Here is a 72,089-nt window from a genome sequence, read left to right on the forward strand (position 1 = left end):
CATGTGAATAGCTTTTCCTGAGTTCTTTGGAAGGATGGATTTTTTAAACTCGTAATAATGATTATAGTTACATGATGAAGCATAGATTATATATACTGTTTCCTCCTTAAAGTCAAATGCATTTATATTTTTTTCTAAATATACACGCAAGATTTGCCAAGGAACGATAGTCTCTACCTCTTTTCAATGTTTATGTATGAAAATATATGTTTGTAATCAACCCCTTAATGGTTGAAGTGATTTTTTGAAGGGAGGTAATCAAAAACATTATTTCACAGTTATTTCCGTATACTCGGTCAATATCAAATTATGTTAAGTGCAAATTTATTTGCAATGCAATTCAGTAGTTTTACTGTCCAATTGTTGAGTACATGCAGTTATGCATGGGGTAAAGCTTTAGATTATTTAAAGATTTGTTGTGTTACATACATTTGTTCCTGGTCTCGCTCCGTTTGGGTTTGGTGATTCTCTCAGTTTAAATTTGTTTTATATTTATATCCTCTCTTAAAAGGTGGTATGGGTGTCTTTTGCCATCTTGTTTGTACATAACAGAGAACCTATAGTCTGGATTTAAATTAAATAAGCCAAGTTTTATGAGGAATGTAGATTACTATATGTACTAATCTGAATTTTATTTAAAAGAAAAGTTATAAGAGTTTTTACTTTTTAATATTAATATTTTTTACAAATATAGATTGACTTTTAATGTTTTTAAGATTAGAATTGAAGTTGAGATATTTCAGACGTTGTTCATTTCTGAAGGGATCTACATGAAAGTATGCTATTTTATATATTACCCCAGAAAAAATGCCAATGACCCGATCATTTCTATTGATTTTCTCAAAGCATTTACTAAAAGCTATTTTCTCACATTTTGATTCTATCATATAGTTTATATTATAGATAATGCATATTTTAAGGTTTTGTTCTACGACAAGGAAAACCTTAAAATATGCATTATCTGACTTAAATACCGTCAAAAAATATTATTTTTTATAAAGATTTGTAAGATTTAGTTTCCTTTATTACCTACAACACTAAAGTGGAATATTCTTTTCTAATTCGTTCAGGTTTTAATACGCCCTACGGCTCATTTAGAATGTGAAATAAAACTCACTAATAAATCTAGATATAAACCTTTTAAAAAATATTATCCATACACAATACAAATATAACTGTAACTGCATGAAGTAAGACACAAACGTATTATTTCCATCCGATAACAGTGTATGACAAATTCAAAACACATCGTGAGTAATTTATTGTACCACTTAGTTTATGGAAAAGGGAAGGGGTATTTTTTTTCCTATTTGTAATGTCATTTCTATCGCAAAACAGTGGTTATTCTTTTAAACAATTTTAATTGAATCGGATGAAAAATTCAGAAAGATTGTCTTTTGAATAGCAATGCATTTTATTAACAGATAATCATGATATAATTATATACCCTGCTCACCCGACCCTTTTCTGAGTAACGTAAATGTTATTCAATAGAATATAAAATATATCTTATTAGTTGATCATTTGGTAGAGTAATAGGTATACATAAATTTTAAAAAAAAAGTTAAGAACTAACACTAAGACGAATATATACACATGTAGGTCACAGTATGATTTCCTATTCAGCGTTTATTGTCCTGAAAATCCATGAAATATTTGCCACTGAACGTTAGGCAAACAACAAAAAATCAACTCTACTATTCAGTATGACTCAAAAAGATTTTCAAAATCTAACACACGAATATGTTAAATCTGGCTTTTTCTTTATGAAAGTCTACATTAAAATTCTTCTCACATATATGATAATGTTTCTTTATTTCAGCGATAAATTAACAAAACTTCACGCGTTATTTGTTTCTAAAGTTAAAATACGGGCAATGGCGGTTTCTTTTACATCTATCATCGATTGAAATTTAAAATATCAATTTCCAAATCGGCAACAAAAAGCATCAGATGAGTAAAATTTTGAAGTAAATTTATTTTTTTATAGATTGCATTTTTATCAAGAAACATAATGACCTCACACAGGTCATTATTTTATGCCTTTAAGAAAATTTCATTGAAACATGGTATCGTCCGGGTTGATTCTGAAAAAGAATGACCTGTCGATTTGAAAGAAAATAACTCCATGTAGGTATATAAATGAGTTTATCTTCTAATCACATAAAAATGTTTTGTTCCTGTATACATGTAATCCTTTTGTTACAACCTTTAGTTTAGCTTCAGAAAATGTGCAGTGACCTAACATTTTTATTGTCGAGTATGTGACTTTTGTCGCAAAAGCGAGACATATATTCACTCTGGTTAAATTTTATGAAAATTTTTAAAATTACTTTCTTGAACTATCATGGTTTTTAACAAACTTTTACAGCAGCTTGTTTATGATCATTAAATAGTATCCAGATGTAAATTTTGTTAAAAAAAAGTTCTGTGTTTCCATATTTTACTTATAAATGGACTTTTGTCGCAGAAAGTTCGACATAGGGATCGTGATCTTCTTAAAAGCTTTATATTTTTGAAGATGGAAGACCTGGATGCTTCATACTTTGTCTATGGATGATTCATGTTACGAAGTTTCCGTCAGTCACATGTCCAAAATCTTTGACCTCGTTTTTATGGTTCAATGACTACTTGTAAAAGTTAAGATTTTTTTGTAATGTTAAATTATCTCTTATTATAAGTAAAAGGATACATATATTTGGTATGTGCTTACCTTGCAAGGTCCTCGTGCCAGTCAGAGAGTTTACACTTGACCTTGACCTCATTGCATGGATCAGTCAACAAGGTTAAGTTTTGGTGGCCAAGTCCGTATCTCAGATACGATAAGCAATATGTCTAGTATACGTGGTGTATGGAAGGACTTTAAGGTGTGCAAGTCCAATTGGCAGAAGTCATCTGACTTTGAACTCATTTTCATGGTTCAGTGGTTAAAGATAAGTTCTTTTGTGTTTTGGTCTGTTTTTCTTGTACTGTATGCACTAGGTCTACTATATTTGGTGTATGGACATATTTTATGATATATATGTTAATTTGTTATTGTGCAGGTTTTATTTGACCTTGACCTCATTTACGGTTCATTGCTCAGTGTCTATGTTTTTGGTTTGTTTTTCGTAAACTGTAAGGAATATGTTCTGTAGACGAAACGCGCGTCTGGCGTATTAAATTATAATCCTGGTACCTTTGATAACTATTAACTAAATTTGTTGCATGGAAGAATTGTTAGCTGTACCTGCCTGCCTGGCAGGTTTATCTGACATTAACCTCATTTTCATGGTTTCTTGGTTAACTTTTTGTTTGTTTTGTTTATGTTAAAATTATGTGACAGATGTAATAGAAGCTTTATATTTTGGACTATCAACATAAGATCAATAATTAGTAAAGAAGGTGAGACCATGCTGTGTGTGCACTCTTGTCTGACAGTAAACATTACATTCACTCTGTGGTTAAAGTTTTTAAAATTACTATCCTGGATTTGTACCAAACTTTGACAGAAGTTAATGATGTTTATGATCTTACGCTAGAATTTAGAAGGAATATTTATAAAAATTTATTACCAGTTCTTCCGTATAGAAATTATAAATGAGTTAGTTTTTCGTGTGGTTAAAATTACATATAGTCTGCAGTTCAAGATTTTCTATCATTTTTTAGATTTAAAAAGAAGGCGAGTCACTATATTCCGAGAAACCCTTACGAATTTATACATTTTTGTACATATCACAATATAAACTACATATTGGCAAAGTATAAACAAATTCTTTCATTTTTAATTTAGACTCCCATACCACTTAAGTAGCATCGGCTTACCCTTCCGGAGCACATGAGATCATCCCCAGTTTTGGTGGGATTCGTGTAGTTTAGTCTATAGTTTTCTATGTTGTGTCTTGTGTACTTTTTTTCTTCGTCTTTGTCTCATTTAGCCATGACGTTGTCAGTTATTTTTTTATCTACGAGTTCAAATGTCCCTCTGATATATATAGTCTCTCTTTTAATACTTTTTATATTATTTGAAAATCGATGCGCAACTGTTTTAAAATTACTTCCAGTTTTAAGTACACAATTACACAAACGTTTGACACACTAATTAACCCAAATATGTATTTCATGAATCGAAAGAGGTTATTTCCTGAGTAAACAATTATGTTTGTAAACCATGTTTGCAGCAGTGAACGTTGTGAATTTTTCAGTATGGAACGATTTGTCTTACTTATCTGTTTTTCTACAAGAATATACTGCTTAACATTGGATTTATCTGGTAGGATTGTCTTCGTTACTTACTGTAAGCATAATAATGATAGTATTACAATAAAAAGGGGGAGGGTAATACAATCTCATCCTAATTAATATTGATGAGCTAATAACAAACTTTGTACTGCTTCGGATTTTTTTCATAATTTCCTTTCTACTAATAAATGTGTGTGTGAGAGAGAAAATGAACATAGTGAGGGAGACCTGTACAAAAGAAATATCTAATCGAGTCTGTACCATAATATACTATTTTAGACTGTCAACCAGAATGGTTACTGGGGTTAAAGAGAGGCAACCAAGATTGGCATCATAAAAGGATTAATGTTGGGAATTTCTCCAAATTTTGATTTCTTCATGAAACTATTCCTGGAGATATGCCATTGATTATATTCCTGCAGATGTTTTGCATACGAAACACTAATGTCAATTATGGTCTTCGAAATAAAAGGGAATTTGCAACTCCTAACGATCAAACGCAGCCTTTAAAATAGTTTTATTCTCCAAAAGCTTGAAAAATGGATTACACTTATTAGAAGAGTTAAAAAATATTATAAGCCTCACATGCTGAATTGGGGTATTAGCCCCTCGTTTAGGCTTCTTTTCCACTGGGTCACTAAAAAATAACAAAATACAATACAATTATAGAAATTAGGCTAGTTCTCGTAGGGGTCATCCATAATTGTCAACCATTTTTCAAAGTGTACACAACTTACATTTTGGGGAGGGAATTCATTTTTACTGTACGCTTCTTTTTTTCTTATCTTTTCCGGAAATGTCATCAAATAAAATAGTCGGAAATGTTTTACTTTATTTTCAATGCAAATTTTTATATTCAACTAAACTATAATAGACAGGATCTTCTGATTATTAAGAATGATTGATTCTCGTCTAAAAAAAAACAAATGGTTGATGTACACCTTTTGAGGGAGGGTAGGGGGTCTGAAAAGTGTATGTTTTTTTACACTTTGAAACATGATTAACAATAATAGATGAACCCTTTATTTTTACCACTCTCGTGTTAAATTTAGGTCAACACTGTGAGTTACTGAGGAGACGGGATGAAATACAATTTACCTTTTTAAGTATTATTTTACATCTGCTTCTTTTGCAAAGGGAGGATAATTAAAGATATTAGTCTTGATAACTTTCAATAAATATATTTCCTTATGTATAATATTCTATCTTTGAATATCAATATACTTATATCGATAAACCGGAAGTTGATATTCATTCAATGATCTTGTCACTACAGTTTCTTGTTCTCAACATTTATGCACATACTGTATTATTAGATTCAAATTAGTGAAATTAAGGTGAATTTATCATGTTTACGTATAAACCTAACGGTTTAAGGAAGAGGAAGTTAACGTTTGTAAAAATAATTGATAACATCTTTAGATACATAATAATCATGATTATGTCTTTGAAAATAGAAATGTTATATATCTGGAGCTGGTATTTATTGAATCATAACATATTAATGTGGATCACCGACATTTAACTTTAAATCTCATAATATCATTTCTAGCTCACCGTTTCGAGGGAGAAAGCTTTTGCCCTCACTTGGCGTCCTCCGTCGTCTGTCGTCGTCCATCGTCATCCGTCTGGTCTTAACTATTTCAAACATCTTCTCCTATGAAACTGCTAAACCAATTCCTACCACACTTTAGCTTAATTATCCTAAGGGTATCTTGAAGTGTGTATGCCATTTTCTGTTTTGTCTTAAACATAGCCGCCATGGCTAAAAATAGAACATATTCTACAAATGTAGGTAAAATGCAGTTTTTCGATTATATCTCAAAAACCAAAACATTTAGAGCAAATCTGAAATTCGGTTAAAGTATGCATTAGGTAAAGTTATATAAGACCTAAAATTTGCAGAAGAATCTGTTATCTGGTTGCTGCCACTAAATTGGTAATTTTGAGGAAATTTTGCAGCTTTTGGTAATTTTTTAGAATATTATTTATGAAAAAGATAATCTGTAAAGAGCTAAAATGTTTAATAAAGTAAGATCTACAAAAAAGTTGATATGATCGAAATTGTCAATCGACCCCTTTAGGAGTTACTGCCCTTTAAAGACAATTTTCCGAATTCTTCATCTAGTTTGCTTGCTTTAAAACTGCTGAATCAATTTCAGCAAAAGTTTAATTGAAGTCTGGAGCTGGCATGTCAGTTAACTGCTAGTAGTCTGTTGTTATTTATGTATTATTGTCATTTTGTTTATTTTCTTTGGTTACATCTTCTGACATCAGACTCGGACTTCTCTTGAACTGAATTTTAATGTGCGTATTGTTATGCGTTTATTTTTCTACATTGGTTAGAGGTATAGGGGGAGGGTTGAGATCTCACAAACATGTTTAACCCCGCCGCATTTTTGCGCCTGTCCCAAGTCAGGAGCCTCTGGCCTTTGTTTGTCTTGTATTATTTTTATATTAGTTTCTTGTGTACAATTTGGAAATTAGTATGGCGTTCATTATTACTGAACTAGTATATATTTGTTTAGGGGCCATCTGAAGGACGCCTCCGGGTGCGGGAATTTCTCGCTACATTGAAGACCTGTTGGTGACCTTCTGCTGTTGTTTTTTTTATTTTGGTCGGGTTGTTGTCTCTTTGACACATTCCCCATTTCCATTCTCAATTTTATTTACCTGAAAGAGGTTCACAGTATCTATTATAAATTTTGTATTTCAATTCCTTGTATATCAAGAAACAATGCCACTATGACTTAAAAGGAACATAGGGGTAAAATGCATTTTTTTCGCTTTTGAAGAAAAAATGACGAACATTTAAATTTATTTTTAAGACACTCATTAATATATATTGAAAAGCAAAATTATCATTGTGGAAAGATTTTAAGCAAAAAATAACAGTTGAGCGATTCATGCTCTTGGGGGCCTTATGTTTTGTCAAGAAGCAATCTCTAATTATTAGATATAAACTCATTAGATGTATTTTATTAGGTGATATTGTTAAACGATTTTAACATGTAAAGAAATGTAATTGCAAAAGGTTTGGTCGTACATGTAGAATTATTTTTTCGACGATAGGCTAACGAACGTTTTGCTTCATTTCCAATGATCTGCAAAAAGATGTGCTCTTTACGTGTTTTGTTATCAGACGTCGTCTTTATAATTGGGTTTTGACCAATAAAAAACTGAGTTCATATAGCTTCACTTTGTTTTAATTTAAAAAAAAAAGGTCAGACACGAACAAATCTGCAAAGAATTAGAGCACATCTGTTATAAAATTTGTTTTACCCCTGTTGAAAATTATTCAGTATCAAACATTGAACAGAGAGAGCTGTTTCCATGGACCAAAGGAAAATACATGTAAAGGGTAACAGCGATACGGCATTAAGTAATGACAATATGGACTTACTTTTAAATAAAATGGATACAGTTAATTGAGAATCCAATGTGAATAGTGTAAAGTTATACATTAACGGTGAATATCGGAAAACAAACATTATGTTTAATACCCTATGAGCCGAAAATGATTGGGAAACAGCAAAACTTCCTAATTCAAATTTTTTAATAATGTACATTTTTTTCATTTTCAAGCTAACTGCCTGTAGGTCCTTTATAGCTTGCTGTTCGGTGTGAGCCAAGGCTCCGTGTGTAAGACTGTACCTTGACCTATGTGTTTACTTTTATAAATGTGACTTGGATTGAGAGTTGTTTCATTGGCCCCCATCTTCCTATTTTATGAGCATATAAATTAAATAACCTATTATAATGACATGGTATGAAAATTTTGAATGAGACACTATCATAATTACTAATTCATTGAAAAAAATTCTCATTACTTTGTAGATCATATTACAAAACCTACTGAAATTCTGTCAGATGAACACGTTAATCCAATAACAAAAGGTACTTATATCTAAATTAATTACATGCACTAGTAAATGTTAGGCGGAAGTAAGTAATGTAAACAATATTCGGCTGTAATACAAAAATCTACTAAATGATATGCAGTAATAAAGTTAAATGGTGCTGAAGTTAGTTACAGAAAAATTCAGGCGAAAGATATACCAAACGGCTATTGAAACTCATTTGTCGATGGAAATTTGTAAACGCCATGGCCAAAAAAAATTAAAAATTATCAAAATACAAACAATAATACAAAATAAAAACAAACCCAGACTGAACAGACCAAACCTACAAATAACCGGGGATGCTGCATTATGATTGTCATTGTCGTTGTCAATTTCCAGATCAATGCAATATAAGACGCATTCTTAGAAACCAGTTGTTTGCATGGCACGGGTTATGTTTTTCTCATATACGTTATGATGATATGATACTAAACCCCTAACGGGAAGGACTGTGCCTGATATTCGTATGATGAAGCCATAATCTTTCAATCAGTTTAATTGAATTCTGGAGCTGGCATGTCAGTTAAATGCTAGTAGTATGTTGTTATTTATGTATTATTGTCATTTTGTTTATTTTCTTTGGTTACATCTTCTGACATCAGACTCGCAAATCTCTTGAACTGAATTATTATGGCGTATTGTTATGCGTTTACTTTTCTACATTGGCTAGATGTATAGGGGAGGTTGAGATTTCATAAACATGTTTAACCCCGCCGCATTTTTGCGACTGTCCCAATTCAGGAGCCTCTGGCCTTTGATAGTCTTGTATTATTTTTAATTTCTTGTTTACAATTTGGAGTTTAGTATGGCGTTTGTTATCACTGAACTAGTAACCATATGTGTTTAGGGCCAGGTGACGGACGTCTGATTCACACTACCTATAGAAAAGGCAGATAAGACAATTTCTGTCTTCTCGACATTAAATAGAATAACGGTTGATGCGAATAACAAATATGATTTTAGTAGAAAACAGTTCTTTTCATTTAACGCAAAAATCGTAGTTATATGTTCCTCAAATGATATGAAAAATGTGAAGACATGTTCCTAAAACCTTTAGATTCATGATGTGGTAGATTTAGATAAAAACTCAAGATTTACATATCTAGTTTTAGAACTACATGTATGTCAAGGAAATACGCTGAATATAACATGTCCGAACAACTCTGTAATAGTTTTTGACTATGCAAACTATGGACGTGGAAATTCAGACTATCAACGATGCAGTGAATTCTTGGGTACTGAGTCATATGCTTGTGATAGTCACGAGAGGGCACTACAAGTCCTAAATGAGAAATGTGGTGAATCACAAAGATGTGTTCTTCTTGTAACAACGGATAAGTTTGGAAATCAATGTGTGGGTATTACAAAGTACCTGAAAGTTAGATATCACTGTTCAAGAAAAAGATACCATGGTATGTGTAGTTAACTTTTAAATTATAAAAATGCACACTTGTGTTGCTTTTGTGAGAACAAATGATATACTTATAATTAACTTGTTTTTTTTTCCGTTTTCAAATTGAATAAACAATTACTTCAGAATTATTAAGATTCAATCAAAACCATAATAATTATTGTTTTGTAATAAAACAAAGATGTACAGGACATTTGTATTGAAAGTCAATTAAACAGCGACACAATGACTGCGTAATAACAAAAAGCACAATAACTAAATTTCCGAACTCCAAGGATAATCTAAAACGGAATGTTTCTTATCAAATGAAAAATATCAAAAGCTCATACACATCAAACGAATGATAACAACTGTAATATTACTGACTATGAACATGCATTTCATTATGAAAATGATGGATTTCAAGGCAAACAAATTTGAAATGAGGAATGCCATTAACTCATAAAATAATGTAAAAGCAAATCATGCGCCTCTGCCTTATGACCTATTAAACGCAAGGTAAGGACATTAAACATTCTCTAGGGTACACGTTGTCAGAGGAAGTTGGGATTTTTCTCAATTTATTATAGAAATAAAAGATATGATTTTTTTTAATATATAAAAGATGTGAGTGGATAATAAAGTTGGCAAAACCAGAGTATAATAAGTATTTGTCAGATCAAAGGGAAATACAAAAAAAACGGAAATTACATGATTTACTAGGTGTTTATGGGCAATATGAGATATAGTCCTACATATCCAACAGCGTAAAAGAGTGACGAAAAATACCAGAAGGACATTCTAACTCATAAACTAACCAAATACAAATGCAATAAGAAAAGTGTGTACAATATATACAGGAAGACTAAACATTTTAATGTTATGTATCACTTGTTTGAAACATTAATATTCATAAAGTGTATTTTGTTTGAGGAATAAAATTGAGAATGGAAGTATTAATTGGTCCAGTAACACTAAAATATACAGAGATAATGTAAACAGTTTTGTTTTCCAATAAAGTTTTTATATATTTACAGATATTATTAGATTTTCATTCTGCTTAAATTGGTGTTACTGTAATTAACTCAAGCATAAATCGATCTTGTAAATGATTCACTGGATAAGAAAATCACTTGGCTATATATGAAAAGAACCATTCAAATCTTTTCGTATATTGCTTAAAAACCTAAATGTCTACACAATCTAAGCATACTTACATGTACATAACGACTTAATTTGTAGTCCTTCAACTACGACCATAATTATATTTGTTTAGCAATAATTAGCCTTTATATCTTTACGAGTGTAGGTGATATGTCTCCTTGGGGTGTTAATTCAGTAATATATAAGATTCGGAATCAATTACAATTTCATTTCACGTATACGCTGCAATAATAAAGAAATGTTTTTTTTTTCAAACCTTCGATTTATTTAATCACACATAGGAAATGAGTAAGGTATTTAAAAAAATGTGAAAAACTTTAGTCTGCCTACATTAAGATAGAGAACATTTAAAATTTGAATTTTCCTAATCCTGAAGTAAATATGACACAAATTAATAATTCATTTGAAATTGATTAAAATAAAGTGAAACTTAATTGTTATGATCTCATAAACTCTTGAAAATAGCGAGGAAAGAAATAAGTAAAAAAGAGTAAGAGAAACTCATACCTATTCAAATGCATTTCTATGATATATTTTTTTCAGAAACGACTTTGGCCCCCCTTGGCCGAATTTTTGTTAAAGATCAGAATGTAACGACTAATGCTACCCAGACTACAGGTAACGATAAAAACCATAAAGATACCATGTCACAATCATTGAAGATGTCATGTCGTCTTTTTGTATACGTTTATATCATGAGTAGTAAAATATCAAACCAGTCAAAAAGAGCTTAACTATATTGAATATAGTTTATTTATTACCACCACTTTAAATGTTGTAGGTTAAGACATAATTTTCTCCATCCACGCAAATTGGTTCCAACGAAACGTGTCATCGCATATTTATTGCTTCCATGAAAAGAAGCAGATGTTGCGTATATTTCAATGAGTCACAAACCAATTGACACTATCATTAGACTTTGAAAATCGAATTGGTAAAAACCCACTAATACTACTTTGAATCGGGATCTAGATCTATATCCATAACTGTTTGTACTCTTATAGTAACATTTGAACTTTTTCTTTTTTAATCTTATTTTAAAAAATAGTCATAAGATTTGTGAGTGGAGGAGACAAATCAGGACAACTTGCAAAAGAGACAGAACATGTTATGAAAAATGATGAAGACAACACTAGTGAAGGTATACTAAATCATAGTAATGATATTGAAAATACGGTCATACAGCACGACATTGTCTGCATTTAGTTTATGACTGAATAAGGGGACATCAAATTAATATAGATTATATAGGAATTTCATGCTTGCTTGTATATATGTTAGATATTGCATTTTTGCCAGTCTACGATCTGTCGATTATACCGTTGTGTCCTATTACTAGCCATCGCTTGAAAAAATTAAATCACTTTGAAATTTTACCTATAACTTTGCATTCAATTGCATTTCGTTTATATCACGACCCATCTGATGAAATTAACCAATCATCAATCCCAATCAGAATGACAGTTTGTACTCATACTGACGGAGATTACTACTAAAGCATTAGTGTTACACGACGAAGGAACGATAATTTGTATAACAGAATGAATCAAAAACAAATATTACTCTTTCTATATTTGTATTTTACTTTTTTATGTTTTACTATGTATAGTATTTATCAATGTGTTTCTCTGTTCTAGGTGTTTTTGTATTCATTTGTACTGTTTCTGTCATATAAAATCGTCATTTTAGCGGTGTTTTTAACATTGCCAGATAAGCTAGAGGTTTGACTAGCAATACAAACAGGTTCACACCACATCTTCCTATATCTATCAACATACCATTTATCTTAAAATGTCCAGTACCAAGTCATATATATGGCAGTTGTTAATAAATAGTTTGCTTCTTTGTATGAAGGCGTTTATTTATTGAAGCAGTTAACTGTCTCTGTTATTTCTGTATTTTCCCTCTTTTAAAAAGTTCATGTGTTTCCCTCAGTTTTGTGTTGTGCCAGGATTTTTTCAGTTTAGTCGATATTACTATTGAACTGAGGTAAACTTCTATTGCCTTTATTTATCGTATGTGTTATTTTAAAAAAACTGCAGAAATGTATTGGTTTTATTTTTATCAATTAACTGTTTACTTTACGAAATAGCAAATGAGTGCTACACGTTTTTAATTATAAAACACACATTATTGTTCATATAGTAACACGCAAACAAAGCGCGGACAAATTGTTGAATGCTTATATCTTTGTACAGTTACATGTAAAGTGTATTTACTTCGAGATATAAGATCTCATTTTTTTTAATTCTTCATTTCCCTTGTTCGTGCGAATATGTTCTTAAAAGAGGGACGAAAGGTAACAGAGCGAAAATAAAACTCATAGATAGAAAATAAATTGACAACGCCATGGCTAAAAATAAAAATAAAAGCAGACAAATAATAGTACAGAAGACACAACATAGAAAACTAAAGACTAAGCAACACGAATCCCACCCACAACTGGGGACGATTTCATGTGTCCGGAAGGGTTAGCAGTACCTGCTCCACATGTGGCAACCGCGCCGTGTTGCTTATGTTATTACATAATAGTTAGTATAAGTATTCATTTTGTCAAAGCATGTCATCATATTCTATTGTCAGGTGAAATTCAAACTATCGATTTAATTTTCCTTACAAACCCATTTAATGTTTCACTTGTATAACATTTACTTTATGCTACACATTTTCGAAAAAACAAGACCTTAGGGCAGTTAACACTGCATGAACGCATGCGTTTACTAACATTTAATTTTTCAATAAATTTCTTTCTACTTAAGTTTAGAAATATACTTGAAATTTAAGGCAAATTATACTACAAGTTTGTCAGAAATTACTGAATTGCTTCGATTTGAAAATTAATTCACATTGAAGTAAATTTACAATACAATATATTTCAAGTTTATCAGAATTTATAAAAAGTTTTTTAGTTGGAATTGAATAACGAATAATGAGAATTTAAAATATTTTCTACTTCTAATTTATGAGAATTTAATCTGTTATGTTTTTTTTTGCAATTTAAAGTCTAGTTAAATTACATTTGACCCCATCTTTAATGAGAGTTATTTTTATAGTATACATATAGTTAGGAGTGGTTTAAAGCAAATTAGCACAATATAGCATTTATTTTATATTCAAGTTATTCTATTCTTTTTTCTTCTTTGCATTTGTTCACTGAATTATCGGATAACAAGGAAAGTTACTATACATTACTTTTGTGCAGACATTTGAGACAACAGTTATTTAATCTTATAGGTTGGATATATCGGCTAAAAAATCATTTATTAAAAAAGACTATGTTTTGGGGTCAAAGTTGCTACTAATTCTTTACTCCCCTTTCCATTATTATATAACTTCTTCAAGTTACATTGCAAATTCTAATTTTCCTCGTACATAATTTACAATTTTGGGGTTATTAAGAAATATGGCTTTTAGTTTTCTCAATTTAATTGTTTCATAGTTTTTATGTCGGGCTTATTGTAGCCGACTATACGGTATAGGGTTTTTCTCATCGTTGATGGACGTTCTGTACGGTTGCCTATAACTTAAATCCACTTCATCTGAATTTTGGTGGATATACATATATATATATATATATATATATATATATACGAGTCTAAATTGAAAACTACGTTCAAACCTATGACTGCGTTGGATAAAAACCGCAATTTTTATACGTGTGCATGTCAAACAAATTTCGTTGTAGAAGGGTCTAAAAACAGCACAAACAACATTTTCCAAAAGACCAAAAGAGTGAAAAAGTATATTTAAACAAAACGCATTTGACTAACAGGTCGAACAACTGATGTTCTTTAACCCTGCTGACTGCCATTGGCGATTGCCAAATAAAATTGATCACAGGTTGTAACAAAATGGATCTTATTATAAATTTAATACGTCACAGAAAGAAAAAAAATTGTTAACTTGTGGACAGGATGTTGTGCCACAAACATTCGGTGTCAATATTTCTTTAGTACACCATATCCGGATTTCGACAATAAATGTCTCTTCAGTGATGTTAGGGATCGAAACGGTATTTGGAAGGCCATATAAAAAGGACCCTCATTTTTAGAGAAAGTACCCTCATTTTTAGATGAACTCTTGAATTTTAAGAGTCAATATATAGGATGAACGGATCATATAAACCGGAGGGAAAATATATATATATATATATATTGAGCATTTTGAAATTTAATTTAATTTATTTTCTACTAGTGTGGACACAGAATTCAATTTTAAGTAAACTTAGTTGTCTCATCGGCAAATATGCCACATCTCCTTATTTTTATAAACATCAAATATGGTGTATTATGCTATTTAACGGTTTAATCATTCGTATATTATTCGGCATTATTTATATTCCTTTGCATTATCATTATAGTCAGTGTTTTTAAATTTTGCAATAAATAAGCATATGTTGTAATTGTTCAGCATACATCTAGTTTTGCTTAGTATGAATCCAAAATTGTATCCTTATGTTCGTAGAGTTTACCTCCCTTTGATTGCAAACGATGCATCCAGGGGAACTAACTGCGCTGCATTTACAACAACGTTTTATTTGGTTATTCTTAAATATTAGATACATGCTGATTGGTTAATTTACCGTTTATATCTTTCTATTTACTACCACAACAACGCCAGCACATAAACGAATTTGTAATATACAATCAAGGTTTAAAAAAAAATAGAAAGGACATGGCTATTTTCCTAAACAGATCATATATCTAGTATCTGTTTATGTAAACAAAACAATTGAAAGAGTCTGGCCAATCTTTGAATTAAGAAGCCGAAGAAAAATAAAAATATGAAGCAAGTGCAAGACATAAAAGTGTCCTGTGAAAATGTGTCCACCTGGACAGTTTTTCATTGAGTTTTGGTATTTAATAATGTCCATTAATTGCCATGAAATATTGTCGCTTAAGTGGACATATTTTTACTGCAAAAACCATGAAATAGCGTTAACCACAGGACAACTTTCATAGAATCTACTATTAAATTGTGTCCTCCAAGGGAAGTAATACAAAGGTCATTAAAAAGTTTTAATATACCTGAATTTTAATAAAATCTGAACAATTGAAAAGAAACTCGCATGACTGATTAATATACAAATGTTAACAAACATATTATGGTTGGAAACGAATATAGAGACATTAATTTCTTTGAAATACCCAGTTAATGCTAATGACAATGAAAGAAGAAAATTTGTAAAGTATAAAAATCAAATTTGAGCAACTTTACTATACTTATAATGAGAAGAAGACAAAATAAAATATAGAATTTTGGTATAAATAATGTCCATTGTAATAAAATGTTGTTCTGTAAGTGGACAGCAGTTAACAATAATAGCTACAGGTATGAAATATGGTCCAACTACAGGACAATATTTATAAGTAGTTAGTGTTATTAAAATATGTCTAGTATGTCCTTGGAAAATAATACTGAAAAGCATTTTGAACTTAAATCATTATACATGTACTTATCAAAAAATATAAATAAGAAGATAAGGATGGTATACATGTGTACTAATGAAACAACTCTTTTTCAAAGTAACAATGTATTCAAGTTCGCAATTATACATGTAGGTTACAATACGTATAGTTTACAAGGCGATAAATATCATTTAATACTTTATCATATAAAAAATTGTCTGTGTGGACACATTATCCTGAGATAAAATATCCCCCTGGACAGAATTATAGAATTAGATGATGTCCACGTCCATGGACACTTTTTCATACCTGAGGGCATATTTTGCATAGGAAATCGTGTCCATGGACAGTATTTACTATGAAATAATGTCCAGTGGACACTATTTCATGAGGGACACTATAAAAATCCTACACAACCACTACAAAATGTAGAAATGTAGAAAATCGGTCTTTTTTTCCAAATTCCGTTTTTTTATTTTTGATATCTTATACTATTTATTTCGTATCTGATAATTCATTTACTGTAGTTGCAAACATATTCCCTTATACAAGTGTGTGTGACACTCTGTCCATGATATTAAAACAAGTATGACAATGATTATAGGAAAATCATAGTGCAATGGTTATGTTGACATGATGACTATGTTAAAGGGGCACTAGCTGTCAAATTCATGTTCACCGATTTAATTCAAAATCTCATATTTTATTTATAACAATGTAAAACATTTATCCAAACTATTAAACGTTTAAATAGATAATTTACATTATATAGTCTTCTATAAATTTTTATTTTCTCACAATTTGTATAAGTATTAGGATTATACATAAATCCACCAGAGACCAACAGATATGGGTTCATCGCATGACCGTCACCAATGAGCTAATCTCATACACTGTATTGAAATTAAGCCATCAATTACAAGTAATGAAAATATAAAACAATAACAACTAAGCGAAATTGAAAAAGCACGGTCAGAATATACATAAATAATAAACTAAACGAAAACAAGAAAACCCAAGGACTTGATATTGACTTTGGACAGGAACGTCCAAGAACCGGTTTAAACATATCAACAATCCGCTTATATATCTTGGACAGTGTTGGAACAATCGCTGATGTCGGATTTAGGACAATGACTGCTCAAAACTTATCTGACATAAAACATACGTCAAGTGCTTGTTTCTAATTGTTCTTACTATAAATATTATCTGAATCAATGTTCGTGATTAAAATGCTTGTAATCATACTTGTAACATAAAATGTGTTTACGTTATAATATTTGGAGTGTTCATAAAAAGAAGTTATGTTGGATAAAAGTTTCTGCTTTAAAAAGCCTCAATCTGAAAAGTCACATACTTTTGATAAAACGGTTCTAAAGCGTGAAAATGCGCTATGTTCAATCTATTTAGAAGTAGAATCAGAATAATTTCACTGATCTGACTTCTGACTTCACCATGCGTGATTGCGTATTTAGTACTATTTACACATTCCCGAGCATTGCCTAGATTTGCCTTATACTCTATAAAATTGAGAATGGAAATGGGGAATGTGTCCAAGAGACAACAACCCGACCATAGAGGAAAAAGAAAACAACAGAGATCACCAACAGGTCTTCAATGAAGTGAAAAATTCCCGCACCCGGAGCCGTCCTTCAGCTTGCCCCTAAATATTATCTAAACACGAAAGCAGTGCTAGGTTCATCCTAGTACTATAACCTAGCCTTATAGTACTGAAATGTTAACTGCTTCGACAGTTAACCGTACCATTTTGGGGTTTTTAAATATTTAGAACTAAATCTCGAAGCCTATATCTACTCTATTGAACTGAAATCTTAGGCTAGTATGCTCTCTGCAAATGTGAAAAATCGTATATATATTCGATTCCCGACTGTATCAAACCAAACTCTTGAAAATAGTGTTGCAGAATCACAAAGCAGTTTACTATATTGTGTACTGATCAGAATATGACTTTATTTTACATCGTAATTGAAAAATGTGTAGATCCTGTCTGAACGACAATCTAGTACCTGTAATGGCCACAAGCGTGTCAAAACTGAGGCTGTGACTGTGGTTCTTTCTTCGGCAAAGTGTGTTCAGCTTAGATCTTTAAAAATAGACACACGTTACTTGTTTTCTTGTCGAAGGCCAGTGGTTTTCTCTGGCTTTCTCTACAAATTAATCTTGATTGTCATGGAAAACCAAGCGTAATGAAAGTGTCACTAAAACCAGCAAGCAACTAATTGTTCATACGATTCTTTTCGTTTACGGGTAAAATGATTTTATTTTAGTTTGAACCATGTATTTGCAAGACATAAGTGCGCAAACATTTTTCATCACTTCTTTATACTGATTTTCGGAGAACCCTAATTGTGCGCCTATTCCTAAGAACAGATATACTGTATTTTTTTGCCAAAAATATTGAATAAATCATTTTAATTTCGGAGATCTTGAATAATATAGTTAATACAAGTATGTATGCCATTGTATCGTTCAGGTTTGTTTTTAATGTTCACCGGCAGACGACTTTGTCAACACCGACTCCAATGAAGCGAAATTTCGATTACAACTGTGAGAAGATGAGGAAGTGGGGAGGGACAGGGGAACGGTCCCCTTATGGATTATCATATTTGTAAAGTGCTTAACTTTTTTAAAAGTAACAGTCAAAATATCTGCTGACTAGTCCCTTTTTTTAAGTGGTTTATCATTTTCAAACAAAATGGGTGACGGGTCTATGAAATGTCGTAATATATGGGCAATCGCACCGCAATCCAATCTGTAAAAACCGAGAAATCGTTATTATGTGTCTTTGTATGTACATGTATATTTCATCTTTTAATATCATAGAAAGAAAGATGCAAATGTGGTTCAATGGAATCTTTTGTGTAACTATTACAGCTATGTTTGTTTACCAATCACAGTTTCTATGATATAGACAGATGTGGCATATACAATTTGGTATACATTGGCCTTGTGTATTAAAGCAGAGTTCAAGATTTAGATAAAGCAAAACTTAAGTATATGGAATTTTATAGAGGTACGGTTAATTTCCCTGTATTTTTTATACTTCATGTAACGTGTCGAAATTTCGTACTTGCAAAAATCCAAATTATCCATTGGATAAAGCACATATGATTTACATAACAATGCACAATACAAGTGTAAAACATATAAAACATCAGTGAAAATTAACCACAAGTCTATTTTATTGGAAGGAAAAATATACATGGTCCATAATCTCATGCTTTGTTCTTTTAATGTTAGCCTAACGAATGGATATCAAGAATACTTTTCAGATTCAAACTCTGAACCTTTCCAAATTTAAACTCTGAACCTTTCCAAATTCAAACTCTGAACCTTTCCAAATGCGCTGTCTAGGCATGTAAGTAATATTTATACTTCCGTGGTTTAGGTATCTATTAAAATCTGAGATCAAAATTTCCATAAGTTTTTTTTAAATATAAAGGTCTGTATACAAAGGTCGTAACTTGAGTTTATCAATTATAATCCCAGGGGCGTAGCTGCCGTTAGGCACTTTAGGCACGTGCCTACACATAATTTTTCACAAATATTTTTTTTTTTATCCAAAAAAATAAAAAATGATAAACAACGTTATCTGTAGATGAACGCCAGTTAAGTTCTCAAAACTCTTTGATTATCGAATGTCAAGTGCACACTAGTCTCTCGTTCTTAGTGAATGGAATGTTGGAAAGAAATGAATGTTATTATGTTTTTACCTTATATAGAATCTATAAACTAGAACTTAGTTGGTTCAGATCATTTCACTTCTATCATCAAAAACTTGAATGAACCTCAACTTAGACACATGAGTGTTTTACTTTAATTAGTTGTTAGTTTTCAACTAGCTTTCCATTTTGCCCTCACCCGACTTGCCAATGTTGGTTGTCCGTTTGGCTGTGCAGGATGTATAAATACGCAGTCACGTTAGGTCAAAATGGGGACATTAAATCCGATGCCTAGTTGTAGAGAGAATGCCACTCTTTGGGGAGTTCGTAGTTGGTCTACTCAAAGGCAGAATTTCTGCTCTTTTCCAATAATCCCTCATTTTCAAATTTCCAGACCTTCGTTCTGGACGATACCTATTACAGGACATAGCTCCCTGTTGTATGTATTTATTGTAAAAAAAAAATTGTCCAAATTCCTAACCCGGTAGGGATTTTACAGTAGAGGATACTAGTAAAGAAATATGCATTTCTTGAATTTTGTTACGATGGTATGAACAGAACAGAACTGTGTGTATGTGTTTGTGTGGCTAGGGTGTAGGTTTATAAGAATAAAAAAAAAAGATTAATGATTATTTTCCAGCCAAACGGATCGTTTTATTATATAGAAATATTAGTGTTTACGTGGATTCCTATTTTTTTTAATGAAGGATCGTCACAATATTTACTATTAATTAAGTTATACGTATATATCAATCAGAACGGAATAGATATTAAAATACCAAACAGGGTGTACTGCTTCATTAAAGGATACGCTGATCCCCATCTGGGCAGTGCATAATGTGAGTTTTTTATCCATATTTCCGATTGTACTGCGTTACCTAATTCACTAGTCAGATTACTCATAATTCTTCGAACTTTTCATCATGTATATAATAATTATCATGAATAAATAACCAGTAAATTTAATATTTTTTAACATAAAATTATACAGCTAAAATGCTTAAACCAGTTTTCCGTCGGGGGGCTTCGCCCCCCTGAACCCCCTACCAGGGCTCTGCCCTGGACCTACTGGGGGCCTTAAGCGGCCCCCAGACCCCCTGCCGATTGGTGCCTACAGTTGGCTGAATACCTAGCTACGCCCCTGCTGAATGATATAAAATAAAAGATTAATGAGAACTATGTAAGTTCTAAAATAATATGTAGATAAAGAATCTAGTATAATATGGGTTTTTAACTAAATACTAATGCATTTTAATGCATATAAATAGGTGTCCTACGGTTAGGACGATCAATGCAATAGATCAAGTTAGACAAAGACATGTCATAAGATAGTCTTAGAACACGTAATTATCCTAAGATAGCTTCGGGAACACCACCAAGAATTGCCATTAAAAACTTATTCTCGAAGAAGGTGTATTTACTCAACGACGAACACATTATAAAAAAATAAGGATATGTGGTATTCCTATCAATGAGACAGCTATCCACCAAAGTTCATATGAAGAGGATTTAAGCAATTACAAGCAATTACACGGCCTTTAACAATGACAAAAAACAATACCATATAAATAGTCGGCTATAAAAGGCTCCAACAACACAGGCACTTGTCTCAGAAAAAAAATCCTATATACGTTAATATAACAGGTATACATAGGAACATTTTTTTCTGAGACAAGTGCCTGTGCCCGACAAGCTAACATTACCATTGTCTATCAACAGTTCACAATATTTATTGAAAGAAACGATTAATTCACATTAACTTCAAATAACAATACGTATATAACAATAAGTGTTGTGCTTCCAAGAAATGAACTAAAATTGTGCCTGCTCCTAAATGATATGCAGATCATGCTTCATAAATGGCAACCGTCATGTTGATCATTTATGAACAAATTTGATAAGAAGTTTCATTCCTAAATGTAACGTTCAAGGCAAACAGGACGATCAAAACATGCAATACTCTAAGGAACATATTGCTGGTTATCTGTGAAATAAATATTACTGAATTGTAACCAACACGAGATTGGTTCGTAGCAGCTCAGATTGTCATATTATTTTCGATCTATAAGTTTGACGGTCCCTTTGGTATCTTTTGTCCCTCTTTTCGAAAGGATAACTATAACTACATCACATGGAACCCATGGGTTTATAGCTTGCTTCTTATTATCAAGTAGATCCTATTTGTCGTCAGGGGTCTAGAAACATGATAATTGTTTGGTCATCTTACCACGACAGAAGACACGCTGGACTGTGTGTGATGTACAAATTCGTCCGGTCAGAAAGACAACGTTACGTGACAAGATGCCGATGCTTTATTATAGTATGAACCCTTGTAACAATTCTGTGAGAGGAAAGGCGTTGGTCAGTTACAAGGCCTAAATTCTGTTCCTTTTCCATATACCAACATTTTCAATTTGCATTCCAACTTTCCAGGCACCATCCCGGTATAACCCCTATTCCAGGACCTAACTATTGTATAGATTTACTTTTAATTGGTCTCATCCTGATAATGCATGACACATTTGTCCTAGACCTTAGTCAAACATCAATAGTATCACAGAAATTGTGTGAGGACATAAAAGCTCCGGAATATTGTATCAAATGGAGCTATACAAGCTATACACAAGAGCTGCTACGATATTTTTCAAAGACATGAAAAGTTAGGTAGACGCCATCATCTCTTTTATGTCATGTGTTTGTTTGAAATCGGTCATCATGGTCAATTTCTAGATGTATAAGTCAAGTTGAGAGACAAACTTAACTTAACTATACAGTGGTATCCTTTCAAGTTCGATACGATAGATCGATACATTCGACGGAGTCACCATCATTGAACTATTTAGCGAGAGGACATCATCTACATATCGGACTGTTAATATAATTCGAATGTTCCGAAGGAAATGTTACTCGTATGAATAATGAAATAGTCTACGAGCATAAATTTAAACCCAGTTAATTTCCATATAATGCCGATTCCTTGTCGAAAAGTTGTCACCCAAACTTACAGATATGTAATCAATAAAAATTACCAATCATCTTGAAAAAAGCAGCTTCAGAGAATTTCTGTATGAATGTAGATAAACGACTATATATCAAGTCAGAGTTCAAAGAGATTTTTTTTTACATTATGTTGATAAATTGTTCATTACTAAATGTTCTGTGATAAAGTCATGTGTGTTTAGGACGATGACCATGAGTAACGTTAGGATGTGCAAGGTTCTGGTCTGCAAGGAAGGCGGACGGAAAATGTTGGACTGTCATTGGAAAATAAGGGCATGTTACGTACGGACTCCTTCTTTAACGTGCAAGCAGCAACACTCGTTTACACAAAGCACCGGATTACATAGATATAAGAAGATGAAGTATGACTGCCAATGAGACAACTCTCCATCCAAGTCACAATTTGTAAAAGTAAACCATATTAGGTCAAAGTACGGTCTTCAACAAGGGCCCCAAAAATAAGTAGTGGAAACCCGTTTAAACGGGAAAACCAACGGTCTAATATTTTAAAAATAACCATACCAACAAATGATAACCACTGAACATCAAGTTCCTGTCCTAATTCCGAAGAGGCACGACTACCTATATTTATGTATCCCAAACAACCAAAATGGAAGCCGCAACAGCGCAAGGATTTTACTACTGGAACCATTAGTACCAAAGAGGACAATATATCTAAATCCCAGTTAACCCTTGGGGTCTATCACCAAGTATAATTTATTCCTCCATGAAACCAGATATCAGTATCTACGTTAAACTTTGCTTTTTTTTTTATAAGCAAAATTGGACAAATAATTTTGATTTAAAATTTTAAATATAAGTATAAAATCTTTATAGGATTACAAGAGGAAAAAAGTCTATGGAATATTTTGTATCCACATCTGATTCGTTATACATCTCTTACATGTTATCAAATTAATGTTTATATCCGCATATACAAAATGGTTCAGTAGGGATTTATTCCGGATTTAATTATTCTAGTAAATATCTCTGATAAATATCTTTCGAAAAATAGTAAAATATCCATTATGCATTTTTTTTTTAATAATATTAAAAAGGATCAATACAAAAAATGTAGATTCCTTGTCTAAACATGTTTACTATAGAATACGTTATGATATTATAAAATGTCATTTATTTTTATTTTTCAACGGATTACAAAGCTAAGCATGATTGTTGTCGGCAAAAGATTCGCATGAATATTGCACGCTTACAATTTGTGTATTAATTGTACAAAAACTGGGACATTTTACTAACTTTGAAAACATGTTGTTGTGTTTATTATAACGTAATATTAATGAAGTCGTGAAATTCTATGAATATATATTTTACTTTTTGTATAATTTGAAACTTTCTACACATATACATTTGTTCACTTCTCAGTTTTTTTTATTGTATGCATGCAATTAAATGCATTCAAATGCAAAAGAGCGTATCTTTTCCCTTTCAGCAATAAATACGGTGTGGTTTCCAGCAAGGTATGACTGAAAGGGATTTCATATGGAAAACAAAGAACGAAGCTGGCAATATCCTTAAGTATGTTTATAATTAAATGATTTTAAAATTCCGTTGGAAATTAAAAAAAACCGCATGGTTTATCTACATGCAATTAATCAGTTATGTATGTGTCAACATTTATCAGTAAACAATTCGGTTTTCGGAAATGATTATGGTCAATTATCTGTGATTAACGACATTGAAACAGTTTTTTTTTTTTTTTAATAAAAAACTAGACCAAAACATGATCATAAAGTTAATTACTTTCAATCTTTTATCATAACTCTAATTCGAGTATAAATCTGAACTTTTAAGTCATTCTAAACAGTCAGGGGCATTACTTAAACAAGTAACTTTTTTTAGTTACTTATATAGGTAGTTTTTGATTTAAAAAAAATATAAAATTACTCAATAGAGTTATTTTCAATTTCAATAGAAGCAGGGACTAAATGTCGTTTTCATGATTTTTTTACATCTTTCATTTTATATCATAAATTTAAGATTTGAGAGGAGAATAGACATTAAGGGTTACTTTAAAAATAATGACAAAAATGTTACTTGAATAAGTTATTTTGTACATCTTTGAAAGAATTAGTAATAACACTTATTTAAGGAACATATGTAATTGTTTTGGGTTACAAATTATATTACTTCAAGTCTTAATTAATTCATAAGTTTCTATCTATTTATATCTGTCTACTTTTAAGATTTTGAAGGAAAACGATATTTTAATAGTCCCAAGAGACCAACCTTTGACCAAGAAGCGTCGATATCAAAGATAAGTGCGTCAGAAAAGCAATTAGTGTTTCAGAAAGATTATATTTTATATTTCATGGGAAAAATAACCAGATGACTGTAAAAATTTGTTAAAACTAGTAAAATTTGTATAATTGGTCACCTTTAAAAATAATATTTAGAAAATTTATATAAGTAATTTGTAAAATAGCCTCGTCTTCAACATTACTTATATAGGTAATTTAAAAAGTTATTTGTTTAAGTAATGCCCCTGACTGTTAAATGAAAAGTTTGCAAGATATATTAATTTTATTTAATTATCATACTTCAATTCAGATTCAAACAACTTTTCAGCACTCATTGATTATTTTACCGACATTTGTTACACGCTTGCTTAAGAAATGATCTCCTTTGTTCAGCTGTAATGTTCAGTAAGATTAATTTTCAAATGATTTTTTTTTCAGATATAATTCTGCAGAGAATAAGGAGATGTCCGATTTCATCATTGAATTCGTAAAAGGTCAATATCCTGACGAAGTGGAGGGGGTTGTAAGAGGTTTGTAGTACAAAAAAATAAATAATTAAAATATTGGCGAAATTGCAGTTCTGCGGTACTGATAACTTTCAATAATATTTTGAAACGCTATATAGTTTCCATACCATAAATAAGTTTTAGTGTTATCGAATCACTTACTAGCAAATGCATAATATCATGTAACTTTAGTAGATTTATTTTCATTTCGATCATATCACATCAAAACAATCTACAATGGACTACCAATTGACACGGTTTAGGCTCAATTCGAGAAAAGCAATCGTTTGTTTAATTATTATTTTGAATTGCATTAAGTAGATGTTTTGTTTTGTAGAAGGAATAAAGACAAATTTTGACTCGTTCAAAGCAAAGAAACGAAGAGAAGAGACTGGTAAACAAGAAGAACATAACAAGAAAATGGCTGTGTACAGCAGATTGAAAAGAGTAAGAACTGTGGTAATATGGTAAACAATTTGGAAAAAACCCTGATTCTTGGATTACTTTAATCTGTATTAGTTCCAAAAAAAAAGCAGTGGTTTATAGATTTCTGATACATCAATTTTAATTTTCAGCAAACTGCATATACAGTCTATTATAACAGTCAACGGATTTAGAGTGGAGCTTCATTTGTTATTATATACTTATATCACTCTAAATTAACAATGATTAGAGACCCTTTTTAACTTAATTCATTTTCTATTATAAGTCATATGGTTCGCTACTGATCCCCTACGGATCCATAGAGGGTTAGTAAAATACATAGGGGGTGAGGCCGTAACGCGACAATAAAATGTCGACTATTTCTTATGGCGTCAGATATAGGATCGCATACTAGAAGTTGCATCATTTTGCAGGTGCTTTTGGACAGATATATCATGTTATGGAGGGGTATTTGCAGAAAATACCAGTCAAGGGACTGTGAAATTTCCCGAGTCGCTAGGCGAAAAATATCTGTCCCAAGACTGGTAATTTTCACAAATACCCCATCATAACATGATATATCTGTCTAATTACACCGTATAGTTTGGAATGAAACTCTTTGATTTTTTTGAACTTGAAAGCTACAATTCATTAACATTTTATGCACAATTTTGAGGCTAAGAGGAAATTATCATAAAACTGTGGTAATTATACATGTACTAATACGCGTTAGCTCGCTTTTTTATGTAACGTCATATCTAAGTTTTTTTGAGGGAGGATGCTCGAGAGGGTGAAAAAGGAATATCCAAAATGACAAATACCATGGTATTTCAGGCAAATTCACCGGCAGTGATAAAAAACAGGCAAATTCGTTTGAAATGAGGAAAAATATTAGAATATGCGAAAAATACACTGGCTACCAACCAATAAAAATCTGGCTTTCTTATATTAGGTGTTATTACATACAAAAAAAATAGATTGCTTTTTGCTGGACGTTATTGTTTATAGAAATAACGAAAATAATAATGTCTTTATTGAAGGAGAGTTATTGAGGCATATATAGAATCTATTCCAGTTGTATGTATTCAAAATGAAATTAAAGGAATTTTGATTAGAGCTTAATTCGTTTTTTAGAAATTAAACAACAGAAAAAAGGCATTAAAAGAAATATCCAGCATGCCAAAAGAACAAAAAGAAACAGTTATGCAAAGTATGGAGATACAGTATATGTCTTCTGAACAAACCGATTCAGAACTGAGACGAAGGGTCGTTTATCGTCACACTTCTGCCTTGGAGGTCTGACGACATTGACAAATTAGTCAAAAAACCTAGACCAGAAACACGAAAATAAACTGAGCAAGAGAAGCAGACGGCAGAATAATATTCGAAAGGTTGGGGCAGTTTCTTTAAGGAAAAAACCAGAAGTCGTGCCAGGACATGAATGGGTTAATCATTAATTAAACTGTATATTGTTTAGGTATGCAGTAATTGCTACATGTAATTGTTATTAATTTTTACATAATTAAATGTCCAAAGCTACAAAAACAAAGAAAATCGCTGGTAATTTTCAATTATTATGTTAACATATTTCAGTCTTCACGAAATCAAATGGATGCGAACAATTATACAAAAAATACACCCTCATGTCAGCATACCGTCTTCAACAACGACAAGCGGGTCGTAGGAGGATGTTTTGATACAAATAGTTAATTAAAAGTGCTTCTTGAAACAACAATACTGTAGTAATAGGCAAAATTATAAATAACATGTCATTGGCAAAACAAAATTATAACCTTTTTGATTTGAAACCTAACATCACGGAAAATATATGTAAACAATGATTATTTTATTGAATTTTCTCCGTTGTTTTTGTTCAATATATGATGTGCTCCTGCGTAAACAAGTAGTTTATTTTATTTGCACACACACAGTAGTAAATTGTTTAAGACAAAATGGAAATTTTTCGAAATAGTGAGAAACTTCGGATAAATTAAATTTCAATATGTTTTAATGTTTCTTTTGTGTGTGATTATACAATATATGAAATAGCCATGTAGTAGTAATAAAAGTGAATCTGCTATCCTGATGTAAGCAATTATACAATGCAAGTAGACAACAGCTGGTTTTACATTAAAAATCCTTGTCTTTGTGAAACTCTTCATTGTGTATTTTGCTCATTGGTGTCCAAGCAAGCATAATCAAATATAATATTTTAAACACATACACACGTACGTAACTAGGGACTTATAATATTATGGGATTCGTTATACCAATTGAACAATGAAAGGGAAACAACTCTTGTTAGAATAAGAACATTTTTCGTATCTTAAAAAAAATGAAGATTATTTTAAAGTTTAATACGAAGGAAAATGAAGGTATGTTTAAAGTGCAGACATAGATAAACAGAATTTTGCTTTAATTGTAAACTTATTTAAACGTTACAAACTCATATTTAAACGAATGATTTACACTTATTAGTTTACAAGTTATGTCAGTTGAAAAGTGATAAGATGGATATTTTGAATATATATATGTAAAGATTAAGAGTGAAATAATTAGCAATTACAAAAAATCAAAATAAATCAAAAGAAGAGAATAAACAACATTCACTTTTGGATATCGGGTGTTGTAATGAAATTAAATATAAAAACGGTACAGCAGCGGGATATTTAGAAAGTTTTGTTTTAACTTAAAGTTTTATAAATACGTTCATAATTATTAAGATTCTTATAAAAAAATTCAGTATGATAATTTTCGTATAATTATTATTTTTATAAGAACGGGGTAACCGGTTGCATATAATTGGGTGCTTTTTAAACCCTCCAAATTACGTTGGATTTCATTATTCAGCTCAAACTTTGGTATTCAAAGGGAACTAACTCTTTCTATTAAAACAATTGTTAGTTTAAAATTAGGATCAATTAGGTCATAAAATGGAATCCATCACAACAGGAAAATATATATGTTACATATACTGTTCCCAGACCACAACAATAGGATTCTTCAAATATCGTAATATTTATTATATTTAAAGGTTATGTTTTATGTATGTTTTATTGTTCCTTAAAACAGCTCAGTATAACAAAAAAAAATCAAAAATGCTCAAAATTAGAGTTGTATAATTCAATATGTATGCAGATATTGTTCTTGTTTTCAAATTATTATAGAAAGGAATGTTAGTTCTTTCATATGTCATGTATTTGTAAATTGAAAATAAAGAATAAAGTTAGTTAATACGTTATACAATTGTTTTTTTTATTCAGGTTTTGGCTTTAGTCAGGCAAATTCTCCATTACAGACAGCTTGTTTCTCTCATTGTAATTATCTCATATTTTGAGGCAGTCATGAGTCTTTGATTCGAATTATTGATTGAGGCAACTTAGGGTGCATAATTATGGCTTCATTTGTAATACTGGCGAATTTTTGCATAAACAAATATGTCATGCATTATGATAGAGTTTGTAAGAACTGTTATTGGTGATATATTGATGAAAACTATTTTCTGTAGTGCATTTGCAGATCAATTGGCATATATTTAGTGCAACAAACACGAATAATACACATATTTGTTTATAGCATATGGAGTCAAAACGAGTTTCAATTTGAAGTAAATCTAGTTATATCACACATTAAATCTTTAAACTTGGAATTGAATCTGATTTCAATTTGCATTAAATGAAAGTTTATTGTCGTATTAAATTTACAACTCGATGTTTAATCAGAATTAAAACCACAGTAAACAGCTTTCTGTTTGGAATATCTTTGACTTTAATGTGTAGTAAATCATGTTATACAGGTATCCTCTACATTAAATTTGAAGTTGTATGTCTATTAAACTTCAATAAATTTGAAAAATACTGGACAGTAAATCAGGTGTCGATTCGAGAACTTACTGCATCCAGTAAACTATTTGTAAACTACTATTAAATATTGCGTTTACTTGACCAATAAACTACCAGGAAAATAATAAACTCGGAACTTACAACTAGTTTTCAAGTAGTTTAATGATTCCTTAAACTAATCATTTCATGCAGTGTAAAGATAAACGAATATCTCTGTAAATGGGTGTTCGGATCATATTTTAGAATATATAAATACACAGGCAGGTTAGGTAGAATGTACCTCTGTATGGATAGTATCAATCAATGGCACGTTCAATGGATAGTAACTGTCATATTCCTCACTTGATACATATAGTTCCTATTGTAAAAAAAAAGTTTTCTAGGTTATACATACAAACCATCTTCAATGTCTTGATAATGGATAAGCGAACCAACTGTAACACGTTTCTCTAGCAAACGTGTCAGCAAAATTACATTGTAACCCTGTGGGATTATACATAACAGCCTTACGATTTGTTTTCGAGTGGCATTCAAAATTTCTTAACTTTTTGTCTTTGAACCACCTGATAGAACCTATATTTTGTATACATTGCGGCTAGTATCAATTTAATGTCTGCACAAACTATTGTCCATCGAACTTAAATTATCTGTTCTTCTATTACTCATATTTAGAATAAACAAACCGTTCAAGTGATTTATTTTTGTGTAATGTTTAATTCTGGATCCTTGCTCACTGTATTTGCAGTGCAAAAAACAATGTGTGGCAAATTAATAGATAAGTTAACCATGTAAAGAAAAATTATTTTACATTACATAACAGTACAACGAAAAAAAATCCAACCTTTATATTATCTATACTTAAATAAATGCATTTAAAGGAAGTTACACATGTAATATTGAGTACACTAATTAATTGCCTAGTGTGCAGGTAACTCTAAACATGGAAAATATAAGAAACATTGTTTTGCACGTTAAGCGATATGTGTGTATATTCGACACACGCTTTTTGTTTCAGAATTAACTATTGTCGGAATTGTACTAGGTGTTGTGGCAGCCTTGATTATCTTGCTCATAGTGACTTTGGTTTTCAAAAGGTTTGTATAATGCAATAATATAGTTTTATTAATTCAATCGCCAACACATCGGAATTTCAATGACATATATTAATTACATTACATCTAGGTTATAATACGTTATATTGATTGGCTAACTGCAATCTCGTCTCATTCTGAAATTTACATACATTTCATAATGAAATGAAAAAATTATGATCACACGAGCGTCTGCAGTAAAGTGCACAGGTGAATGAAGGAAAAACTTGACAGAAGTCGTGTTTTTAGGATCCTCGCAATATACTGAATTATAAGTATATATTGAATGCTTCTTTTAGTAATTTTATAGGGTTGAAGAAGCGTTGACCGTGCGCAAATTTTTAGAACGAAGCACTTCCGCATACCAAATAAATTTACAAAAAGATGCATGTAAATCTTAACTAAAGACATGCAAAGAAGATATAAGTAAACTGTTTTTCTATTTAAATTCAGTTAAATCTAGTATTAGTTTGCCTGTTTTTGTACTTCTATGTCATCCTCGATTCCTTTCAACATAGATATATTCCTCAACAAAAAGGTCGATTTCAAAATACTCAAACGTAATTCATAACAGATATCTAACAATTTTAATGAATATCATAATAAATACTTAATAAGTGTCAGGATTATCAATCTATCAAATTGCATTTTTAGGATAATCACAAAAAAGTAATAATCGTAAAAATAACCCCACTTACAATTTGCAAAATTTGCATATGAGTAACAGCGTTTAATGTAGGTAGATATTATGTTTCAATAAGTAAAGTGTGTTTCATTTATCTAGACCTACGTTTAAATTATATATATTTACAGGAAAAAATTAAATTTGCTTTACGCTCAAAAAAATTGTGTGTCGGCGTCTTTGTAAGATTTATTTGTATGCATGTTTGAGTAGTCAGATTGAGAGTATGTTTTCATAGTTTTGGTTGGTGAATCTCGTTTATCATAACTTTAACTTACCTCTGTTTTAGTTGATCACTCATTTTTTTCTCTCTTTAACGGAACTATGAACAGTTTTCAAACAAGTGAGAGGTTATATAATCTATAACACAGGGAATGTGCGGTGCTTGAACTGATTTGGACAATTATGATGGACCTTTTCAAGATTGTCTTCGAGTTCGGTTTTGTTTTGCAATATATAAATTCCATAATTAAATGTTGAGATTGTTGAAAGGCTTGACGAAGCAGTGACTTCGAAAACATAAGACAATGAATTCAATACTGTGAGCAAAATCATCAACTTACTTTATTATCATATAAGTTCATAAAAAAATCAATATCGTTTTGTTCGTGTCGACCATTGTTGTCAATTTCGCCGATTGATAGGTTATTATCTAACCTGTTTAGACCGTTATAACTTTACAAATTGTTCCCGTTTACTCTCTCAAAATCATATAGCAATATTCTAACACTTTGAAAATGACATTTTAAAGGCAAAAAGAAGTGTCACGTGCGACAATAGTTGGCCTTCATAAATGAATCGTAAACTCCTCATAAATGAGTTTGTTAAATTTTAATGGATTTTAAAAATATTTATCGAATTTTAGCAATCACCAACCAATCAACCAAACATTATGCTGTATACCTTCACTTATTATTCCATGTTTATGGTGTTTTTTTGTTTTGTTTTCTATTTTGATTTGCCTTGGTCAGATTTTAGCGTCTTTCAATTTTAGAAATGCAAAGGCTTTTCTATCTCTGGAATATATTAATACCTTTAATTATCTGTATTTGGCAATTTGCATTTTCAGTCCTCACTGCTCTTCAACTGCTGGTTGACCCCCTCCACCCTCCCGACGGTATCACCTGGTTAGTAGTCAGCACGTCTGTGTTAACATGAATTATCATTGATATGGTTATGATTGTAAATTACCTGTATACAAAACGTAAAATTTTTGAAATACAAAGGCTTTTCTAACTCAGTTATTGGAAAAATAAAAAATAAAATGTGGTATGATTGCTTATAAGACAATTTTCCAAAAAGAAAGCAAATGGCTTATATCTATATAATGTCTAACTAAATCTACACATATTATGTGATTTTACAGATATAGGAAATCAAAACAACGAAAGGTTACAGTACGTACTGAAGAAATTGAAATGAATATAGAATCCGAAAACCAGAATCAGTATAATTATTCTGTACATGCTGAAGTAAATGCCCAATCGATGTTCAACTATGCAAACCAGACGGTTGAAGATGGGGTTGCAAGCGGACAGAACCAGATGGAAAATGACTACGATGATTCTTCACATGTACCTTCAAGATCAGAAAATGAGCCGTTAACATATGACGTCCATGTGTCGGACACTATATATAATGTAACAGAAACTTCCGGAAATGAACCAAAAGATGACGAAAACAACACTTACGATCATTTTTTCGGAGAACAAACGGAAGATCAGTATGATATAGCTGATAACAAAGTAATGAATAGGAGCCAATGTAAAACAAATGAGGGCTTATATTATTAACATAGTTCAATAAATCAAATGAATGTCTGTACCAAATGAAATGAATAAGAGATGATTTTCGCTAGTTATTGGTGATTGCTATCTTGTGATTTCGTCAGCTTTAATTACCTTTCCTCTCTTTAGAATTTGCATAAGAGTTCAGTATTTTTTATATACCTATTTACAATATACTTGTACATAATATAACGTGATGCCATATTACTGACACATTATTCAAACTCAGAGCTGGCTATCTTTATCGTCCTCTAGATTGTACTAAAACCATATGAAGATTTCGTATCACTATTAATGGTAAAGCTGCTAATTTTGTACCCATGGATCAATATTCTGTTGTGATCTTAAGGTTCCAATATGGGTTACAGTACTCTTAAATTATTATGGTTTCATTTTAATATTCATTTGGAATTATTCTTTTAAATGTATTTTTCAACTGTAGAGTACAGTTCGTTACATATGTCAAGAAGAATCTGAATATATCATTAAGTAAAAAAAGATATTATATGTTATTCAGGTCTTAGACAGGGTGTATACTGTGACATTCCCGGCTTAGATTTTATATCCCCTGAGCCGAAGGCATTAAAATGCAGGTCAAGAGAAGTCCGAGTCTGATAGAAATGTTTTGATACATTGTAAGTGCTACGTTTCGATATAGCTGTCTTTTTATTTGTAGTTGTAACACAATTGTGCACAAGGAAAAGCTTGTTTGTTATCGCTGAATTATTTTTTTCTCTCTCACTTTTTGCATCATGTATTACAATAATATTACAAATAAAGTAAATAAGTCAATTCTGCAACAAGCGTATACAGTCAGGATTCTACTTCGTCAAAATTATTCCCCCATTACGCAAGTTCATTTTTACAATCTTAGAAATGGAAGCCATTGTAGGGATGACGTGCTGCCAATTTAGCTCTTGAAAACCTATAAATGCATCCACATAGCACCATTACGATCATTATATGTCAGTTGAATTTAAAAAGACAACAATGTATCTCCTAACTAATGAGCATCAGTTAATGGTTTTGTCTGCATTGTGTCAACTTCAAACTATTGTTTAATCGGTTGTCAAACTCAATTTTTGAAAATTAAAAAACATTTAAAAAAAATCTAATTAAATATTCTGCGGAAGAGTAGTCTAAAAAAATTCAGTGGTTGAAGACTATAAACCCTATTTATCACACATAAAAACATATAATTTATTTTAAGATATGCATTTTAAAGATCCAACTTAAAAGACTGTCGTTAAGTACTTTTAGTGAATATTAGCTATTTGAACGCACCTTCTCTGTTTTTGTGATTCATTAATAGAAAGGTATTTCACTTGATACATATATTTAATCTTTTATATATAAAAGAAGATGTGGTATGATTGCCAATGAGACAACAATCCACAAAAGACCCCAAATAACACAGACATTAACAACTATAGGTCACCGTACGGCCTTCAACAATAGGAAAAGCCCATACCGCATTGTCAGCTATAAACGGCCCCGATAAGACAATGTAAAACATTCAAACAAGTAAACTAACAACTTTTTTTTTATGTAAAACAAAATGAACGTAAAACAGATATGTAATGTTAAATTTATGTTACAAAATCAACCTTTAGTCTTGATATATAAAAAAGATAGAATCTGAAGCGAGATGATGTATCAAATACTCTTGCTTTAAACGTTTTTAAGACAAAATATTCAACTCAAACACGCCCTTACATAAAGATGTGCACTCAATTTTCTCTTTTCGATACAACTGTTACCCATGCCATCTTTTGAATTTTTTTCACAGATAATGGAAGGGCAGACAAAAAAATTACTGAACTAATAGATTGATATCTTCACCGTCCGTGGTATTTTTTTTTTAAACGGAGGTTATGCATTTTCTACATCCAACTTGATAGATACCCATATCGTCGACTTGATATCTAATTGTTCTGCTGAACTATGTAATAGATAAATTGAAAACTTATGCAAAATGTGTTTTTTTTTAAATACTTCGTAATTGAGCAGAAAAATGTCATTTTATTTGTTTGTATTAACTTTTAAAATTTGTGTTACTATAATAAACAGTACAGTAAGCATGTATCGCCTTCTCTAACAAAGAGCTCCAATTCTTTTGTTCTTTTTCACCCGGGTTTCCGCCTGTATAAATGTGAATACTAGTATATTTGTTTATAAGTTTTATAAATCAAATATTGACTTAAAATAAAAACTTGTGTGACATCCTACTCTGTGAGAGGTTATTTCCTGTGAAAATATCTACATAAACGCTCATTACAGAAATATACACATAATTTCATGATGAGACCATTTATCTTACTTTTCATTTGCTTGTTTTTGAGAATTAATTGCTTTACATTGGCATTATCTGGTAAGGATATATTTATTACTATCTTTATGAATGGAAGCGAGGGTTTGACACAAGGGGATTAAAAAAATATCATACTTAATAAAATTTTGAATGCAAGGAAATTTCTTAGTTACTTCAAAATATCTTATAATTTTAAATGATTTCTATGTCCTTTCATTCAGATATTCATATATATTGTGGCAAGGTTTTATTCTTAATATTTCGCTAGTCTAGTGAACGAAAAACCCATGTGTCTTTCATGAGCTGGTATACACTTTTTTAAAACAATATGTAAAACTTTATAGATCTAAACAAAATAGTAAATAAATAATTGAGATGAAATGCATAGCTGCAAGTGTGGTGGGAAATTGACCAAATAGAATAGGAGATATAAAAATCTTATGATGAACCCTTAACATGTTTAATCACTGTAAAAACCTCAGAGTTGAATGCTTTCGAAACGTTAAATATTGAATTAATTCGGTTGATACAATCATATAATTTATCAATTCATAACGAAAAAATCCTTTCACATTCGTATAATGCTGTCATATCTAAAAATCAAAATGGTCCGAAAACCAATGATACGTATTAAATAGATATCATTTGAGAACAATATTTTGCTGGTTTATAAAGTTTATCATCATAAGACACGAATGTAATTGGATTTTTGGGATTTATCATGCTATTCTATGAATTAAGTTCTTATTTCCGAAAGACTTTCTCGCTTTATCCCTTCCTGACTGTGGTTTATGCCATCGTGGAAATACATATAAAAATAACAGTTGAAAATAAGTTGAATCTAAGTATAAGCTTCTCAATGACTGGAATAGGATATAATTATGTTAAATGATTTCAAAAGATAGAATTAATTATAGGAAAGTAATTGAAACATTGCAGAAACGGCTGGTATTCATTGAAAGATTTGTATTTCAGACGCAATCTAAATTATATTCTTAACCATAAGCACATGTATCATCTTCCATAACTGAAGAAATTAATTGAAAATAAAATAAATTTGGAAACAGAAGTAGAATGCCAGTGAAAACATCTGGCAACGTAATATATAATGTCTACGTTTAAACCTACAATTCGTATTTGGCACAATTTTTGGAATATTGGATCCTAAATGCTCTTCAACTTTGTACTTGTTTGGTTTTATTATATTTTGATTCGCGCGTCACTGATGAGTCTAATGTAGACGAAACGCGTGTCTGGCGTAAATATATTTTTTTTTATCCTGGTTTCTATGATGAGTTTATTCGATAACTAGGAACATTACCATGGGAACCATTTGTATGCCTTCTTTCGTCGAATTATGCCATTATTCACATTATGCATGTGTCCTTCATAATCCGAATAGTTCAGTCGTTATTCATGTATTTCAATTTTGATCACTAAATTAACTAGCATTACTGCCAAGTTTTGATTTAATCAGCTTAATTGTTTGAGAGAAATTAAAACGAAATCTACAGCGATTTGTGCAAAATTTTGTCCACAAATCATGCCGCATCTTGAAAATATATAATGTAAAGCAATACATTCTCCAATAAACGATCAAATATTCCATCTAATCTGCATACACATAGTTTGAGATAATGAACACCACTAAAGTTACTTTTTTGTTTTCATTACAATATACCTAATAAAATGTACTTTTTAGGCTAATATTTCAAAATTTTGATGTTACTACCACATATTTATGAATGAAATTTGACAATGAATGAGTATTTGAATTGTTCAAGCTTTCAGCTTTCAAGCTTCCATATAACAAGTTTACCGACATACCTGATGTTTCAATAAATAAGGTCTTACACTTATCTTAAGTTTAATCAGTGTTCATGAGAGGGACATATCATAGATTGCTCTAGGTTAATAATGTGTGGTTACTGCTTCAAAAAGTTATATTTTAGAGTAACTTAGGACTGAGTTTTCTTTAATAGCACAATATAGGAAATTAAAAATAAAAGTCAGAATAAACTAAAAAACACAAAAGCACTCGCTTGCTTTACCTACTTATATTCATTGAAGAGGACTCATAGAATATTCCAATATCAAGGCAAGTGTCCCTCAAATATGTTTTTTGACTCAATCCACTGAGAATATTTCATTTTCAATATTTTCGTGAAATAACATGGTAAGTGTTTTGGATGTTAAAATATTGGCATGTTAAATAGAGGGGGGGGGGGGTCAATTTTTTTTTTAATTTTTTACTTAGGGGTCAGATCAAAATAGTGAGATATTATGGGGGGATCAAGACATTTTGCTTGTTTGATTCCACAACGACCATCCCCACTCCCAGTTAAAAAATGATAAATCTCTAATTAAAGGCGGAATATACCAAGGGGAAGTTAACAGTCATACAAAAGGTGACAAACAATTAATTTTAATTAAAAAAAAACCCCATTGAATTCGGATTAAATATATACTCAATAGAATAACTTATTAAAAAAATCAACAGATTGTGAGATTATAAATTGAAATACAATCGACAATTGAATGAAATATCAATCAATCAAATTTTATGGTTCGGCGATTGCTTAAAAAATTAGAATCAGTGATTTTACTAATTATTAAAAAAAAACAGATATTGAAAATTGGCAATAGAAGAACGATTATGCATAAGATTTAAGTACTAGTTTTATTTCGTATTTATTTTTATACTGTGATTTAACTAATAATATTCTTGAACAAAAATGTAAACACCTTAACACTATATTAGATATTACCATAACTCAGCAAATGTTGTTAATTTTAAACCTGCCTCAGTATTCGTCAACAACAATATGTATCCAAACGGTTACCACCGGTAGACGTATCTCCTCCGCGAGTTTAAAAAGTCAAGTTGTAAACGATTCTGTGTTGATCTGAAATATCAATGACGTTATCATCTTCTGAAATTAGCTATTCATAACATTTCTAAGGTTTTACTTTCTTTCCAATTTCAAAATTTTATAAAAATTCATGGGCTATTATTTTTTTCTAATTGAAATAATGGAAATCATGGTTACCATTTGATCAAACAATTAGACTTAGATATAATAAATTCGTGAAAATGTTCAATTTAGAGTGTTTTAGACAGTACTATGTACATAGACACAAAATGAATAACATCAAACAAAAATATTCAGCATCTATTGTGGTTCAATCTTTTAAATCATCATTTAATCGTTCACTTCATATGAGTTAGTGCAAGTATTTAGCTCTCTTCCTGTTTGTTTTTACAAACTCCCTAGTTATATAATGGTTATGTCGGAATCAATGGCATTGGTATAGGTAGTTAAAGATATGACAAACGACTAAAATATTCGGTAAGCAAAGAGCCCGTCCGTACTGTATAAAATTATGAGCTTCCAGTAAACTGTAAATAATTTACCAGAGGTTCTTTTAGATTTTTAAATTAACAAAACTTTATAGCCTTTTATGGAAACTTTCCTGATAACTTTTCACCCTTTGATGAATCAGATTTTTAGAAAGGAATATGTCTCTCTACATTTGTTAAATCAAACAGATAAGTAAATCAGGAAAGAGGTAATTGACATTTTTAATTTCAACAGGGAAATATTCATTTTTAATATATACATATTCCTAGGAGTATAAAGTAATTTTTAAGAAAGTTTACATATAACTCATCGACATTCAGCAATTCGAGATTAATTTTCAATTACAATTGCCGACAGCGTATTTAGTTTTGTGGTATTGTAATGACATCTTAACCAGCGTCTTCGACACACAGTTTAAACATGCACATGTCACATAAGAAAAGATAAACCACCTTAACTGTTAGACTTTAATAACACTTGGATTTTGTTTAATATGTCAATTATGGCAGCACATATTCCGGTTTCGCTTATGGCCAATACCTTGTTTCACCAACAAAATATATCATGTCTCCGATTCACCAACCCACAAATAACACAATATTGTAAAATTGAGAATTAGAATTGGGAATGTATCAAAGAGGCAACAACCCAACCATAGAAAAAACAACAGCAGAAGGTCACCAACAGGTTTTCAATGTAACGAGAAATTCTTGCACCCGGATGCGTCCTTCAGCTGGCCCCTAAACAAATATATACTAGTTCAGTGTGATGAACGCCATACTAATTTTCAAATTGTACACAAGAAACTAAAATTAAAATAATACAAGACTAACAAAGAACAGAGGCTCCTGACTTGGGACAGGCGCAAAAATGCGGCGGGGTTAAACATGTTTAATAGGTCTCAACCTCCTCCATTACCTCTAGCCATTGTAGAAAAGTAAACGCATAACAATACGTACATTCAAAATTCATTTCAAGAGAAGTCCGAGTCTGATGTCAGAAGTTTGTAGTTTGCCTACATCAAGTACATATTGTCCATCTGTACAACTTATTTCCCCGTTCCATCTCGTGCACTAATCTATTCCTGTATCACCACAGTTAGATGATAACATGTTCTGTTATGAAAATATTTGCTTATTAGTATGCTGGATAAAAAAAAAGTAGATAAATGATGAGCAATACATTGATATGCGCCGAGAGGTGAAAGATACCAAAAGGACATTCAAACTCATAATTTGAAAATATTACATTTTGAATTATTGTCGCTTGTGTTGCCTATCATGATTTCCTTGATAGAGGATTGCTGTTCACAAAGAAGCTCTTAAACAAAGAGTTTAAAATGGTGAAGTTGAAATCGTTCCTTCGTAAATTTTACGGACGCCATCACGAGTTGGTTGGCCGTTATAGAATAACCTTTTCGCAGATGATTTCGGTTAATTTTCTAACGTCATTACTACAATCCATTTCCATTGTCATGAATGTGACCTTACAAATTAAACTATTTACCGTGATTTGAAAAGCACGAAGGACACGACGGTGCCACATGTGGAGCGAGATCTGCTTACCCTACTGGACGACTAGAGATCACCGCCAGTTTTTAGTATGGTTCATATTGCTCAGTCTTTAGTGTTTTATGTTTTTCTGGTGTACTATCATTTGTGTGGTTTTTTTTTTCTTTTTTAGCCATCAGATTATTTTCGATTAATAGTTTGACTGTTCTCTGGTATCTTTCGCCCCTCTTTCAAACATTGAAAACTACCCGCAGTTTGTGTTGTGATCTGATATAGATAATGTGCCTGTCTTTGAGAGCAGAACTTTTAAATAACACTAAGTGTCTTTGTTGAATAAATAGTACTATTTATAAAATATGTTTCTTTCTTTCTTTTTTTTTTTTATTATTGTAGATAACATTACAAAATCTCCAAGCATTATACCAGATGATTCAGAAAATGAAATAAACAAATGTATGTATACCATTTACTTATCTAACAAAGAAGGCACTTGTCAGCTAACAAGAAAACAACACAATTTACCCGAAAAAAAATCAATAAGGAAAAAACGATTTCAACAAATAAGCTTTAAAAGGTCCTACCATAATAAGAAAACAAAACACATTATAAACATATCATGATATGTATAGGTTATAGTTAACGAATGATAATTTGATATCGCTTGATCTCAACTCCATTTATCTAATCGAGTTAAATGGTTAACCGGTAGTTTTAGTTGATGCTTGAAGGCCTTATTTATCTATACATTTTATTAAGTACCCTACAAATGGACGATTTTTATAATACGATAAATTGAAATTGACATTATAAGGCTTGTCTATGGGGATTGCCGGCGAAATTTCACTTTTGAGTTCCAATGCACCGTATCAACTATGGCGTTTGTACTATCTTCAGATTGAAAAAAAAAGTCTTGATCTCGTCGAAATAAAACTATCTTAAACCAGTGATTCTTTTCTTTATGTCTAAGAAAATATTGTGGAAGTGTTTCATTTTGAAATAATTAAGTCTGTTACTCGTAGCATCAAGTACTCACTTAACACATTTATGTTTATTTGCATTTCACAGTTAGGTAAAACAATATTTATTCAGATAAATTCATCATGATACGATATAATACAAATATATTCAGGATTCAGAAACAAGCAATTTGCTTTTACAAATCTGTCTCCTTTACAAAAATAATACACTTATTGAACAATACTTAAAATATATAACTGGCATGCTCTGTAATAAATATATGAATATGAAAAAGGTGAAAGAAGAATAAGAAGGAAAAAAATTATTGAGAAAAAAATAAAAAATAAATAAAAATAAACATGAATTATTGTACTGTATACAGTGTGAAATGCTTTGGTTCCTAATGAGTGACGAAGCATTAACATCATTGGTTAAAACGTTTACTTTTAATAATATATTTCTGCACCAAACTAAATAAAAGACTATTTTGCTCATCTGAGAGTACCGTTGATCCAAAAAGCAAAGTTGTTGTGTTAACTTGGACAGGAAGAACTGAAACAGAATCTAATAGTTCTTGTCTTAGATTAGTATATAATTATTTCACAGTTTTTGAGTTAGCATTTCGTTTAAAGTATGATAACGCCTTGAACGATTGAGGTTGCTCATTTAGATGTAGGTTTATACTAGCATGAACAAATCTAGAAGTCATGAGATTCAGACTGGTTTTATTATATTTCCTACAGTATACAAAATAAAAAAAAAGTATTTCTTGCACATTTTAACATGAAATCACTGAGACATGTGAGACATAATACTATTTCTAAATATGTATACATTGAGTACATAGACACATGCTAAGCTAAGTAATTTTTTCCAAAGTCTTTTCTTGCATGCTTGTACATACACACTACTGATTGACGTATTATTACTATTTACAGAACTAAAACAGCTATAACATTTTAAATTTAATGTTTATTGGATGGGGTTATATACCATGACAGGATGGCAAAAAAATTATGGCAAAATAAAAATGTTCAATCATCTTTTCTATCATGTTTACTACAACCAACTACTTATTTGAGTAGCATATCTATGTAAAGGAACTAGAATAATTATTTATTAGAAATTGGAGGTGGAAAGGTGGAGGATCAATATACCATTGAAAAAAGGTGGGAGGGAAATAACATGGCTAGATAAACATTTTCTAAACATCTTTTCTTTCATTCTTAATACAGGCCAGCTACTTATTGGTGTAAAAAAAACTATGTTTTAGATTAAAAATATCCTTTTCTTTTAGAAATTTGAGGTGTATAACAGGGGTTTCAAATAACTTGGCAGGGGGTTCAAAATACAATGGTTGAGTTAAAATTACCAATCATATTTTCTAACATGTGTTCTACATACCAACTACTTATTTGGGTAGTTTACGTATGTAAAGGACTTAAAAATCGTTATTTTTTTTAAGTAGAGTTTTAATCGGTTCAATATACCATTGCAGTGGTGGAGGTAAAAATACCATGACTAGAAAAATAAAATCCAAACTTCGTTTGTTGCATAATACATAATAACTACTTGTTGGCATAGTATAACAATAGTTATTTTCTTTTAAAATGGAGGTGAATAGGAGGGGGTAAAATATACCATTGCAAAATGGGGAAGGTCAAATTACCCTGGCCAGTAAAAAAATTCCAATCATCTTTTCTAGTATGTTTACTACATACCAACTTCTTATCGTAGTATTATTACTATGTAAAGGAATTAGAATAGCTACTTTGTTTTAATTGGAGATGAATATAAGATGGTTCATATACCCTGGCAGGGGTCATAAGATGAATGCTAAGTAAAATTTTCAAATAATTTTTTCAAGAAAGCTAAATACATTCCAACTACTTATTAAAGTATTATTTCTATGTAAAGGAGTAAAAACAACTGTATTTTGTTTTAATTGAAGATGTATAGGAGGGGGTACAATAATTATTTCATAAATGTTACTTAGTCATTGTATTGTGACACTCTTTTCTAGTCCATTCGTTTTTTAAGCGTTTTGTTATTTGATTTTGCCATGTGATTATGGACTTTCCGAATTGATTTTCCTCTAAGTTCAGCATTTTTGTGATTTTACTTCTTGCTATGGTAAATTGAACCCGCTCTAATATACCACCAGTTTAGCAAACTATAACTATTCTTAATCCTTTTAAATAGTAATAATTCTCCAATAAGTAGTTCTTACAAATTAAACATGCTAATGAAGATATTTGAAAAATTTCACTTAGCCATGGTATGTTGAACCCCTGCCATAATATAATGACCCCCTTCTATATATCTGCAATTAAACAAATTATAGTAACTCTAATTCCTTTACATAGCAATAATACTCCAATAAGTAGTTTTTATGTATTACACATGTTTATAAAGATGATTGGAAATTTTTTACTTAGTTATGGTATTTTGACCCCTTACTCTACTCCTTCAATTCTGAAAAAGCATATCCAATATATTAAACATAAGATAATCTGCAATACCATTTTTTGAAGAAAAAAACCCCTGATATTGTAAGTAAAACCCACTCAAATACACCTCAAATAAAACAAATATGGCAATTTTAACTCCTTTACATAATATTACTACTCAAATATCATCATGTATTTAACATGATTATAAATATGTTAGGAAAATTTTAACTTATCAATGGTATTTTGACCCCTTTCTATACTCCTTATTTTCTAAAAGGGATAGCCAATATATTAAACATTAAATAATCTGCAATACCATTTTTCGAAAACGGGGGAATAAATTTTTCATTGTACGTGTCAAAATATCATATGTTTTGTTATCTATTTTGCATTCTATCTTGAAAATCTTATTGATATATGCTAAATCTGCATTTAAATAACTGGATACTTGAGGCAGCATACACAGGTATTTAATATACAACTTCTTAATGGGATACTAAAACGGCATCAAGGTTTATAAATAAAAAAGCAGATGACAAATGAAGCCAAATGCCATAACATGCACAAGTAGCCACTAATCAACAAGACATGTATATTTTTGTTTTAGAACTGTTGTAATATATAAAAACTAAAAAATGATCCGCGAGATAAATTAATGTAGTCAACTTCTTACTGGAGTCACTGCCCTTTAATGACGTTATCAATTCATTGTACTACATGTAGTTGTAAAAATTCCAGTTACAGTTAATTAAAATAACACGGAATAAATGTTTTACGTGACCATTTATTAAAATTTGAAATTCATACAGATTGTCTAAACAAAACAAACACCACCAAAAATAATAGGTGAGACAAAAAATGATTAAAAAATATCTTGCAAAAATATTCAACAAAATATGTGGTTGTTTCTTCTTTTCATTCAAATAGGTATTTAATCGGTCATTTCTCATGATCTAATTCAAGTATAAACCTGTTTGTTCTTACAAATTACATAGTTTGTGTAATTAAGATGCCAGAATCAGTGGCAAACTAGGCACTAATCAGAAAAAACATGAAAACAAAAAATTCAAAGACACCATTTAATAATGAGAACAACCCATTTCTGAAAATTGATTCTGTAATCTAAAACATGTTTAGTAAGCTATGAAAGGCAGTTAGACGTTAGACATCAAACTTCTCTCTGCCAAATTGTCTTTGCACTTACGCTTATTTCAATAATACCCAAGTCGAAAAAGTATTCATGATTAGAAATTGATCAGCAAGTTTTTAACGTAACGTTCAAAAATCTAATATGTATTCAAACCTTCAATAAAATTAATAATTCTATTGTAATCGAATATCAGGAATAATGTATGAATAATTTTAGATCTTTGTCAAGGAGAAACACTGAATATTACATGTCCGAACAACTTTGTAATAATGTTTGATGATGCAAACTTTGGTCGTAGACGATCAGACCGTGAAAGATGTAGACACTGGTTAGGCAGAGAAAATACTCATTGTGACAACCACAAAAAGACGCTTAAAGTCTTAAATGATAAATGTCATGAGCAGCAACAATGTTTTCTTCCCGTGAACAAAGATATGTTTGGAAATCCATGTTTCGGTGTTATCAAGTACCTATATGTAAAATATCACTGTAACAGAAAAGTATATCATGGTATGTAAAGATTTATTTTCAAAATATTGATTTCACAAATATTTTGACATTATCTGAATAGGTGAATGAAAATGCTGCGTTAAAATATCCTTCATGATAATAATTATCTCAGTAAGTTCATCTGAATTTTGTTTGCAATCACATTATGATTTTACTGTTTTAAAGTATATATAATGATAGAATTGAGAATGGTAGTGTGTGTCAAAGATAAACCACCTGAACAGAGATCGGCATACATCGCAAGACCATCAAAAGATCATCGACTAATTAAGAAAATCCCGCAACCGGAGGTGGGTTTCAGTTAGCACCTTCTAAAATTGTATACAAGTTAAGTGAAATAACTTGGCCTGGCACAAACATACATGTATCATGCAGCGGGCTTGAACATATTTTTTATATCTCAGCCTATCCTGAAAACATCTGCCAAATGTGGCATAAAAACACGATACAGCAATACGCACAGTAAAACTCATTTTGTCTGGTCGAGTTGTTGTAACTTTGACACATTCCAAGTTTGCACTTTTATATTGTGTTTAAATTTTACTCATTTTAGAAGTATGAAAATTTTCTATAAAATGTTTTCAATTAGACAAGGCCTGCAGAATTACTTATTCGAACATAACATTATATAAAATACAGTTTCTACGTAATGTATGCAAAAGGAAGAGTAATTTAGATAATCAAAATTCATGCAAAATAAAAAGGTCCTTTATTTTCTGTTAAAGTAAAGTGAATTAACGTATCTGTATCCCCCATTTATAAATATTTAACCCTTTAGTTCTTTATTCCAAGCACTTGTGTTTTTGCAACACATGCGTCGATGTGAGTCTTTAACTTTACAAAACAATATAAAAACAAATTTTATCATCAACACAAAATACCCGCTAGAAGTAAATAAATTTAAAACCGTGAGTGTTCGTCTAGTTTTATCTTCTTGAGAAAAAAAGCCACAAGGTCAAATTCTAAGATAAAAGCTTCTATTTATTTTTTACACCTCCCTTTACCCATCCTTTTTCCTTAAGATTGAACTTAATACCATACTAAAAACATTGTAAAAATGTTTGACCAAAATACATAATAAGAGACGGAATATACCAAGGGAAAGATAACAGTCATTTAAAAGGTGTCAATAGTTATCAAAGGTACCAGGATTATAATTTAGTACGCCAGACGCGCGCCTCGTCTACACAAGACTCACCAGTGACGCCCATATCAAAATATTTATAAAGCCAAACAAGTACAAAGTTGAAGAGCAATGAGGATCCAAAATTCCAAAAAGTTGTGCTAAATACGGTTAAGTAATCTAAGCCTGTCATAAGAGTTTTTCGAAAAATTAAAAGTTTTGTTAACTGGAAATTTATAAAATTAACCACTTTATTGATATTCATGTCAACACCGAAATGTTGACTATTGGGCTGGTGGTACCCTCGGGGAAAAAACGTCCACCAACAGTGGCATCGACCCAGTGGTGTTATTAGATGATCCAAAATACCAAAAAGTTAACAAACAATTGTAATCTTATAATATTTTTTTGCTTTCAAATGTTGATTTATGATCTATCATCAACCGGATGATTAATAAAATCAATCATTCAAAATCATGTTTGCTAATTTTATTGTGTAACTACAAAAATCATCACTTTTTTCGTTCAGCCAATAAACGATTTTTATTCATTACACAACCATATTTATTTTACAATGTTATCTTATAATTGAATAAAAACCAATGAATTCGGATAAAATATATACTCGTTAGACGAACTAAAAAAAATCAACAGAATTTAAGGGATGAATTAAAAATCGTTCGAAAATTTAATAAAATATCAAAAATTCAAATTTGAAGTTTCGACGATTGCTGAGAATATTCAGATTTAGTGATTATACACTAAAAATTAAATTAAACAGATATTGATTATTGGCAATAGGAGAATAGAAGATTTACATACGAGTTTTTATGTATTTATTTCTATCCTGTGATTTAACTAAGCATATTCTTGAACACAAATTAAATCTAAAGATCTTAATACTACCTCAGCAAATGTTGTTAATTTTAAACCTGCTTTGTATTCGTCAACACCAATATGTATTCAAACGGTTATAGTTTAAATAGCCAAGTTGTAAACACTTCTGTGTTGACATGAAATATCATGATCATTTTTTTTTTAAATTAAACTATTTTTAAAATTGTGAACTTTTCGAATCACTAAAGTTTCACTTTTCAATTGCGACTTTGTAAAAAAATTCATGGGCTCTTGGTTCTATTTGTTGTTTTTGAAAATAATGGAAATCAGATTTACAATAACAGATTTTTCTGTGATAAAAAAGTCATGTCACTGATAATAAGAATAACAGGAAGCTAATTTATTAAATTTTAGCACGTGATCGTGTATGAAATTAAATTGAGAATGGAAATGGGGAATATGTCAAAGAGACAACAATCCGACCATAGAACAGACAACAGCAGAAGGTCATCAATAGGTTTTCAATGCAGCGAGAAATTACGGAGGCGTTCTTCAGCTGCCCATATACAAATATATATACTAGGTCAGTGATAATGAACGCCAAACTTTACTCCAAATTATACACAAGAAACTAAAAATAAAAATAATACAAGACTGACAAAGGCCAGAGGCTTCTTACTTGGGACAGGCGCAAACATGCGGCGGGGTTAAACATGTTTTATAGATCTCAACCCTCCCCCTATACCTCTAGCCAATGTAGAAAAGTAAATGCATAACAATACTAAAATATATATGAAAGTTTGAAATGAATACAGATTGTCTTTCATTGGAAACAATAAAACTTCAATAAAATAAATTCGTGGAAATGGTCAATATAGAATGTTTTTCGACATTGCTATATATATAGACACAAAATGAAAAACATGAAACACAAATATTCAATAGACATTTTGGTTCTTTTAAATCATCATTTATTCGTGTAGTTCATATGATTCATTGCAAGTATTAATCTGTCTTCTTACTTGTCTGTCTTACTAACCCCCTAATTGTAAAATGAGAGACCAGAGAATCCAAAGGTAGTTGCCTGTTTTCTACAATCATTAGCTAAGTCTTTCGGTCAAATGAAAATACAGGGCAATTAAAACAATAATTCGAAGAAACACTTTCAGCATAATGAACAAAGAGCAAACAACAATACATGTCCATAGGACACCATGCATCATGTAATATATTTATGTTGACTGAGTATTGAAATCGTTGTCGAAAATTTTTCAATCGTAAACAATTTTGCGATTATGAGAGCATATACGGTTTTTCAATAGTATTTATTTGAAAGCAAAAACTTGTCATCTATATGACAGTTACAGATATGATTTTATTTTATCCTATGATTTTACTGTATAATATTATTAACAAAGAGGACACAATAGTTTCTTTGTTGTTGTAAGTACCCTTCAAATAGGGCTATCCTTAACAGTGCTAACTGCAAAATAGCACGCCATTTTTGTTGGAAGTTGTGTAAATGGAAATGGAAAACAAGCCAAAAAGTATGAAATTATGAACATTTTCAACTATAAATAATTTTCCAGAGGTTCTTTGAAATTTTCAAATATATGTAGCTTTTCATTGGAAATTTCCTAATTATTTTCACAAGTTGATGAATCAGAATGTTATCATGGTTAGTAGGGAAATGAACAAAACAATTTTTCTTTTATGATTGTTAAAACAAACAAGCAGATAATATAATCAGGCAAGACACAATTAACCTATTTGATTTCAATAGGGAAATTATTCAGTTTTAATTATTTTTGAGTGTAAATTCACATTACTATAAGACGTTTCACGGTACTTATCTATCCCAAATTCAGGTATTTGGTTTTGATGTTATATTTGTTGTTCTCATAGGATTTTGTCTAATGCTTAGTCCGTTTCTGTGTGTGTAACATTTTAATGTTGTGTCGTTGGTCTACTCTTATATTTAATGCCTTTCCCTCAGTTTTAGTTTGTTACCCCGATTTTGTTTTTGACCATGGATTTATGAGTTTTGAACAGCGGTATACTACTGTTGCCTTTATTTAACATGTAACTAGAAATATAAAGTAATTTTTAAGGAAAGTTTTTGTTGGGATTCGTATTGCTTAGTCTTAAGTTTTCAATGTTGTGTCTTGTGTGTTGCTGTTTGTCTCTTTGTCTATTTTTTTTTGTCAGTTAATTTTTGTCTATGAGTTTGACTGTCCATCAAGTATCTTTCGCCCCTCTTCTTGAACAACATACATTTATATACAACCATTCAATAGACGGATTAATTTTCAAACTACAATTGCCAACAGCGTCTTTAATTTTATGGTACTATTTACCCACATCCTTACAAGCTTCTTCGACACATAGCAGTTAAGAATTTTACCAGTTATTCTTGAATTTACCTTTTGTAAATGAATGAACGATGGCTTTTTCCTTTTTTTTAAGTGTAAGAGATGCGTTACCAGGGGGAGACTTGTTTTGTCTTCACTTTTGTGTTTCTTTATTTTTCTATCTCAAACTATTGATATTGTAAATGTGAATGAATATACATATGTATCCCCTTAACTTAATACAATTGTTTTTAAATCGGTCAACAACTATATTTATGTGTCTTTAGCTTTGCATGTTTATTCTAACTTTTCTTTTCAAAATGGCTGTATCAAGTCAGGAATATAGCAGTTGTTTTGTTTTACTTGTTGTGTTGGTTGGTAGTATTTGAGTTTGTCAGTTTTTATGGACCCCCTTTTATTTTAATTGCCTTGTAGTTCGCTACTTTGTAATGCTTTTTTTTATGACAATGAATTTAGTGAGTTTTAGTTTCTGAGTAGCTTTCATCATGTGCGCTTTGATTAAACATTATTTTTATATTTCTTTTACCTGAAGAATCAATTTCCTTACCTGATGCAAAAACACGTATTTGTAATCAATCATTCAGTCGGATTTTAATACGCAGTATATAATGTTAATTGAGCTATTATTGCGAGGTTTTATAAATGCAGTCATTGCGTTTGGGTGAGTAGCGCAATAATAGAGTAATCATTCTGATATATTATACATATATCTGTATGCAGCTGTTTTCGAAATCGCTATAATTAATCTTGCATTAATGTCCATTCTTTTAAAAATGGAATAATAAATGTAAACAATAATTATCGAATTTACAGTAAGGATTGAAATGTTATGTAAATCATAATATATCAGATATTCATTGTTGTTGTTCATTTTTTTTTTACAGATTGTGTCTGTCTTAAATTTTCGTTTTTTTTCGCAGATTCCATAACAACATCCATTTCAACTTCTGAGGACTTTCAAAGTTATACATCAAAGGAATATTTTAAAAAGAAAACCAGAGAATCCAAAGGTAGTTGCCTGTTTTCTACAATCAATAGCTAAGTCTTCGGTCAAATGAAAATACAGGGCAATAAAAACAATAATTCGAAGAAACACTTTCAGCATTATGAAAAACAGCAAACAACAGTATATGTCCATAGGACACCATGCATCATGTTATCTATTTATGTTGACTTAGTATTGAAATCGTTGTCGAAAATTAAAATTACGAAAAAAAACGACTTCACGAAAAATTCAAAACGGAATGTCTCTGGTCACGAGTGGAAAACAACTTTCCTAATCCAAATATGGCCTAAAATTTTTAAAGTTTTTCGGACAATGTGTAATTAATTTCAAGTTCATCTAAGAACTTCAAGATAAATTTAACTTAACTGACACATCCTGCGTATGTAATTATTTCACAATTTCACATTTCTTTATTCAGCGAACCATGAAATCGGGTTAATAATGATACCTATGTTGAAAAGTCCACGTCATGATAAACATGTGTTTTATACTCTCAATGGCTCTTTGGGTGTTAATATAAACGATGATTTCAATAATAATATCATAATATCATGCACGTATTATGTGTAGCAACGTCTGTCAAATTAAAGCATATTGATTTGATTCTTCGGACTTTACCACAATAAAATATCATGACGAACATCAGTATACCAGAGTTAAACAGTTTTGTTTAACTTTTACATTTTATATTCATTTAAAGGATTTGTCAAACATTATATAGTGCCCTATATAGACAGCTTTCCGGTGGGAATCAAGGCTCTGTGTTGACGGCATTTATTTGACTTCTTATTGTTTTCATTGTGAATTGGAAGGAGGTTGTCTCATTGTCATTCTCACTTGATCTTAAATACATTTTAGAAGAACCTAAATCTTAACCATTTGTATTAATTTCATTTGCATTTTGGTTAAGATATATTTGTCTTTATTTTGTAGCTAGTATAGACATGATTATTGTCGTATCTGCACTGGTTTCTATATCAATAGCTGCTTCAGTTATAATCACAGTTCTTTGTTACCGAAGACACCGATCGAAGCGTTCGCTAACCTGCCCAGTTCGCCAAGATCAAATTATAACAGAAAGGGTTAATTCGTCGGAATATACCTCGATAAACTACAATGAAATGACTGATATGAGTTTACCCGAGACAAATGAGAACAGCAATCAAAATAGTACAACTCCTCGTGAGCCTCAAGCCATTACAAATATAATACAACAGACGGGAGACACCTTAACTGAATACGAATCGTTATCAAACAATCGAACCTCAGTTGAACATGTCTATGAATCAGAATCTACTCAAAATAATCAATATCAGTTATTAACAACCCAACGTAATTTAAGTGAACATACTTATGAATCTACTGAACCTGAATTACCTGCAACGACGGAATCGGATTTATATCAATATTTTATAGTTATCCCATGAGGGCGTGGTGTGTCAGTGTAAGATCATCTCAATGGCCGGATGCCAGAGGGTGTTCTCACATTGAAGCATCAAGAACGAATGGGAAAACTATTTTACATACCAGCTGTTTTTTATGTTGCAGATCAGATAAAAACTTATTTACACTTCATAAAATTTAGTTTAGATTACCACAAAATCCTTTGTATATCAATATACAGTCTGTATATATATCTGTTTATACCTTTAATGAGTCCTGGACACAATGTTTTGATATGTTAAATTTACAGTGAGTTTGTATCCAGTCGTCCTTGTGTAGGGGTGGAATTATTGTTAGATATGCTACAGGTCTTTAGTTCGAATCCCAGCAAAGACACTAGATTTTTTCTACATAAAATTTGATAGTTTCTCTTTTCCGTATAAATATTTCTAAGTTTTATTGTGAACTAGATTTTCCCGCTAAACTGTTACTAAACAAAGGAAAGTAGGTGAAAAAAAGACCCTCAGACAGGGGCGATCTGGTAGGGGTGATCTTGCTCAGATCACCCTTGGTAGAAAAAAGGAGCTGGGATGTAACAATCGCTTAATAACACTTCTGAATCTGATAACCATACTTATTCGACAACATTTATATACACTGATGTATTATGAGTGACAAGACTCACATCTGAACTTGTTAAGCATTTTTATAAATAATTCCTGTTATTGAAGCTTTAAATGTAAATGTTTTCCACATGTAAATAGCTTTTCCTGAGTTCGGTGGAAGGATGGATTTATTCAACTTGTAATAATGATTATAGTTACATGATGAAGTTTGCATTATATGAAGGCTGTTTCCTCCTAAAAGTCAAATGCATTTATACATTTGTTATATTTCCTTTCGCACGCAAGATTTCCCAGGGAACGAGAGTCTCTACCCCTTTTCAATGTTTATGTATGACAATATATGTTTGTAATCAATCCCTAAATGGTTGAAGAGATTATTTTAAGGGAGATAATCCAAACATTATTTCAGAGTTATTTTCGGGTACTTGGTCAATATTAAACTATGCGAATTTATTTGCAATCGATTCGGTAATTTAACTGTCCAAATATTGAGTACATGCCGTTGTGCATGAGGTAAATGTCACATGTTAAGCTTTGGATTCTTTAAAGATTTGTTGTGTTACATTATAAGTAGTAAGTGTCAAATGTTTATTGATGAATGATTTATAAATGTCAAGCAGTATGCCCATTTAATTCAATAATTTTCCAAATGAAGTAAAACACGAACTGTGCAAGCATATGCCTATAAGTAAGAATATAGGTTAGATGAGTTCTATGAGTTATCTGCATCATTTATTGTGATTTTATGTTGATTATAACTAAATGTGTCTTGCACGTTCATATACGAATATTAAAGTTGACAAAGTGAATTTATTGATTACTCACCACTAGTTCAAGTTCTCATGAAATACCTTTGTCCAAACAGTGCTTTCTGGTTTAGACAATAAGAATAGTTCAAAAAACTATTTTCCTTAGATTTCAGTTCGAAAACTTGACATATAAAATTAGTTCTGATAATATCTAATAAAAGATATCAATAGCCATTATGTTAGTATTTTTTTTTCCTTCTTAGCTCGGATCTGTAAACATATTTTATAAAAACATTAATGCATTTTCTTTCGTAAACCAAATGCATTTCATACTACAAATCATGATGTATATTTATTGACCTAAAAAGGTTGGTGACAATAATAACAGATCTATTGATGCACTGAAGTTAGCCAATTATAATGAACAATATAGTCGTAAACATAACATAAGAATGCTAAACTTTCCTGAAAAAAGGATGAGAATTTGAGAAAAGAATTTATTGAAACTTTAAAGAGTGACTGTAAAGTAGATATTGAGCCCGTGTATGTACTAGCCATCCACAGAATATCAGAAGCCTGTCATTGTTAAGGTAAAGAATACTGAAACTAAAATACGGATAATGCGACAAAAATGATCCCTGAAAAATGAAGTGAAATTTCATGATGACATATCACAACGCAATCTTGGACTTATGACAAGACTTAAAAATACTGACAAATTTCAAAATGTATGGTTTTATAACTGTAATGTGTATGCCAAAACTGAAACTAGTAGCAGAATAAGATTTGATCTATTTGACAATGTAGAAGAAAAAATGAAAAAAGAAATTAAAAGATGGAAATTAATTAGTTATCATAATAGTCTGTTACACCTGTTATTATTTTTGGAAAATGTACAGTTTTTATAAGTATTAATAGTTAGATATAAATGTGACAGATAAATACTGAAGTGTGTCATGTCAATTCCAAATAACAAAATCCTGATTATATAGTAAATAATATAAGAGATTTTTTTTTTTTTTTTTTTTTTTTTTATTAATATAAATTATACTGTCACTATTGAGCATAGGGGAAATAACTCTAACATTTATTATGCAATTAATATAATCTTATCTCCCCTTGAAACATCTATTCCTTTGCTAGATTTATTTATAACTATATAATGCCATACTGTAAATTAGTTTATACATTCAATGTTGAATGAAGAAAATAATATGCGACATCTTATGTTTGTATGTGTGTATGTTTGTGTATGTCTTGTTTGTTACAATTGTATATTTGTACTTATGAACTTGCTTATATGTTTTACAAATTATTACTTCAGATATAATCATGGATAATAATGTAACGATATGATCAATGAATGTGAGGGGTCTTTTTTCAAACTCCAAAAAGAGGGCAGATGTTTTTGATTGGGCTAGGAGTAAAAATACTTCCATAGTGTGTTTTCAGGAAACTCATAGCAATAAAGACATTGAAAAATACTGGGAGGATGAATGGGGAAATAAGTGCTTTTCAGTCATAAAGACAGTAAAAGTGCAGGTGTCTCTGTTATGTTTAAAAAGGGTCTTGATTTTGTTGTGCATAATTCTTTTATTGATGATAATGGTCGTTACATAATTTTAGATATAACATTTTTTTCACAAAGATTAAGTTTTGCATGTTTTTATGGTTATAATACAGATGAACCTTCATTCTTTGACACAATAATGCAGAATATTTTAATCTTTAAAAACACCAGTGTTTTATTATGTGGCGACTGGAATGTTGTTTTAGATAAATTTATGGATACATATAATATCAAACATAATAGAAACCCTAACTCCCGAAAAAAAAAATCGATGAAATCATTGATATTTTTGAACTACTTGATCCTTGGCGTACATGCTATCCAGAAGATAGGAAATATACCTGGCGTCAGTCCTCACCTATAAAACAAAGTCGCCTTGATTATTTTTAATTTCAGAAGACCTTTTTTCACTTATGAAGAATACCATTATCATTCCTGGTTATAGAACAGACCATTCGGCAATTCTTTTCACCTTTTCAGCTTGTTTAGAGAAACGGGGCAAAAGTTATTGGAAATTTAACTCTCAGTTACTTAGAGATGCAGATTATATAAAAAGGGTTAAATCATGTATCAAGGATACTATTTTGGAATACCATCTGTCAGGTGATATGGAAAATCTTATTTCTGTTGAGTTGTCATGTAATTATCAAACATTTTTTGAAATATTAAAAATGAAGATTAGATCCTTGTCCATAAATTACAGCATTAATAAATCCAGAGAGGAAAAAAATGTCACTCTCAAACTTGAAAATGATATTTTAGCTTTTGAAAGTATTATGAATCATTCTCCAAATGATGAGGTTCAAAAATCTTTATTTGAAAAAAAAAACTTGAAATCGAAAATTGTAGACAAAAGAAAGTCGAAGGCTTGCTGCTTAGATCCCGAGCTAACTGGCATGAGAATGGTGAAAAGTGTACAAATTATTTTTGTAAATTAGAAAAGAAAAATTTTATTAAGAAAACCATAACAGAACGTATTGATGATAAAGGTCAGCATGTTTCAGAGCAATCATCGGAATTTTTATAAAAATTTGTACTCAAGCAAAAAATTAGATTGCAATGATACATCATTTTTTAATCATAACATTAAGCTTACAGAAGAACAAAGTGATCTTTGTGAAGGAAATTTAACTTTTAAAGAATGTGCTGAATCTTTAAAATTTATGACAAATGGTAAAAGTCCATGTTCTGATGGGTATTCTGTAGATTTTTATAATTTTTTTTGGAAAGATAATGGCCCTTTTGTCTTTCGATCTCTTCTCTTTGGGTATGCGGGGGGTAAATTTTCTGATTTTCAATATCAAAGTATAATAACTTGCATTCCTAAAGAGGGAAAAGACAGACAGTATATTAGTAACTGACGTCCTATTAGTCTTTTGAATACTGATATGAAAATAGCTTCTGCTGTTATAACTAATAGACTTAAACCCGTTTTACCATTTATCATAAGTGACACACAAAAAGGTTTCATTAAAGACAGATTTATGGGTGAGAACACACGCCTTATATATGATTTGATGCACTATCTTGAGGAAAATAATAAGACAGGTCTTTTATTACTTGTTGATTTTGAAAAGGCATTTGATTCCTTGGAATGGTTATTTTTTTTAAATTCTTTGAAAAGCTTTAATTTTGGGCCTTCTTTATGTAGATGGTTTGAAACTTTATACTCAGGGGCATCAAGTTTTGTAATAAATAATGGACACATGTCTAAGTTTTTTCATTTAGAAAGAGGTTGCAGACAAGAAGATCCTCTTTCTCCCTATTTATTTATTATTGGGGTTGAATTATTATCTTTGAAATTAAAAGGTAATCCTGACATAAGGGGAATTACCATTAATGATAATGAATCACTTTTAAGCATGTACGCAGATGACACATTCCTTATGTTAGATGGAAGGGAAATATCTTTGAGGGAAACACTTTAATGTTTTGAATCTTTTTATAAAATTTCAGGTTTAAAAAATAAATGCTTCAAAGACAAAAGCACTATGGGTTGGAAGTAAAAAATATTCTGATCTTATTTTATGTCCCGACTTAAAACTTCATTGGTCACATTCAAATTTTAAACTTTTGGGGATTGAATTTTCTTTAGATTTTAGCTGTATCACAGAAATTAATTTTGCTAAGAAAATTAAAGAGGTCTCTGCAATTCTGAAGAGCTGGCAACATCGAAAACTCACATTATTATGAAAAATTACAGTAATTAAATCACTTGCTCTTTCAAAGTTGGTCCATTTATTGACTGCATTACCAAACCTATCGCACTCCAGGTTAACCGAGCTCACTTCATTATTTTATAAGTTTATATGGAATGGAAAACCAGACAGAATTAAGCGAAACACACTTATTGGTGATATATCATAAGGTGGACTTAATATGGTACATCTCCATTCATTTAATATATATTTGAAAATTAGTTGGATAAAAAGACTGCTGGCAAACCCTAGCGGTGGCTGGCAGCAGTTGTTACTGGCAGACCTTATGCAGTATGGGGGTGAAAGAGTTTTTAATCTTAAGAAAGAAAAGCTGATTGAGATTTCTAAAAGATGTAAAAATTCTTTCTGGAAGGATGTTTTACTATGCTTTTCCACTGCAAAACCTATTTCTGAGATTTCTGTCAGTGACATTTTATCCTTAGATATTTTAACTTTTTCTTCTTTGGATGATTTCCCATATTACATTCAATGGGAAAAGCGGGGGTGTGCAGTCATTAAGTGACCTTATTAATCGTAAAAATATGATTTTTTATAAATTTGAACAATTTCAAGAAAAAGTACAAACCAACAATTTTATTAGATATTATGGTTTGATATCAAAAATCCCTAACACTATGAAAAAATGCCTTAAGATTTAGATAGGTCTAACACTGGTGATACTTTCTTAAAAAAAATTACGTGTAATGTGAAAGCCGAATTTGTATATACAAAACTTAGTAGATGAAGTTATTCAACTACCAACAATCAAATTTTTGAAATGGGAAGAACTGTTAGGTATTGATACTACAGAATGGTCAGAGTATTTCATGATAACAAAACAATCTTGTAGAGATGCTTATTTAAGAACTTTTCAATATAATTTTTTACATAGAATTATTGTGAAACTTTTTTTTGTAAATGTTGATCTAAACAAAGAGAATGTGTTTCTTGGTTGCAAACATGAAAGTTTTTTTTATTGAATTTGCTAATCATAATAACAAAGAATTATATTTACAAATGTAAATTAAATGAAACAAACCAAATATGATTGAGTTAAAGAATAAAATAAAGAAATATCAATTTCTTGAAAACCATATTGCAAAGGAAAATGATAAAGTCCAAGTCTGAGAAAAATTTTGGTCTCCTTTACATGTTATATTTAACTAAGAGTTGTTTTCATATTATCTATGTTTAGTTCAGAGAAAAGAAATAATTTATAAATTATGAGCAAATTTATTTCTTTAAAAAAATTGTATTAAAAAGTAAGTCATGATACATCTTGTAGCAAAAATGATGAGTTAAAGTATTCGTGTTGTATGTGAGTAAGTCACAGAGAGAGAGAGAGAGAGAGAGAGAGAGAGAGAGAGAGAGAGAGAGAGAGAGAGAGAGAGAGATCTAATACAATTTTAATGTAACCTAAAATATTTTTATTGTTTATTGCTATATTTATTCGTCTGTATTTACCCCTTGATACCTTTGTCAGGTGGTAGTGTAATGGGGGTGTAAAATTCTGACTATTGAAAAACAAATAAAAGATAAAAAAAAATATTTATTGACCTAGAGGCATTGGTGGCTAAGTGGTATAACCAGTCAAATTGGATGGAAAAGTATCAAGAATGAAAACTGTGAAAATGTGATATGTTTTTTTTTCATATTTTTCTAATCTTTCTTGGTGGAAGGATAAAACTGGAATTTTTTAAAGGTACTTCATAACCTTATACCAAGGTAACAAACTTTTGAAATATAAGCTGTCTGATAAGGACACGACCGAGGTGGAAACACTCTGAAGAAGATTTAGACAATTTAGTTATAAACTGTTGTAATATTTCACAATTCCCTGTTTTCTGAAAGATGTTTTCATATATCATATGTAGATTTTTGTGATACCTTTGTAAACCACGCTTCATTTTGAACAAATATAGCTGATTTTTTTTTGCAAAAAAGAAACTGTTTTAATTTTGATTTGGCAAATGGTATAATGAGAATGACAAGATTTAGTATCTATAAAAGAAGAATTTTTTTACTGTTGGATCTCAAAGCAATGAATAATTTAATAGACTGTTATAAAACAATATTAGAAAAACTAAATGTTTGTCTTTTAAATCTCAAAAAAGAACATTTACTTTGAGAACGTATTTGATATCAGACAATTCTCTTATTACAGTAACAGCTCAGATAACCATGCAAAAATAGTGTTCTTATTCTAAACTATACCAATTGATATGTAATAGAATGAACATATTTGAATATTTAATGAATTTCTTTTCGTGTTGTTTAATTGTCTTTTTGATAGTTGAACCATGTACTGTCTAGTGAATTTTAGTTGTACATATTTGAATAAAATGTTATCAAGAGAAAAAGTCGTCGCACAACTGTATCACTAGTCTATTAACACTAACGTTGTGAGAACGAGACAACACGTGGCAGTTTTACTCAACTCCAATCTTAATTAACTAGGATTGCCAGTTTTCAAACCTGTGAAAGTGATGATGGTGGCTAACTTTTAATTGTGCTCATATGAAAGATAATTTAAAGAGAACCATCTGTAATACATTCAGAAAATACATATCTTAGAATAATCATTTTCAGATATATAATTGATGTCCTGTAGGCTGTAACTCAATAATCCACAGCCCAATGATTGCTTTCACCTCATTTATGACATTGAACTCAAGTTTAAGGATATTACAGAAATAAACAGTTCTACTGTATATCTTTTCTATTGTAAACTTCTCGTTTTACACTAGTGGCGCTCGAATCAAAAATGCTTAGAGGTCAAAGAGCAACCAATATAAACCAAGTTTTCAAGGCAAAAGCGCAATTGTAATTCAGTGGTTGTCGTTTGTTTATGTGTTACATATTTGTTTTTTCGTTCATTTTTTTACATAAATAAGGCCATTAGTTTGCTCGTTTGAATTGTTTTACATTGTCGAATCGGGGCTTTTTATAGCTGACTATGAGGTATGGGCTTTGCTCATTGATGAAGGCTGTACGGTGACCTATAGTTGTTAATGACTGTGACATTTTTGTCTTTTGTGGATAGTTGTCTCATTGGCAATCATACCACATCTTCTTTTTTATAATTTCGTGAATGTTATGAATAATATTGTAAACTGCTTCTTGTTCGGCCCAAAACAAACAATTCTCATTTGAATGATCTAAAAATATCAATTTCCGCAATTATTCACATTTTGTGTTCAACAGACTATAGATCAGATATTTTATTAAAAAAAAACGAAAACAGATCAATCGAAATATCCGCAACTACACGTGCTCGTCTATCTATTAAAATATACATATCAACTAGTAAATCGTTATTAGCAATTAGTTCAATCAGCAACTGCCATATTACCAAAATCCCTTGTTGACTTAAACTTCAATGTTACCGAATCTGGAAATGTATAATTATTGGTCTTATTTATTTATAACACCATCAAAGGAACTACTTTCTTGTGAAAAAGACATAAAGTATGGACTCAGTAAAACAATGTATCGAATATTGTTAAATCAACAATATGTCAAGTAGCAGCCTTTAAAATTAATGACGATGCAGTCCTGATCCCAATAAAGTCCTAAGACAGTTTGAAGTGTTTGTGTTGATATAAAAGTATTAATTCTCCTTCTAAAATCTAGTTTGAAACTAATTCATATTAAGGAAGGAAAATATTTATATACAAGTATGTAAAATGTTTTCATACGGAAGTATAAATGTTTACACAAAGACTTATTCGGCCTTTTTACTGTGAGATGTTATTTCCTGAATTCCAAGTATATACAATAACAGTCATTGCAGTAATGTACACAGAAGTTCATGATGTGACGATTTGTCATACTTCTTAATTTCTTGTTTATAAGCAGATACTCCTTAACATTTGGATCATCTGGTAAGTTTGTTTTCAACTTTGTTAATATTAATGAGTGTATTAAATAGAGACTTGAGAGCTGTCATGCTTAACTAAATGTTAAGTGTTGGAATTTCTTAATTGCTTTAAAGATTTCAATTGATTGTAATGTCCTTTCTGGAACAGCCCCGTTTCACAGATACTATCGGATATGTTCCTTACGTCGTTTCTACAATCCCTTACCCTTTCATGAATGTGACCTACCGCAGTAATCTATTTACCGGGTTTGTTATAACATGAGCAACACGATAGGTGCCACGTGTGGAGCAGGATCTGCGTATTCTTCCTGATCACCTGAGATCACCCCAGTTTATGGTAGGGGTCGTGTTGTTTAGTCTTCAGTTTTCTATGTTGTGTCATGTGTACTGTTATTTGTCTGTTTGTCCTTTTCATTTTTAGCCATGGCATTGTCAGTTTATTTTGATCTATGAGTTAAACTGTCCCTCTGATAGTTTTCGCTCCTCTTTCTTAACATATGTGTTCACTCAGATTTTTGGTTTTGTTTTGGATTAGGGTTTAGAGTTTTCTTTGCAGTCTTTCGTTGATTGTATTGTATGTCTGTTCATCGTGTCTTTTTTTTTGGAAATCGTCATAGCAGTTTTTCTTCAATTATTATACACAGCGATATGCTACTGTTGCTTTTTTTATTACGGTCTTATCCTCTTGGATATGTTAACGATTTCCCAAGCAAATTAGCTATTCAAATGTTTGAACTGACATAAATAAGAAACTAATACTTGACCTTCTTAGTGACAAAAGACGACGTATACACCTAGTTCTTTTTTTTCACTTTTAGATATACTTATGATGTTGAGTACCTCTGTAACCTCTATAACCCCTATTTAAGGGTAGGGTTGTATCCTTTGCGTCGTAGTTAACTTTATTAAGGCTACTACTGAAACAAAGTGATCTGTTTTACATCTTCAGCTTTTTTTTCAAACAACGATCTATGTTAATGATGTCGATTTCAGTTTTTACAAATACAATTACCCGACCCTCAACTGTTTTGAACAGCGGTATATTACTGTTGCCTTTAATTATACCATCTGCCCTTTCGACTGAGATTTGAATGCATGTTTTCATATACTTTGTTTACAGGTATTTTCCTTAAAAAAAAAGAAGAAACTATTCAAGTTGAGTTACGTTGAAACGTGACATTCACACTGCACGGTTAAGTCTTACAACATTGCCACGAATATTTTGGCTGAAATGAAGTGTTTGAAATTACAAACGATACATTTTTGTGGTTTGATTTGTTAATTTATCGATGATGTCATATTTACTACTATGTAATTATAACTGCGATACGTGTATCCATGGCTGGTGATCCTTTCATACCAAGCGATGCTTACAATGTCGACGCTTTTGGTCTCATTGTATTTAGAACTATCCAAGTTTTTGTTTAGTAGATACTTGTATATTCCGAATTGATGTATGATATTGTAGCGTTGTCAAAACAATGCTGCCTCATGATTTAGTCTCAATCATATTTGTAGATTAGAACAAGAATGAAACCAGTTCAATAAACAACATCTATGTTCTCATTGTCATTATTACGCATATTTGTTACTATCAAAGTATTACATTTACCAGATAATATCGGTTTTAACAAGATACACTCAATTTGAATTTTCCTCCGAGTTCGTTTTTTTTGTGATTTTACTTTTGACTAACGGTCACGTGTATGTTCTTAATGCATATACAAATCACACTTCAAAACAGGTTGAATATTCTTAAAAAGTAAAATCACCAAAAAAAATGAACGACGAGGAAAGCCAAACGGACAATTTTCAATACAAGACAACAGATACAATTAATTGTAACTGAAAAATCTTAAATAACATAGAATTACCGGCTAGTGTTTATTAAAAATGGGTAATGTATGCATTAGAGTATAGCCATTTCAAAGTATTTCTTTTGAAATCATGCATGCTCGTGTTTCTGTTGTTATCATATTCTGTACCTTAACAATACAAAAAATATATTTTAAATCTAAGAAGATGAACGGCAAAATCTTTAACACAAACTGATTGATTCAAGTGAAGTACACACTTTTAAAGTGTCTAAAACGTTACATTTTTGGAAAAATTATCTTTTAAAACGACATCTCCACAAACCAGATTTGGACACACTCACCATTAGAGTTATAATGTACTTTTAAAGTGTATCCCACTATGGCTTACATGGCTTAAATTGAAGATAGGAATAAAATGCAAGTTTGAATTGCCTATCATCATAAAAATTGTTATAAATTGAAAAACGTGAAAGTACCTATAATATTCCGAGTGAAAGGGTCTACCTACTATCTATTTACAGGGGAATTTTTGGCCTGAAATGATGTATGATGAATGTTAACCTTTTTATGCTTGACATGGTTAAGGTGGATCATAAAAATATACTTTTTGAGACAGAATTTTCTTATTATTTGCTAAAATAAAGATTTTACTTTGCTTTTTTTTTTTAAATATAATTAAAGGTTGGGTCACCGTGCTATTTTACAAGCTACGAGTCATTGAAAATTGGTTAAATTTGGTTAGATTGTTCTTGAAAAAACACACTTATGTACATTAAAAATCTTTGAGATAGAATTTTGAATAATTGTGGGAAGATATATATATGTTTCATCATCTGTTTTAAGCAATAAAAAGAAACCATGGTGTCACTGAACTCGTTTTCTCGCTGCTAGTAATAATTTTAAAAAATCCCTATTAGTCCAGTATATATTTTTTACTGAAAGAGTTATCTCTCTATAAATGGCTTATTTGAAAAGAAAAAAAATATTAAAATAAAAATAGGGACAATTATTTTTTATGAAATTTATGTTGCTAGATTCATTCTTCAGAGGACACAAATCACCTTTTATCAGGAATATTTCTGTTGCTAAGTAGTTGATTTGTGAACTCAAATTGAAGTGACTATTCATTTGTAACTTCAAGTTTCTCTCAAATCAACTATCTTATCTGGAAAATATGGTTATGTATACAGATACATCAATTCGTATGTGCTAATTGTATTATGTAATAAAATCGTTGCTAGGCAATCTTCTTTTTATCGGAACAAAAAAAAAAATCTTTTTTTTTTTTTTTTTAAAGTTTCTTTACTAAGGCTAGCAATGGTTTGAGTTAAGGCTTTTTTTGAGAGGGGGCAAAACGCCACATTTCATAAGTGCCTTCACCTTTGCCGATTTATGCAAAAAACAAGATAAATTTGTACTGTGATTGTGCAATCTAAGATGGCGGTATACCATGAATCTACCTTAGATTCATTTGACAACCCCTATTAAGAGTAAATACCCTTAAAAGTCAATTTTGGGTAACTATTGTTTATGTTAGTATTAACATATATAAATATATTAATATAGAATAAGCTATACATGTATAGCTACAAGAGTAACTTAAAAAGAGTACTTAATTGGGATATGAAAACAAGGAAAAATGCTGTTATTTGAATTTTTCTCCTGAAGTACTAGTATTCATTAAAATGCAAAACGCCTATATGGCATAAAATGAAATTTTCGAATATTTTGATTTAATGATTGAGTCTTGTTGGTAATTTTTACTATTAAACTGTTCATTTATCCATATAAGTTTCAATAAAAATAATGTTTTGTTACATTACTTTTTTACATGCGTTGAAGATTCATGATAAAGAACATAAAAGTAAAACACGAGCCCCCTAGTAAATGATATGATGATTCAACTGGTATTTTTTGGTAAAACTGATGAAATTCTTTAGAAAAAACAGCATTTGTAATTCAAGTAAGAACAGGAAAAAAAGTTGCTGGCGATTAACGGAAATTTACATGAGTAAACACATGTATGTGAATTATTTTAGAAACACAATACCTGTTCTTTAAAGAAATTTGAGAGTCTAAATGGAAGAATGAATAAAACTTTAGTAAAGCACCAATACAAAGATGATTGCTATGCATTTTCTGATTATATGAGAATGGCTGGTAAAGTTTATGTTGGAAATATTGACCTCTCAACTTATAATTAGGATGTATACCATAGTTCGTATCAATCTGAACCCAACTATGCATGGCTGCTAGGTACTTTTATATACAGTAAGGGTCGTTGCTAAGAACTTTTAATATGACCTTGACCTCTGGCATTTTGCTTTCAAACAAAATGTAAGCAACATTTTGTCTAAACACTTTTTCTAAATACTTTTTGGGTGACTTGATAAAATTTCTAACAAAATTAAATAAAAAAAGGCCGAAGGTCAAAGTCAAGGTCATAAATATAATTTGACCTTGAGGTCAACTTTCAGGTCATTGAGTGCACAACATGTCCCAAGTGATTTCTATTTTGTATTTGTCACTATTTTTAAACTATTCAAATAACAATGTCAAAATTTGTATTCCAAATACCAAAAAATGACACTTTTATGTTCCCACAGCAACCACCCTAGCAACCTATTTCTCAAACCTTTAATGATAAATTATTCCTAGGCAACAGTCATAATTTACATTTATCACTTTAGTATGATCGGTTGTGGATGCAAAAGAGTAAAATTATGTCATGCAAAGTGCCTATAATTTGTCTTTTTGAATACATCGAAAATTCAAATAGTTTAACCAGTGCTGCCCCCTTCTTCCACTTTTGTCAGAATTAATTTTTATCGTTTATCTTACTCATAAAGTGTTATATTCTAATGAACTATAGTCAAAATATTCCTGAAAATTGAAATTTATGCATGATAACTGCTTGAATTGAGTCATATTTTTTATCCTCAAAATATGCATTTTTAAGGCAAAATCCAGGACCCGTAACCATCGCAACAGGGACATAAACAATTTTTTGTGAACATTTTTTTTGTTAGTTAATCGATTGGTACCAAGAAACCAAGTTTCAAGAAAATCTGAGACTATGCATGCCGCAACTTGGTTGGTGGTTACAGAGAATGTCTATTAAGTAAACATGTAATATTTGAAAATGAATAAGAATTGAACATACATAAAGGATGGCATAGAATCCTATCTTAATTATATATAATTCAAAATAATGATTTATTTTACAAAACTGTATGGATTCAGGATGTTTATCCTCTTGGTGTAAGCATCTACGAGAGTGGGTATTATACTCCTAAATTAAACACTTGAAAATCATGAATGTTAGAACTTAAACATCATCGTTGCTTTAACTAATACACTAAAACAAATTAAAGAAAATTTTAACATGTGAGATGAGAAGAAATAATCAGTCACGTTCGTGGTGTTTGAATGTGCTTAACAAGTAATTTGGTTTAATATGCTCTATAAGCTATAAAAGAGGTTCAAATATTCCTTTCTTCGGATTTTGGAATAACCAAAAATACGAACATACATAATGACTCCTTAACCCGAAAAAGATCAGAATTATTTTACAGATCATTGAAATTTGTAACAATGCTACGTAGTTTCCTTACATACTGTCTCAATTCAATTGTGAAACAGTTTCAATGACCTTCTATCGTGTGATTATATTTATATACTCACGAGTTTGAAATATTTAAAACTCTTGTCCCTCCTCTCTACCGTTTGTAAGTTTTTTAACTTAGTTGGCTTGAGTTGGGAAGATCACACTTGATAAAATGGTAGAATATATAATAAAGTTGTTAAAATATAATCATTTGTCTTTTAATTCATTTATTTAAATATCAATACCAAATCAACCACCACTCTTTCAGATGGATATGAAAGTAAAACAACAACAAAAGGTATATATCTATAAAATTTACAGATAAATGTAAATTAACTCATTAAAGATACCAGTATAAAAACATATCAAACATCAGACACTTTTTTCATATACTAATTATTGAGTATTTTAACCATTTTACGAAAAGGCAATAATAAGCTTTAACAATAAAAAAAAAATGGAAAAATAAAGTGTTTTTTCACTAAGGTATGTCGGACAAACAAATTTGCCTGCGACGTCGTCAAGGGCAACGTTAATAAGAAACTTCATCCAGAACGTCATAATATGGTACAACTTAGGCACTTAGTTACCTTTATATACATATGTTGTACCATATTATAACGTTTAGGATTAAGTTCCTACATTGTACAATACTATGACGTTCAGGATTTAATAACGATGTTGCTACTAGACGTTACCCCTGACGAGGTAGCAGGTAAATATATTAGTGAATATCTGTGAAACAGTGTAACCGGTACAAAACTATATGGAGAATACTTTAGAACAATTTTTGTCTTAAAAGACCAAATGTGATTATTCATATTCGTATACGTTCCAGATACCGAAAATACACTCCAGTTCCATTTCCCCAATACGTGATCCACCAAATTAGACTTCTTATAAGATTTGTACTAACATAAGCAACAAGAAGGTGCTGCATGTGGTGCTGGATCTGGTTATCCACCATACGTACCATAGATCATCCCAGTTTTTGATGAGGTTCGTGTTGCTAAATCATTAGTTTTCTATGTTGTGATTTTTTTTTACTGTTATTTGTTGTCTTTTTTAGCCATGGAATTGTCATATTTTTTTCGAATATGAGTTTGAATGTCCCTTTTGTATTTTTGTCTCTCTTTTTATATCAAATGACAAAAACATACAAATAATTTATAAGTTATTCATTATCAGGTTCCCGTGGAAAGTGTGGGGTCAAACATATAAGAGTATTTTTGTAAGAAAAAAATATACATTTTGAAAAAGAAAACCGATGTTTTTAAGTATCAAATCAGAATTTCAAGAACATAGATCTATAGGTATGATTTGTATCTTCAAGTTGTTCAAAAATTAACATATTAAGTGAAAATGCATTTATTGCTAAACTGATTTTGTTGGATTTCAATGAGTATAGATATATGTCAGTATAGTTAGCTGTTCCAAAATGATTTCTGTAAAAGATTTGTTTTCTATTATTTGTGAAAAATATATTTATCGGGAACACATCCTGAATTAATTGATATTGTCCCATTTTTAAAAACTGAAAACCCATAAATATGATTTGAGTTCAGTTTTGTAAACAATAATACTAATAATATACATATCTATAGGGTAATTTGTAGTCGTTTCGCATATGTTTTTTTTTAATCTATGTAATTATTTGGCCCAGAAGCTTGTAACTTACTTCACATTTTGTTTATTCAATAGATCTTAGATGACATTTTGAACATCAAAAGACCAATCCTAGTCTGAACTAAAACGAAACAAAGAATTGTCCATGTACTTATTTCTAATTTTCATTTACTAATAATTGGTGAGAATATTCGTTCAGCAAATGATTTTTTATGTTGTTAATTCAATTCGAAATCAATATATACACATGTCTCGTTTCAGTTCTTTGTCAAGGAGAAACATTAACTTTGTCGTAGTGTTTGATTTTGCCAACTTTGGTCGTCGACCGTCAGATAGTAAACGATGTAGTGATACTTGGGGTATTGAGTGGAAGTGTGACAACCACCACAAGACACTTGCAGTTCTTAATGCTAAATGTCGTGAAGTACAAACATGTATTCTTCAAGTGAGCAAATCGATATTTGGAAATCCATGTTTAGGTAGAACAAAGTACTTGGATGTTAAATATCACTGTCAACAAAGAGTTAAGTGTGGTATGTAAAGATTTCATTTGTCTGTTGCCTTTACGAAAACGACAACTTCATTCTTTTGTTGTTGTTTGTGTTTGTTTTTTTAAATACACTACATTTGTAAATTGTTTCAATGATCTCTATTTAATCAGAATTTTACAAGACTGACTTAGTATGTATGTTCCATACCATGTGAGTATTTAGACCGTACGCGTTCTGTTCGGACCGTATTTGTGTATACTTGTACAGTTCAACCATGCGAGTAAGGTCTAAGACGAACTGGAATCTATATGTATTCGAACCATATGAATTAATTTAAGACAAATATTTATTCAAATCTATTATTGAGACGAAAAAAATAACATTAAAATATGAAAGCGAAATAGTGAAAATTAAATCATTTGAAATTAATTATTTATTTACTTATCTATATGAATCGTATTGGGGTACTCTCACCCAGGGTGGCACTTTCTACCACAATTAAGGTCAGATGTTTTGCATATAAGTGTTTTTGTTCATGCATGTTTATTTGCCTACAAGAGAAAGAGAAAGGAAAGCATGTTTGTTTTGCAGCAACCTTTGCAATGAAAATCCTTCTGTTTTCTAATTTGCAGTTTCAATTTTGCGTGACAGAAGTTCTATATCATCATGATCATATATCATAACAAGAGTTTAAACGCCAAATGCATATGATAATTAAAACAAACTTGCATCCTTCAACTTTAAACAATAATCCGCAAAGATCCAATCATCAACAGGTATTCTTAGAGTAACAGAACTATATTTTTTCATACTTTGCATAAGGCACGTTTTTAGTATATTTTCTCATTGTATTTTCAAACTTTAAATTTTTTTGACTTTTTTAAATTTCTGTATAGTCTTTGACGGTTTTATAGTAAAGTTCCTGAATATTCAAAACAATGTTCTTCCAATATTATGATTGCTATCGATAACATCAATTTCAGTGAGATTGATTAAATTTCATATACAGTGACACCTGGGTAAACCGAACCCTGATAAAACCGAATTTCAGTTTAAGCCGAACAATTTTCAAAGTCCTACAAAATTTCCCTATCAATTTAGTAAACTTTAATCTAACCTGAAAGACCGAACCCTGTCAACACCGAATTCCGAACACTTTTTGAAGTAGATATAGGAAGATGTGGTGTGAGTGCCAATGAGACAACTCTCCATCCAAATAACAATTTAAAAAGTAAACCATTATAGGTTAAAGTACGGCCTTCAACACGGAGCCTTGGCTCACACCGAACAACAAGCTATAAAAGGCCCCAAAATACTAGACGTGTAAAACCATTCAAACGGGAAAACCAACGGTCTAATCTAAATAAACAAAACGAGAAACGAGAAACACGTATATATTACATAAACAAACGACAACTACTGTACATCAGATTCCTGACAGGTGCAAACATTTGCAGCGGGATTAAACGTTTTAATGGATCCAAACCTTCTCTCTTTTTCTGAAACAATAGCATAGCATCACAACATAGAAAAACATACGATAAAATATCAATTGGCAGACTAAACTCAATCAAAAAACGTATGATTACACAATGAACGAATAAATTTGATCTGCGATATCTGAATACAAATGCACTGTTAATTAAATATTAGAGACAAACATTCATGTTCAAAAAGCTAACAAACAAATTCAAACACAGGACATCACTGATAAATATTTAACCAATCAATGTTCACTTTAGAAAAAAACCGGTTGTTTTATAATCTTGAAGTTTATACAAATGTTGTAAGAATAAGTGAAAAATTGAAGATATTACAAATAATCAAAGCTGGTGTACAGACAAGATCCATATAAATAAAAAATAACAAAAAAGCATTATAAACAGGATCAACCGGTCGAATTAACAAGCAAATACGATTTGAGAGTACTCGCAGTTACTGACAGCTAGTTAAAAGCCAAAACCAATTAATAATAAAAAAATCATGCATCAGAGACTAAAATCGACTAAAACACATCACAGGGATTTAGTAGGCTCCTTAGTAAGTATGTATCTAAAAATTACCTGTCAAAATCGATCGATAGCAATCAAACCAAAAAAGTATTTTTAATTATTTGCATGATTAAATTAAACAAACACAGGATGACATAGTATCCCCGAGGGTATTTGAGGTTTAATGAACTGGTGAGTTGTTATTACAAACTAATTAGCATGTTTATGTCTTTTTATCATATGTTTAGTAGTAAATACAGTAGTTTTGCATATGTGATAAATGCCCTGCTGTTTAATCCATATCTCGCAACTTTGATGCGCACCCTTTATCGCATACCCTTTATCCCACCCCTACCCTTTATCGCATACCCTTTGTCACATCCCTACCCTTTATCACACCCCTACTTTTATTTTTTGTTGTTTTTTTTTGTTTATACATAAAGTCAGTTTTATTTTTTTTTGCTCAAGAAAATTTTCCTCAAAATAGGTCAATTTTTTGAATGACGTCATTGTTTGGTATGTGACGTCACTAACGTCAAATTTTCATATTTTTGGCACACTAAATGCAACTATAAAAAGTACAAAACACACAAATAAACACAATAATAAACAAAATATTTTTTTAAACAACAGCAGGCAAATTGTAAGTTGCTTCGGATAATTGGTAATTGAGCAGTTCTTTTAAGGCCTTTCAAACAAGACAAAAGTAGAACTGAAGGTAACCCAGTGCTATGGACCAGAAAACAGTTCATATAACATAATACTCTTCTGTTGAAATATATGATAAAGCGTATAATACATGGCAAAATCCGTATCACATGCAGTATCACCCTCGACCAATATCATCCCTCGGGCCTAAAGGCCCTTGGGCTGATATTGGTGTCTCGGGATGATACGACATATGATTCGGATTTTCCCATGTTTTATTCTCTATGTATTCCGTGATCAACTGATTTGTTTGTAAATAAACGTTAAACTGGTCACCTGCCGTATCGCCGAAAAGGACAAGATTGGAACTTTTCCTTAGATCAATTAAATGCTCATTATTCAAATATTTACGGTCATAAATTTGTAACTGTTTTCAACCAGTTAATAAACTGTAGTTTTAAAGCGTTTCACTGGTTTAAGAAGTCGTGCAAGACTTTCGAATTATATTTACGGGATGCTGGATTTCCTTTAGAGGCCCTATATATATGATTTAG

The 72,089-nt window shown here is 30.8% G+C and overlaps 2 protein-coding genes across 2 annotated transcripts; both read left to right on the forward strand.

Moving 5' to 3' along the window:
- Positions 1 to 4,151: 4,151 nt before the first annotated feature.
- LOC134726207 (protein eva-1 homolog C-like) lies at positions 4,152 to 34,067 on the forward strand. The gene is made up of 7 exons (XM_063590607.1): positions 4,152 to 4,252; positions 8,059 to 8,118; positions 9,230 to 9,535; positions 11,221 to 11,295; positions 11,726 to 11,818; positions 30,813 to 30,891; positions 32,937 to 34,067. The coding sequence occupies exons 1-7, from the start codon at positions 4,186 to 4,188 to the stop codon at positions 33,361 to 33,363; spliced, it is 1,107 nt and encodes a 368-aa protein (XP_063446677.1). The 5' UTR covers positions 4,152 to 4,185; the 3' UTR covers positions 33,364 to 34,067.
- A 1,586-nt stretch (positions 34,068 to 35,653) lies between these two features.
- LOC134726208 (adhesion G protein-coupled receptor L2-like) lies at positions 35,654 to 45,619 on the forward strand. Its single transcript, XM_063590608.1, has 3 exons — positions 35,654 to 35,728; positions 40,935 to 40,994; positions 45,318 to 45,619. The coding sequence occupies exons 1-3, from the start codon at positions 35,656 to 35,658 to the stop codon at positions 45,617 to 45,619; spliced, it is 435 nt and encodes a 144-aa protein (XP_063446678.1). The 5' UTR covers positions 35,654 to 35,655.
- The last annotated feature ends 26,470 nt before the right edge of the window (positions 45,620 to 72,089 follow it).

Source organism: Mytilus trossulus, chromosome 7 (genome assembly GCF_036588685.1).
Source record: "Mytilus trossulus isolate FHL-02 chromosome 7, PNRI_Mtr1.1.1.hap1, whole genome shotgun sequence".
Classification (NCBI taxonomy): Eukaryota; Metazoa; Mollusca; class Bivalvia; order Mytilida; family Mytilidae; genus Mytilus; species Mytilus trossulus.

Excerpts from the sequence above, each read along its gene's own strand:
- LOC134726208 (XM_063590608.1), top strand. The coding sequence starts at position 35,656 with ATGATGAGACCATTTATCTTACTTTTCATTTGCTTGTTTTTGAGAATT. Across the intron at positions 35,729-40,934 it reads CTTTACATTGGCATTATCTG|ATAACATTACAAAATCTCCA; the intron begins GTAAGGATATAT and ends TTATTATTGTAG. Across the intron at positions 40,995-45,317 it reads AGAAAATGAAATAAACAAAT|ATCTTTGTCAAGGAGAAACA; the intron begins GTATGTATACCA and ends GAATAATTTTAG.
- LOC134726207 (XM_063590607.1), top strand. The coding sequence starts at position 4,186 with ATGGAACGATTTGTCTTACTTATCTGTTTTTCTACAAGAATATACTGC. Across the intron at positions 4,253-8,058 it reads CTTAACATTGGATTTATCTG|ATCATATTACAAAACCTACT; the intron begins GTAGGATTGTCT and ends ATTACTTTGTAG. Across the intron at positions 9,536-11,220 it reads TTCAAGAAAAAGATACCATG|AAACGACTTTGGCCCCCCTT; the intron begins GTATGTGTAGTT and ends TATTTTTTTCAG.